We start from the raw sequence: 60,948 nt of genomic DNA on the forward strand, positions 1-60,948 counted from the left end.
TAATTCTGCACTCCCTGTATTGGCTGGATTGCCCGCGATCCCATGCCTCTTTACCTTGTACAACAATATTCCCTCCAGCCTCAGCTGTGCTTTATATTTAACACTAATTAGCAAAGGTGAGCTTGCATCCATTAGTCCATTGATCCATCTGCCCGTCCACCCATTTTATTAGTCACTTATCCAATTTACGGTTGCTGGGCGGAGGATTATAGGGCAAGCTGTGATGTACAGCCTGGTAAACTTACCTTACAATGCAGAAGAAGAGCTATATCAAAATCTATAACTTTCTTTTACTATAAAAAGCTCATGTATAGAAACAGCACTAGTTTCCTGACTTCTTCTTTTACTATAATCTTTCCTGAACAGAATTCTCCCACAAACTTCAAATCAGAATTCAGTGAGATCTTTCTTTCTCTCTCTTATCTGCCTTTATTCATTAATTAGCATCCTTGCTTTATTAATGTGAATATATTAGCACTCAAATGTTAGCATATTTTGCTAATTGCTCATCTAATGCTTATAACACCAGTAGAAGTAAAGAGTAAAGTACCTCGTTGATTAAATAAATTCTTATTCTCTCTCATTTTAACTTATTTTTCAGATTTAAAGTTTTAAGTTTGATACAATACCAGTAGCATATATTCTTAAAACCACATTCATCTATTACCTGTTTAACTGTTGTGAACTCATTTATTATTATTTTGACTTATTTTGATTATTATAAGCTGCGCTTGCACTTTCAAATAACCACTAAATTTTTATTTGCATATACCATGTCATTACAGATGTGATCCAAGAAAGTCTCTGTTCCCTTAATCCTAAATTCAGGCAGTATTCCAATGATGTGTCTTGCTATGGCCATTTGTGAAGCCAAGAACGTTTTTGGAATTACTAAAACATAATTCACAGGCCAAATTAATGTAATTGTCCTGTACCCAGCGCATGATGGAAAGACAGGTGAAAGACAGTCTGTTTCATCAACCTTTCACATGAAAGCTGTGGATGTAATGAGATGACAGCTGCTCTTTGAAACCTCCCAGCAGCAGATCTGCTTTGATCTGCTCTGGGCCGTCTGCAGGAGTGATGTATTTCATCGGTGATCGCTCACCGCACACTTCACCCGTTCCTATGAGCTCATCGAAAGAGGAAAAGAACCTGAAGAGTCTCACCTTTCCTCCTCTACCTATTCACCACTTAAGGAATGCATTACTCAAGCTACTCAAGCACCCTTCTTAAGAGCAGTTAAGCCAACTAATGCATACTGTACAAGTCAATTGCTATTACCCTAAACCAGCTTTTGAACATAAGTGATATGCTAGCATATCTTTTTACTGAAAGTGCATGTGGGTGGCACAGGAAATACTCAGCTGTATCACTCAGCCACTAAATGAGCACTCCTGGGGAAATCAAATCCCTTAGTGTGCTATCCATTAAGCAAGCAATACTCTGGAGTGTTTCCTGAACTCTGTGTTGAGCCGCTGGGATGTTAAATAACAAGGAGGTTAAGTTAGGAAAAGGTTTTCTGGCGCACTAACTTATCCTACATAATCTTTGTCTGTGTCCTTTCGGGTTCATCTTGGATAAGCCACACTCTGAATCTCATTGCTATTCGTGACTCAGGCTTGACATTTCTACCTTTCGTTCCAATGTGACCGTATCTGATTCAACCGATCCGGTGAAGCTGTGGCTGTAATGTCCCGGGCAGGTTGGTCATTCGCTGAAGAAAAATCTCCCTTTCTCATCACAGCCAGGTGAAAAACAATTTGGTACATAAATGCATCCACTTTTTCATATAAAAAGGTCACACGAATCACTCGATAACCTTCCGTCTAGATCAGATCTGCATCTAGCCTAAATCTATGAACATGGAAACAAGTTTAAGCAGCAGTTTTAAAGTGCAAGTTACCCTTTCTCTGATCTGTGGTTCGGATTACAGAAAGCCTGATAGATCATCATGACCTTTAGATCTAGTTGAAATGACAACTAACACGAGATTGTCCAGATTGCTGGGCATGTGTTGGCATTTTAATAAACAAAAACACTACATCAGAGACAAGACGCATACAACGCATACAGTGTCCAATCGACGCTTAATCTATTGATTACAAATTAACCAAAGTCTTCTGTTTCATACTTACTTATTGGATGATGAGCTAAATATTAAAACAATACTTTGAATATTTGTCAGCAACAAGAAATTTGACTGTAAAAGAGAGGGATGCTGCACACTCATCATCTAACTACTTGTCTATCACAGGATACCCACCAGTGACTGAGGTCACAGGGTAGCAGGTAAGGGAAGGTATAGTTCCCCGTAGACTCATATGTAGCTGGATTTCATTTTGAAACCAGAGGAGTCACCTTCTACTGGCCATTAAAAATATATATTTGATCTACTTATATATTGCTGTCACCCCGCAGCTTCATGTATACCCTTTGATTGAACTGTATGTTATTTTAAAAAAAAAAAAATTGGGATAGAAAGTGTGTGTGCGTTGCTCGTCTTCTCTCCAGACATTGTTGGTGTATCATTTTTTATTTTTGCATCTTGACCAACAGAAATTAAAAATAGAATCCTAGTGCTACCTCATGCCAAAGCTTCAAATTTTGCAGAAGCAACCAGTTTTGCAGAGATAAGAGGAACGTGTTATTTGGTGTCTGTGGCATAACACACCTGGCACAAAAATATGTAAAATGTCAGTATTAGGATGATGGAATTATGGTGATGCTGGAGACCTAAATCGCAGAGATCAAGGCTCTTGTCCTGTTTGCAGCCTTTGTTTTAATGATTTTCATTTGCTTGGTTAATTTTTGTTAGTTAGGTTGGGTATCATACCTCAAGAAGATAGATGGGGTCAACAGAAAGATCTGTAGACTCATAATGCAACGTAAATGTGTGAAACGTAATCATATGTTTGGTGTCAGGTCTCTCATTGATGAGCCTACTTCTTAATAATTGTTAAAGGGTCATATGAGGTCAGTTTGTTCAATTCAATCATGATTCAGTAGCAGTATGCGATTGCTAGCATCAGAGCTAGCTTAGCATGAGCAAAGGGTCAGCAGTTTGGAGCTGTTTCAAAGCCTAATTGTGGTCTAGTAAGTTGATGTGCCTGACAAGCAACAAATCTTTTAGCATCACCCTCACATGTCCCCCGGAGGCTTTAACATGATGTAACAGTGGCTACTTCCATCTTTTATATACAGTTTATGGTTATTGTTGTTTTTTTAGGTAATTATGTGTCAGTACACAAGCCAATAGTACAAAGAAACTAATGATTTGTAAAAAAAAAAAAAATAATATATTGATAATAATATTGATTAGTGGTAGTTATAAAGTGTTATTTTTTTTTCTTAATTCATGTGAAACTATTCGGACTGATCCAGAGCAAAATGTTAAAACAACAACAACAAAAGCAAAATGTGAAATGAACATCACTCTTTGCCTGTTACACAGTATTACTGGGAGTGATTTGGTCCTTGCTGTTGGAGTTTCCAAAGTTCACACCACAAAGCACCCCAGGCTACATATACACCAAGCCGAGCACAGAATCTCCACAATCTCCACTGAAGCCCTACATTTCCTTTTAGTGAGCCAAGAAAATAGGACAGAAGTTTCACAAAGCCATGTCATTGTTCAGTGAAAAAAACAATCTATCTTTTCTGGTCTTAGAAAAAAAAAGTTTATAGAAACAGCATCAGTTTTCTGGACTTTTTTTCTTGGAGCGGGAGGTTACACACGGTGTACAACATACACCGGAAAAGGTATTGGTTTTGAAAGGGAACACACGCACGAGGAGACTTTAATTTATTTTTCGCTCAGAGCGCGTGATGTGCTTTTGATTGACCATCAGTCTGGACGATTACTGCCAATTCACGATCAGGGTAAATTGATGTCTACTTGCAGGGCAAAATGCTGTGTTTGTTTTGTTTTTGTTACTGCACAGACAGCCTGGATGTATGTTCATCTCAGAGCAGTGAGGGTGACTTTAACGGCTTACCAGAGGGAGGGAATAAATGAGAAAATGTGATGGAATTAAAAGAGAGGAAAGGCCAGAGATGTGGCAGAGGCCGAGAAATGCAGGGAAGTCTTTGAATAGCAAAAAATAAATAAATAAATAACTGTACGGCAGAGTAAATATATAAAAGCTTTCCTCTGAGGCACTTCATGCAATCGTTCCTGTCATATTCTGCAAAGTTTCCTCGCCTGTCACAAAAACAAGGTTAGCTGTTTTCCAGACTTAGCCCCACACACCCCACCCTTTTCTGTGACAGATACAGAATGTTTTATTGAAACCTGACTGTTTGGAAAATGTCACGCCTCGCTGCAAAAAAAAGGAACTAAAGATAGATGAAAAAATAACACCGGGGGCTGACAAGCCATGAGTGATGTGACGTTCCGGCAACAGGTTCCCACAGAAATGACCCGCGCTCATGTGACCGATCAGTCACCTCAATATTTTATACGATGAATGCACCATGCTAAATTTCCCAGCGAGGTCTTGTCGGGTTTAGATCCAATCTGCCTGTCTGTTTATAGAAGAAAGCACTCGAGTTCCACAGAAGTCTAGTAATGATGTCAGGGAGAGCCAGGATCTTATAGCAGATAGGGAGAATGGTAGATGAAAAAGTGCAAAAGTCTCATTTGTCAAATGTCTTGTTTGGAGAGGCTTCTGGATTTGCTTGTTTTTTTTTTTATAGCAGCAGTTGCTCACACACCAATTCTACAGGAATTTAATCCTCTCAATATATAAATTAGAATTCTGCGAGCGCTTCGGATTGACCCAGTTAGGCACCAGAGTATGGATTCGACACCTGATGTCCCACTTTTCGAGAGTGCCAGATGTTTGGATGTTTTGCACCCAGGGGCATTTAGAGCAAGATGAAACTGAGAGGCTGTCAATTATTTGCACATAAGTCCTTTTTTCTTTTTCTTTTTTTGAGAAAATAATCCATCTGTCAAGAATAAAAGTTTGCTTCTGGAATATAAAATGCATTTATGTAAAAAAATATTTAACATTTCAAAGTATCTGTTTCCCCGAGGCTATATTCCTGTAATAATTGCAATCCAGACCTCCTCTGGGGCCAAGAAATGACACATGCATATGTATGTGAAGGCCTCTTTGGTGCGTACACCCACCAGACCATCCACCGACACACACTGAAGAATCTCTCTAGAGAGAAGCAGCAGAGTGCACCCGAACGCCCACAGAGTCTGATCTAGCCGAGGCGCTGTCTATTTAGCCAGACGGAGCAGAAAGCTGAGACTTCCTCCAGCAGAGAGTCAACCTTGTTATCCAGTGGCCGAAAAAGTAAGATCCACTGCACGGCAACAGCAGCAGGCGTGTAACATTTAGTTATCCCCGAGAGAAATCGGACACGCGCGCACACACACAATACAAAGGAGGCAGCACACAGGACCTAAGCTTCATCTCATTCACTGGGTCAATATATTAGGGACGAATATAACTCAGGCAGACAGCCCAGGGAAAGCTGAGGACCAAAACGAAAAGCATGTGCCAGAGCTGGCTGTCCTGGTGCGAGGAAAAGTGGCTCAATATACACAAATTCACACACACACACACACACTGCAGCAAAGGCTCACAAGCTGTGTATAAGAATGACAGGCATGAGAGACAGAGGGAGCATATTATGAAAGCTTTGTGGAGTAATATCAGGAAAGGGCGACCTATTCAATCACAGAGATCCAGAGGCTAAGTCTGTCATGTAATTAGATGCTCTTTCATTCCTGCTTCCCCCGGTCTCATCTTTTTTTACCCTGCTCTTGCATACTCAATGAAACGCGGTCTGGGTGCAAAGCTGCAAATAAAGCGTTGTACATTAATGAGAGCCCCCTCACCATTTGTACGAGCATTAGGCTCAGACATTAATGGGGCCCCTCACTTTCCTGGGTTGTGCATCGGAGGGCAGCGCCCCCCTTCTGCGTGACGTGACAGGCGTGCCTGCAGAAATGTCACCCAGATCACAGAAGGGACGTGTGCAGACGTGGAGGGATGGGAAGAGATTTAGTGAAATCTGATGAGATGTTAAAGATACAGAGGGGAACCGTCGAGGGTCGTACGGAAAGGCTGAGGAAGACGGAGAAAGGGTGTAAAGGGTCAGACAGTTGGATTACAAAGTGAGAGAAGGCAACGTGGAGGGGTGAGGCAGCTTTCTGTCAGGGAAGGCCAAAGGTCTGGAAGTAAGCGTTGTTGATATAATGATATGAGGAGAGGGATGGAAAAATGGCAAAGGGTGGATGCCGAACAGGAAAGGTAACACTTACTAATCCACATGCACAATAACTGCCCACGTAAGACAATAAATTCACTGACTAATAGAAGCATGTGTCTTTATCTTATTGTGAGAAATGGCGGGGATATCTAAGCTCTGGGTGTAAAAAGGCTGACCTCCACTGGGGTGATAAAAGCTAGAAAACTGATCATTTCCCTCTGGGAAATAGCCTCCAGTCTTTTGCTGTAAGAGGTGAGAAAGAAACTGTGTGCTTCCCGGCATAGAGTGTGCATGGAGGCATTCACCAGCACTCTATTTCTGTGTGTGTCATAGGCAGAGAGTGTGGCCTCTGCAGTTGTCTGATTTACCATGGCAGACTTTTTAGGGGTTGGCTCCTCCATCCTCCCTGCGTGGTCCTCCCCCACAGAAATGGACATCTATTTCTGTGAAGATGCTGAGATGATAACGTCGAGTTTCTAGGGAAATTGCTTTGGGTTATCTTTTTTTCTCATTTCTCTAAGTGCTTTCCAGCAAGAAGGGTTCCTGGAGTCTAGTAAGGCTTCTTTGTGTGCCACTCGGTAAACTCAGTGGTCGAGTTTACCGAGTTGCTCAAAGATCTACTGCTACTGGACATGTGTGAGGGGTTGTATACGACTCTACTGGCAGTGTTGAGCATGCCTGAAAGCACAGTCAAGTACTATCAGGTCGCAATCAATTTACTAAGCAAATAGTTATTCCCATACGGAAAAGAAATAGTAAAAACTTATATGTGATTACTCATGAAAGTGGCCACTTTCATGAGTAATCACATATAAGGCTTACATGATTTACTCATGAAAGTGGCCACTTTCGCATTACATTGTTTTAGTAAGTATCCAAAACATACAAGTTTCATTATATAATTTTTCAAGGGATCTTATATCTGTTTTCACACTTATATGCTTTTCATACAAGTTTCACACAAGACAGATACAAACTTTATAAGATTTATATATATCTTTTCCATATGGGTTTACTCAAGATGTTACTTATTTGGTCTACTCTAATAATCAATAACTGTATGCCCCACATAGCATGTGACTCTGGCAAGAGCCCACCTGTAAGTTGGTTATCACTTACCATCAACAGCGCGCTTGACCTCAGCCTTATAGGATGAGACACTGTAAAAGACTGTATTAAAAAGATGGTTGCTGGAACTATTTTTTTTTCCACAGTTTTTCTGTTTCCTTCTTTTTGTTTGATGTCTTCTTTACTAAAAGACAAAATTTGTAGATTGAACAAGGTCCTTATGTATCTCTGCTTGGTGTTTGAGCTTTCCAGCATGTCACCATGTCACACACCAGACAGGGCTGAGTCACATGACCCCACACTTAGTGCGACGTTTCAAAACAGTGTTTCCCAACCTTTTGGAGCCACGGCACATATTTCGACACATCACCAAACAAAAATGTTACAAAAAGCATATTGATCATTTTTCCCTGTGCACCAGGCATAGCGGAATTGGTTCAGTATGTCCCCCTTATACATTTTTTGCTTTCTTCTGATCACTGCTCATGCTAGGGCCTTCATCTGGCTCAGAATTTTCTTCAGGACCCAGGTCAGATTGACTATGTTTTCTTTTCAAATATTTATCTATTGCTGTTACGTGCTTTGTTGTGTCATTCACAGCATGACTATTACGTAAATTCTTTTTCATCTTCTTCGGTTTTACTGGCAGTTGGCAACTCATTTAATTAGAGCAGGTAGTTGTACTGCCCTCTAGTGGAAGAGAATGTAATTGTTCTGCCCGTTATTCATGCAGGTGGAACCAGATAACCTTTCACCTGATCATATTTTGAGAAACACTGTTTTAAAGGGTAGAGTGCATACTGAAGGGAGTATTAACAGGATTTAAAACAGCAAAAAAAAAAAAACATAACCAACACAGACATGATTACGAGTTTCTGAATGTCAGTTTGGATACATTTTTGACAAATTGTCCATCCCTAGGTGTAACCATAATTTGACAGGAGGGTAGCTCTGGAGAGTTAACAGCTTATCAGGTAGTACTCACTAATTAGCCCATTTGGAAAGGTGCATCCCTAGCATCACCTTGATATAAAACTGTATTAAACCAATGTTAGCCTTTCCAATCAAAAAAAATTGGGGTAAAACAAAATGAGAAAAACCTGAGAAATTAAAGAGCCAATTACTCTGAGTGACAGCTGGATTGTGTTTCATCGTGTCCAGCTTTTGATTGAGCAAAAAGACACCAGCGAGAGAGACCGTTTACTGAGATTAGCAGAAACTGAAAAATGACACCAACACTAAATTACCAAAGCACTTTCTGTGACGTCCACTCAGAGACTTTTTTGCCCATCTTCAGCTATAAAATCAAAATGTTTCCGGTGTGGTAGAAAGGAGACAAGAGATATTTCTGCTCAGCCTCACATTCACTAATTCAGGTCACTGAAATGGATCTTTCTACTATGTTTGCACTGGTGGAGGCTTTGGAGCAGTTTTAAAGTAAGCTTGTCCTGTACAAGAAGATTGTGTTTCAGTGTTACTGAGTGGAATTATTGGCCTCCTTACACTGGCTTGCAGTTTATTTCAGAATCCAGTTAAAATGTTTGTTTTTTATATTTTTAAGAGTCACAATGGTTTGGCTCAAACTTACATAACTGAACTTTAGCAATCCTGCACTGCTATCAGAGCGCTGAGGTCTATGAACCAACTACTCCTGAATAGTCCTAAATGGTAAATGGCCTGTATTTATATAGCGCTTTACTAGTCCCTAAGGACCCCAAAGCGCTTTACATATCCAGTCATCCACACACTGGTGATGGCAAGCTACATTGTAGCCACAGCCACCCTGGGGCACACTGACAGAGGCGAGGCTGCCTACCACCAGTAGGCAACGGGTGAAGTGTCTTGCCCAAGGACACAACGACCGAGACTGTCCAAGCCAGGGCTCGAACCAGCAACCTTCCAATTACAAGGCGAACGCCCAACTCTTGAGCCACAATCGCCCCACACGTAAAAGCAGAGATAATACAGGGTTTTCAGTGGCGGCTCCTAATTTTTGGAATTACCTATCTTTCCATATAAGAGCCACACAGTCTCTCAATCCTTTTAAAACACTGTTAAAAACCTGCTTATTGTTGCTTCCTTTCAGTTCTACTTGCACAAACACAGTCTTGCATATTTTTGTTGTTTTTAAATGATTTTAGTGTATATTTATTGCTGATTTAGATCTTTTCAGTACTCTGGTTAACTGAGCTTGCTTAAAATGTGCTATATGAATAAACATTGACTTGACTAGGGATGGGAATTAATAAGAATTTAGGGATTACAATTACAGTACCAATATCACTTATCGAGTCAATTTACCACTGTTGCTAAGCAGCATAACAAAGACATTACATTCGTGGAAATTAATTGCATACTTTGTGGTCAAATGTTTGTGCATGTTGGAGGTATCTCCCTTCTTTTTTGTGATCAGTGTTGCTCAAAAAAATTATTACACATATTACCCAGAACACTTTTCTAAAGTAATGTGGTTCATTAGTTACTCCCAGGATGAAGTAATTCGTAATAATACTCATTACATTACTTTCCTGTTTCTCTACAAAATGGCCTGAAACACATTGTCTCTAAATTACCATTTAACAATATAAACCTACAGGCTACAGTACCACAACACAAATTCTAATGAGGACAAACGCAGTGTTGTCAGCTTAGTAATTTTATCGCTATACTTAGCGAGTTTTCAGACCCCCTTAGTGACTTTTTTCCTAAAAAGCAACTAGCAACAAATCTGGCGATTTTTGCTGGTGTTATTGGAGACTTATGATGACTTTCCGACGTGAAAGCACACGTCAAAGCTTACTCTCAACAAGCAGCAGTTGCTGTTGTGGGCACCTCGCCCATGCCAAAGCGCTCACAGGCGGTGGATAGCCCCCACACAGCAGTCGCCCCCAGCTGCTGTTAGGAGTCGTTCACCCCTACGCATCAAAACTGCAACTGAATCGCGCATAATTGAAGTTGCTGCTCCCGCCCTGACTTCTTCTTTTACTGTTACTTTTTGTGGATCACAAGGTTTAAAACTACTTAAAAACACAAACACACAAAAAAGTAACTCCACCAGAGTGCCTATTTCAGGTCACTTTTGCCGATCCCAAGCCCAGACAAAGGAGGAGGGTTGGAATTGTGACATTAAAAAAACGATAATTGCTAAAAGAAAATTAATTTGTAGTTATAAATACATTCTAAATGCATTTAAAGTGTTTTTTTTACTCAATTTATGTCTCTTCCACAATGTTATTTCTCTCTGCTAAAGGGTAGGTTACAATTACATAAGCATGAACAATTATGCAAATTAGGTGATGATGTCTTTTAGCGACTTCTAGCGACTTTTTGGACAGCCAATAGCAATTTTGCTTACTGAGGCATTGGCAACATATGATCTTTCTCTGGGAGTTTAGGCATGAACACAAAGTCAGTGGTTCAAAGAAAAGATAAAAACCACCTATTCAAGTTTAGGGTCTGGTTGTTGGGCTAGGGTCAGCATTCACTCAGCTTTAGCAACATTCTTGGTTCTTGGCTAGTTTAGCATTAGCATGCTAGCTGTGTAGGTGCTAATGAAAAGCTAAAGTTGTGTTAGCAGCATAGTGCAGTGGTCCTGGATCCAGTTTGGATTTTGCCATCACACTCTTGTTTTTGTGTACAATAAAATATAAATAAAATGCTCATATCTTGACTGTAGACTGTGCCGCTTGTCCTCCAGCACACAAACTGAAATTAGCTGATTGTAGCAGAAGTGCAAGTAGCCAATAAGCAGAATCGAGACACAAGCTGGCTACCAATTCCAAGGAATTGGACTACTGGGAACCAGCTCTTGGCAAGAACTGCTGAAATAAGTACAACAACCCAGCGAAGAACCTTACCCAGCCGTCGCCTTAAGTAGTGGCGGGAGCAATCAAGAGCGATGAGTAGCAGGTGAGTAATCACGACAAGGTATGTAGGCCAAGGCAGGAACCCAGAACCGAATACCGTCCAGGCAGGGAGGTGTGAGGATGAGAGAGAACAAACAAAACCAAACAGTGAGTCGGAGAGGACTGGAGGGCCATGACAGTGTTATCTGTAATGGATGTATACATGCTCATCATATATTACATCTTGTTTAAGCATCAACCTAATTTTTTCCTGAAAATTATTCCTGCCTGTTACATGTTTTTTTGTGCACGCACAAACAAGAACCACTGACACGCTGAGCGATTATGTTATTTGTTAACTGCGAAGCAGCACTAACAATTGCTCTCCATCACTTGGCTGCTAGACTCTGTCTTGCTCAGACTAACTAGAGGTGAGACCTCTTTGTGCACTGGTTTATCCAGGTTGCGGTCTGGGTCTGACAATCTCACTAATACTGCCACAGCACTGCTGGGGGAACCACAGAGGGCAAAGAAGCAGACACGCCTATGCTACATGCACACATACACATAAACAAAAGGCCTCACGGTAAAAAACTTTATCTCAACTTCCCTTGTTAAGGATTAGTATGATTCTGTCTCTCATCCTTCTTTTCTCTTTCTTTCCTTTTACTCCACTGTCACAGGGGGGAGCAGCATAGCTCTGAGGCAGCCTCTGCAGATAGTAAATTTAGTTTAAGTCTCTGTGGAGAGAAGTAAGAGAATTTTTCTAATACCTTGCTACCTTTCTCTGTGCTTTAAAACATGCCGAGTCAGCAGTTTTACAAATGTGCTGGGGAAGGCCTTGACGACGCTTGCCTGGAATAAGAACACTCCAGTGTTGAGGGATAGACTCAGACCTTGAGTTTTAAAAGGCAACACTAGTACCAAAATAAAAGAACAGGTTGCCTTGGAGAACGATGATGCTTTTGTGAAAATTTACGATATTAATGGCGTTTTTTTTATTTTTTAGCTGATTTAAAATCTGCTCAAGGCAATAAATATCAAATCCCCAACCTGCGACTCCCAGAGAGCACATTACACATATTGAGCTTGGTTAAAAACCCACATAGATGAATTTTGTTAATTAAAATTGTATCATGGCAAGAATTGTAAGAATGACTACAGAAGAAACACCGGCTTGATTTCATTCAAAAATGTCTTTTTAATGATGCTGAAAGGAAAAGCAGACTTCCATTTGAAAGAATACATGAAATCAATGAAGCATGGAAACAATCAGACAGAAAATAGATGGTGCCAAGTGGGAAAAGCTACTGAAGGAAAAATTGAAGAGGCACACTGAGAACATTCGAGTTCAATTGGTTCAAGAGAACACAGTGAACCACGGGATTTATCCAATTCAGTTCAATTTGATTGAGCCAGTTTGGGACTTTGTCATTTACTTCTTTTTGTCCAGTTGTGTCTCCACTTTTATATTTCTTTTTTTTTACTTGTTCTGGTTATCTTTGAGAAACAAGAAAACTGATGTCAAACTGTAATAGAAGCTACTATTATAGCCACACAAACAAATCTTAGAAAGGAAAAACAACAGAATAAGTGTAACAGCTTTCAGCCTTTGATACTTTCTGCTGTGGAGGATCATCCATCCACCTAGACTGAGTCATACAAATGTATTAGTGATGTGTCGGTTGCGAATGAAATGGCTCTTAGAGGCGGATCTTTGACATAAACGTTTTTTCCCTTCTCTCACCCTCTCTCTCTCGCACTTTTTTCCCGCTTCACTCCACGCGTGAGCCTTGTGCTTTGCGCTGGGCAGAGGGGGAGGGGCGGTAGTTACACTCGCATTAGCACAGGAACAGAGCAGGAGGGACAGACAGAGAAAGAAAGCCAGGGACAGCAATGTCACATTATAAAGGTATAGTAATCATCCACAACTATTTCCAGCTGCCGACGATAAAGGATTCAGAAGGTTTATTCATGCAGGCCCATATGACAGAGAATGTGCATCTTCTTTTTGTTTTCATATTTTAATTTATATTTAATTGTGTTGTGGTTTGCAGTGTTTTGTGTTGTTTCACTTTAAATTTGTTTAAAAGGACAAAGCTGAAAATTTAAGTAGTTAAAAGTTGAACTGTGACTAGTTGGTTTTTGTATTATATGATTTATTTATTAAATTTTATGTGGAGTGATAAATAAAAGTATATTTATGGTGGCCCCTACAGACAAAGTACGTACAAACTTCAAAACACGTAAAAACTCCAAAACACGTACAAAACACAACAGAAGTGCTCCAGGATGCTAGGCGCAGTGTTGAGCTTTTGTTACCTAGAGGCTACACAAGCCAGGAAGTACCAACGACCGGATTTGGTATGTGGTAGTAACAGGTAAATGAACATTTTTTTAAAATTATTTGAATATATATGAGTGCTTGTGTATAAATACACAAACAATACACATATGCTTTCAATTGTGTAATTTAAGTGATCTAGGTAGCTCTGTTTTGAAGTTCAGTTAACGCTAGAAATTTGTTTTGGAGTTTGTACGTGTTTTGTCTCTAGGGGCCACTGTATATATTTATATATAAACATATATAAATAAAACCACTTTTTTTACATTAGTAATTCCTTTTGTGCATAATTTTATATTATTGTTAATAATAAATTACTTAACCCTCTGGGGTCCAGGGTATAATTGGCCGTTTTTGACTACTTTTGATTTTACCTCTATATTTCACCTTTAATATATGTTTTTCTTGCCTTGTTTGGTATCATTATTTTCAGCACAACCTCAAATATCTGAAATTTGAGTTATTTTTTCATTTTGGTATACTATATTAGCACAGTTGATCTAAATTCAGACAAAAAATTCAAAATCCGAGTAGAAAAAAAAGTTATATTTTTTACTGTAAAACCCACAAACATGTTTAATGAATCATTTTCATAACTTGAAATGCAAATAGAAATTGTACATTTCTAAAAAATTATGCACAAGTTTTGCAAACAACAAAGTTATATGGTACTATTTACCTAAAAATGCGGCCAAGGCCTCAGGTGTTTTTTATATAACCATTTAAATCTATTTACAGAACAATCAAATAAGAAGTCACACAAATTATTTGTGTCAGTCCAAAAAATGTAGTTTGTGTTCAGTATAAGACAGAGGAGAACACCACAGGCCTAAACCCTGCAGGTCTGACAGCAGGAGGTGTATCAGTCCAGTTTTCCATGTGGGAACAGCGTTTCCACTGGAATCTGCCTTTGACAGCGTTTTGTTTTTTTTTGAGAAAATATGAAATTCAACAGTATAACTGACATACAATACAAAACAATAACTACACAACAAACTTATTATAGCCTCCAAACACGCTAAACGTCACTAATGTTTCACATATGAATACTCGCTCGCCCGCTTTCCGTCGCGGGTGTCACTCCCAAAAACTTCCCCTTCTCCCTAAACAACCAAGTGCCACATGTTGCCATATCATTTTTTTGATTGGCTGACATGGTAAAATCTAGCACCAATAGGGAAGGGGTGTTTTTTCTTTTTCTTTTTTCACCCGCAAGCGGAGAGTGTTTGCAAGCGGAGAGTGTTTGCTAGCGCTGTCTGTAGACAACGCGATTTTTACCGTTCTTCCCGCTGTAAACACCACTGTTTTGTTCAGAAAAAGACATCATGTGTATTTTTTATCGTAACTTTGGTTTTACATGGCCCATCGACACAATTCAAAAACTGGTATATAGTTTGAATTCCGCACTTTCGACCCAAGGTGAAATGGAGACTGACTTGCTGCACCTTGTAGCTGTGTCGTCTTAAATTAGTCACGTGATTTTGACGCGCCGGCGCGTCCGGCGACCCCAGAGGGTTAAAGCAACAAAACAACCTGAAGAGCCGGTTCGGAGCCGAAAGAGACGGCTCTTTTTAGTGAGCCAAGCCGAAAGAGCCGGTTCTCTATAAAGAGCCGGAAATACCATCACTAAAATGTATTAAGCTGTCTGTAAGACAGAATGACTGCAACATTAATGGGACACAATAGATAGAGACTAAAGGTAAACAAAGTAAACATTGATATTTGTTATCGTATCCCTAAACAGAACTCTTTTTGCAGTCTGTTTGTGTTAAAGTAGGGGTGGACTATTCAATTTCCCAAAGAGCAACATAAGAAACTGGGACTGTTGTGGAGGGCTGCAGCAGTAAGTTTGAAAACAGATGTAATTAATACTGAACAGAACTGAGTGCAGCTTATTGGCACGAACCTTCACAACAGTCCCAGTTTCTCAACAACTAATACACTCAAGCATTCCCACTCTCTGGACTTTGGTTTCATTGGCGTTGCTCGAGATATAGTGCAGAATGAATGTGGTTCTACGGGGCTTTAGCCCCCAAATTTTATGGGGTATGGTTTTTTTTTTGTCTGGCAACAGGTTTTTGATTGTAATGAAATACCTTTTTTGTAAATATTAGGGATGTCACAGGACCATGAGCCACTTTATGGCATCCACCTTAGTAGTCCCTTTTAGTCACCATAACCAGCTGCTTCTTATTCACAGAAGAGAGTTTCTGTTGTGATTTCACTGTATTTCCTACATTTAGTTACAATCTCACTAAACTGCAAATTAAGCTGTGTCCACAGGAAGCATTTTGGAGGGACATGCCGACCAGAGACCTAATTGACGTTTGACAACTTCAAGTTCAACTATGGGTAGAAAAAAAACCCCACTGGTACAGCAGGTCTCAAAATAAATCTTTCTCAGCTTCAAGACAAGTGAAGTGTGTCGTCCAATGAGAACAGATATGAAAGGGTACACTGTTAAAGAAAACATCTTTAAAAAACGGTAATATCCTGCAGCTGGGGCGCCAAAATACAACCGTAAAATAACAGAAAATAACTCCCGCATAAAAATACGGTTATTTCCAGTAATGAAAATACAATTAGTTGCGCTAATTTGACATGGGATCTCGCCTTTTCAAGTGCCACTAAACATTAAATTAGGAATATGTTAATGTGATTAAACAATGAAATCATCTATAAATAGGGGAAAAAAGGTAATATTCCGGCAGCTGGGGCGCCAAAATACGACTGTAAAATAACAGAAAATAACTGTCCCATAAAAATACGGTTATTTTCAGTAATGAAAATAGAGTTTGTTGCGCTAATTTTACATGGGACTCTGCCTTTACCAAGTGCTTTCAGACATTAAATTAGGAACATTTTAGTGTGATCAAACAATGAAATTACCTATAAACAAGGTCAATGAATGTGGCAATATGAATCATAATACGTAAATGTACAGAAATATACAGTTAACAGTTGGTTTAAATAATAATGGATTGCATGCCCTGGGACAGACTGGCAGAGGCGAGGCTGCCATATCGCACCATCGGCCCCTCTGGCCTTCACCAGTAGGTGAAGAGTCTTGACCACGGACACAACGACTGAGAGTGTCCGAGCCGGGGCTCGAACCGGCAACCTTCTGATCACAAGGTGAACTGCCATCTCTTGAGCCACGATCGCCCTAAATAGGTGCAAATGCATAGAAAAATCTGCGTTTTCAAAAATACCCGGGTACGTGTGGACATAGCCTTAATCTGACTATCTTCAGTTTTTAAACGCTTACATACACACACGTAGTTACTGTCCCTCCATTTAGAAATGCAGAGGTCATGGTGTAATTATTTTATGTGTAGTTTTTTTTCTTCTGTGTAATAATATTCAACATTGCTATCAATACATTTTTCAAAGAATGCCTCTCTGTGCAAAATGGGTTCAAAAACATAAACAGCTGTGGGATACTGTTTGTCCCTGATTTGAACAAATCGTGGTAGGATCAGCCTGATATTATTTGTATCCCACTGCAACTTTACTGTATAAAGAGCTAACATCTCCAAAATGTCAGGAGTAGTTAGTCATTACAACAAGTGTTTGTGAACTAAAAATCAAGAATGTGGGATACTGTTTGTCTGTGATTTGAACAGCCCAGCGCGGTGCAGGTGAAACCAAATTTTTTCCCCCTTTTCAAACCGCACCTCCCCTGCACTTTGGGAAGGTCTGATCTAGGATGACCTGTCTTGACTTACTTTGCACGGCAACCAATCAAATGTTAGAGAAGCTGCAGTGGCAGCGTTAACCCCGCCCCCTTAGTTTGATGGGTGAGGCTGACAGATAAAATGATTTCAAGGTGAGACATGAAGGGGGCAATAGTGCCAAAATGAATTAAATAAATACATCACTAAATAATTAATTAAAACTGTCAATAATTATTTAAATGTGTTATTAATTAATTATGTAAATAATTAAATGTGTCAATAATTAATTTAATAAATGTGTTGTAAATATTTATTTAATTCATTATTTCCAATTTTATTTAATTATTGCCACATTTAATTAATTATTTAATTAATTCATTATGTCAGTCCTGACGTTCCATATGTATTCAATTCAATTTTATTTTATTTATATAGCGCCAAATCACAACATAAGTCGCCTCAAGGCGCTTCATAGATACAGAGAAAAACCCAACAATCATATGACCCCCTATGAGCGTGCTTGCTCATAGGGGGTCATATGATTGTTGGCATCATTTGGCAACAGTGGGAAGGAAAAACTCCCTTTTAACAGGAAGAAACCTCCGGCAGAACCAGGCTCAGGGAGGGGCGGCCATCTGCTGCGAGCGGTTGGGGTGAGAGAAGGAAGACAGGATAAAAGACATGCTGTGAAAGAGAGACAGAGATTAATAACAGATATGATTCAATGCAGAGAGGTCTGTTAATACATAGTGAGCGAGAAAGGTGACTGGAAAGGAAAAACTCAATGCATCATGGGAATCTCCCGGCAGCCTATGTCTATTGCAGCATAACTAAGGGAGGATTCAGGGTCACCTGGTCCAGCCCTAACTATATGCTTTAGCAAAAAGGAAAGTTTTAAGCCTAATCTTGAAAGTAGAGATAGTGTCTGTCTCCTGAATCCAAACTGGAAGCTGGTTCCACAGAAGAGGGGCCTGAAAACTGAAGGCTCTCCCTCCCATGCTACTTTTAAATACTCTAGGAACAACAAGTAGGCCTGCAGAGCGAGAGCGAAGTGCTCTAATAGGGTGATATGGTACTACAAGGTCATTAAGATAAGATGGGGCCTGATTATTTAAGACCTTGTATGTGAGGAGCAGGATTTTGAATTCAATTCTGGATTTAACAGGAAGCCAATGAAGGGAAGCCAAAACAGGAGAAATATGCTCTCTCTTTCTAGTCCCTGTCAGTACTCTTGCTGCAGCATTTTGGATTAGCTGAAGGCTTTTCAGTGAGTTTTTTGGACATCCTGATAATAATGAATTACAGTAGTCCAGCCTGGAAGTAATAAATGCATGAACTAGTTTTTCAGCGTCACTCTGAGACAGGATATTTCTCATTTTAGAGATGTTGCGCAAATGGAAGAACGCAGTCTTACATATTTGTTTAATATGTGCATTGAAGGACATGTCCTGGTCAAAAATGACTCCAAGGTTCCTTACAGCGTTACTGGAGGCCAAGGTAATGCAATCCAGAGTAAGAATCTGGTTAGATACCATATTTCTAGGCTTTTCAGGGCCGAGTACAATAACCTCAGTTTTATCTGAATTAAGAAGCAGAAAGTTAGCGGCCATCCAGGTCTTTATGTCTTTAAGTCATTCCTGCAGTTTAACTAATTGGTGTGTGTTATCTGGCTTCATGGACAGATAGAGCTGGGTGTCATCTGCATAGCAGTGAAAATGTATGCTATGTCTTCTAATGATACTGCCTAAGGGAAGCATGTATAATGTAAACAGAATTGGTCCTAGCACTGAACCCTGTGGAACTCCATAATTAACCTCAGTGTGTGAAGAGGACTCTCCATTTACATGAACAAACTGGAGTCTATTAGATAGATATGATACAAACCACTGCAGTGCAGTACCTGTAATACCTACAGCATGTTCTAATCGCTCTAATAGGATATTATGGTCGACAGTATCGAATGCTGCACTAAGGTCTAGCAGGACATGCACAGAGATGAGTCCACTGTCAGAGGCCATAAGAAGATCATTTGTAACCTTCACTAAAGCTGTTTCTGTGCTGTGATGAGCTCTGAAACCTGACTGAAACTCTTCAAATAAACCATTCCTCTGCAGATGATCTGTTAGCTGTTTGACAACTACTCTTTCAAGGATTTTTGATATGAAAGGAAGGTTGGAGATTGGCCTATAATTAGCTAAGACTGCTGGGTCTAGAGATGGCTTTTTGAGTAAAGGTTTAACTACAGCTAGCTTGAAGGCCTGTGGTACATAGCCGATCATTAGAGATAGGTTGATCATATTTAAGATCGAAGAATTAATTAATGGCATGACTTCTTTGAGCAGTTTTGTAGGAATGAGGTCTAAAAGACACGTTGATGGTTTGGAGGAAGTAATTATTGAAGTTAACTCAGAAAGATCAATTGGAGAAAAAGAGTAACTTAACATCGATGGTACTAAGAGTAGCTGTAGATAATATTACATCTGTGGGATGATTATTGGTAATTTTTTCTCTAATGATAAAAATTTTATTTGTGAAGAAGTTCATGAAGTCATTACTAGTTAACGTTAAAGGGATGGTTGGCTCAAAAGAGCTCTGACTTTTTGTCAGCCTGGCTACAGTGCTGAAGAGAAACCTGGGGTTGTTCTTATTTTCTTCAATCAGTGATGAATAGTAAGATGTTCTGGCTTTGCGGAGGGCTTTCTTATAAAGCAGCAAACTATTTCTCCAGGCTAAATGATGATCCTCTAAATTTGTAACACGCCATTTCCTCTCCAGATTACGAGTCATCTGCTTTAGGGTACGTGTTTGAGAATTATACCACGGAGTCAGGTACTTCTGATTAGAGACCTTAGTTTTCACAGGAGCTACAGTATCCAGAGTTGTACGTAGTGAGGAGGTGAAATTATTAACAAGATAATCGACCTCTGTTGGAGTAGCGTTCAGATAGCTGCTCTGCTCTATGTTGGTACAGGGCATTGAAGATGATAACAGTGGGTGGATTATATTCTTAAACTTAGTTACAGCACTTTCAGAAAGACATCTACTTTGATAAAGTCTACTCTCCACCGCTGTGTAATCAATTATTGTAAATGTAAATGTTATCAGGAAATGATCAGACAGGAGAGGGTTTTCAGGAAACACTGTTAAATGTTCAGTTTCTATGCCATATGTTAAAACAAGATCTAGAGTGTGATTAAAGTGGTGGGTGGGTTCTTTTACATTTTGAGAGAAACCGATTGAGTCTAATAACAGATTAAATGCCATGTTGAGGCTGTCATTTTTAGCATCTACATGGATGTTAAAATCACCCACAATAATTATTTTATCTGAGCTCAGAACTAAATTTGATATAAAGTCTGAGAAATCAGACAGAAACTCTGTGTAAGGCCCAGGTGGACGATAGATGATAACAAGTAAGACTGGTTTCTGAGTTTTACAGCTGGGGTGGACGAGGCTAAGCATCAGGCTTTCAAATGAATTAAAAGTCTGTCTTGGTCTTTCATTAATTAATAGGCTGGTGTGAAAAATTGCTGCCACACCGCCCCCTCGGCCTGTGCTTCGAGATTTCTGGTAGTTAGAATGACTCGGGCGTGTTGATTCATTTAAACTAACATAATCATCCTGCTGCAACCAGGTTTCTGTAAGGCAGAGTAAATCGATTTGTTGATCAATTATTAAGTCATGTACTAACAGAGACTTGGAGGAGAGAGACCTAATATTTAATAATCCAGATTTCACTGTTTTACTCTTTGGTTCAGATGTGGATACTTTATTGTTCTTTCTTTGTAATTGTTTATGTTTAAGTTGTTTGTTGCTGGTTTTTAGTTTTTTTTTGTCTGTTTGGGAGCTGACACAGTCTCTATGGAGATGGGTTTTTGGGGGGGTAGCAGGAGGAGAGAAGCTGCAGAGAGGCGTGTAAGACTGCAACTCTGCTTCCTGGTCCCAACTCTGGATAGTCATATTTTGGGGGGTTTAATAAATTTGTCCATATTTCTAGAAATGAGAGCTGCTCCATACAAAGTGAGATGGATGCCGTCTCTCCTAACAAGACCAGGTTTCCTCCAGAAGGTTTGCCAATTATCTATGAAGCCCACATCGTTTCTGGGACATCACTCAGACAGCCAGCAATTTAAAGAGAACATGCAGCTAAACATGTCACTCCTAGTCTGATTGGGGAGGGGACCAGAGAAAACTACAGAGTCCGACATTGTTTTGGCAAAGTTGCACACCGATTCAATATTGATTTTAGTGACCTCCGATTGGCGTAACCGGGTGTCATTACTGCCGACGTGAATTATGATCTTACTGAATTTACGTTTACCCTTAGCCAGCAGTTTTAAGTTTCCTTCAATGTCGCCTGCTCTGGCCCCTGGAAGACAATTGACTATGGTTGCCGGTGTCTCTAGCTTCACATGTCTGAGAACAGAATCACCAATTACCAGAGTTTGGCCCCCGGCGGGTGTGTCGCCGAGTGGGGAAAAACGGTTAGACACATGAACGGGTTGGTGGTGTACCTGGGGCTTCTGTTTAGGACTATGCTTCCTCCTCACCGTGACCCAGCCGCCCTCTTTCCCCAGCTGCTTGGGGTCTGCCGGGGAACAGCTAGCGGGGCCTACGCTATCTTCGGCTGCACCAGCTACAGGGGCCTGGCTAGCTATGGGTGAATGAAGGGTGCGAAGCCAAGTCTCCAATTCAGTAATCCTGGCCTCCAGAGCTGCAAATATGCTACATTTGTTACAGATATCATTACTGCTAAAGGAGGCCGAGGAGTAACTAAACATCTGACACAATGAGCAAGAAAGTGCAGGAGGGACAGGTGAAGTAGCCATGGTGCTAACAAGTCGGCTATGAGCTAAGCTAAGCTAAGCTAGCGAAACAGTACAGAGACAGTGAGTGAATACTTTGGCTATAAATTAGGTAGTGAGTACACAGAAAGTGTGCTTCGAATGAAGCACGTGAAGATTATACTATGAAAAAGAATGTATTTAAAAGTTGTTAATTAAATTGCTAAGCAAATAAGCTACTCAGAAACACCACTGTGTTTGAGCAGGAACAGGAAGTGATACTCTACCGCAGAGCGAGCGAACACCTAGTGACAGCGCCACCAATGGTGGCTAGCTACCACCAGTGGTAGTTAGCCACCACGTAGCACATCCTAATATAAATGGTAAATGGCCTGCATTTGTATAGCGCTTTTCTAGTCCCTAAGGACCCCAAAGCACTTCACACTACATTCAGTCATTCACCCATCCATTCACACACTGGCGATGGCAAGCTACATTGTAGCCACAGCTGCCCTGGGGCGCACTGACAGAGGCGAGGCTGCCGGACACTGGCGCCACCGGGCCCTCTGACCACCACCAGTAGGCAAACGTGGGGTTAGTATCTTGCCCAAGGATATTTGGTATGCAGCCAGGAGGCAGCCTGGGATCGAACCACCGACCTTCTGATTAGTGGCTGACCTGCTCTGCCACCTGAGCTAGCCCAACTTCAGTACCCTACAAACGTCAGTGCTGTTTGGTTTTCTGTCTTCATTTTTGTCTGAAGACTGGATAGTGCCTGTGGTGACTAACCGTCATGTTCAAAGAGATGTGCAATTTGCAAATCGCTCACTGTGTTAACTGACTAATTGGAATACATTAATTCAGTTTAGTTTTTTTTTTTTGTATAACACCAAATCACAACAAGAAACAGTTCAAGGCTTTTTATTAAGACCCTATAGTAACAGAGAGAAAACCCCAACAATCACATGACCAATTATGAAAAGCACTTAGTGACAGTGGGAAGAAAAAACTTTCTTTTAACAGAAGGAAGCAGAATTAGGATCAGGAAAGAGCAGCCATCTGCTCCGGCCAGTTTCTATACAAATATAGGTTGATATTTAGTGGACTGGCTCACCTAAAGTACATGGAGTCTGCACAGAATATAGATAAGATGTTACTTTCTTGTCAGTCAGGTCATTTGGATAGTGCATTAGGTTGTTAGTTTAGATTACCATAAGTTTTGTAAGTAGAAGGACAAATAAGATCAATGCTCAGCCTTTGAAACCAGATTTATTTTGTGGTCCTGGGAGATCTGTTATTGGAGGACAATAACACATTACACTGGAAATCCTGCATTAGAAATTGGGGCCAAGATGTTTTGAAAACCTGGTCAGAAGTTTTCCAACCTTCAAATGCAATGAAAAAACGCTGAGGTATTCCTGTAAACAAAAGGAGAATAGCTTTAAGAAAAACAGACTTGCTCTTTTAAGAAAATACTTGTGGCAGGAAAAAAAATGTTCACACAGAATGACAGTAATTGCTATTTGTTATTTTCGTCTCTGCTGACAGTGAAACATGTAAACATGTCTTGTCTCTTTCCTGCAATAAGTAAAATATTGTTTTTTGAATTTCCTCTTCCCAGCACTTCATAAAAAATAGACCATGTAAAATTGGCGTCTGTTGAGTTACTTCATTGTTCTGACAGTGACAGGTAGACAGGGAGTCATTTTTTTAAAGAGATGTTTGAAAGTGATTTTTTAAAGAATGCATATTTTAAATATCCATATTCTTCTGTTGTAAATGTCTTTTGGCTGTCAGGAATTACTTTCATAGCTCTCTTATTTACGCTGAAATTTTAACTGACAAGCTTTTTTTTTGTTCAGCTGTGGATACATCTTGTGAAACAAAGCAGACATTATTTCGGGCATTTTTATGAAATCATATCTCATTTTCTTTCCTTTAACACACTTTGTTTGAAGTCCCTGACACCTGCAGGAGCAAATAAGTCAAAGATTGCCTTACTGATTATGTTCACATTGAACTGAGATGGTTTGTGGAGGATTTCGTTTCTTTTTTTCCTGGGGCAGATATAAAGCCTTTTTCATTTATCCCCAGGCAAGTTCAGGAGGAAAAGGACAATAGATCTTGCATTTTCTTTGTTTTTCCCTGAGTGTCCTGATAACACACTGCACCAGTACATCCTCTTAGGTGACAGTGTTATCACTGTGTTAGCCGAAGCAATATATAGTAGCAAATAAGAAGAAGAAGAGAAATACTTTCTTTATCCTATTGTTCTAATTATTTAATTAACCTAAAATTCATCCTAATTAATCAACAATTATTTTATTAGTGAATGTTCAGTTGTTTTTATAATAGATGTATATTGATGTTCATGGACAAACCTATTCATAGTCTGACTGTTGACTCTCAAATGGACTGATTAATAGTACTTTGTTTATGCACGAACATCCATCCAGCCGTTTTTTTGTTTTGTTTTTCAGTTATTAGCTTCAGTGTCGCTGGTGGACCAAGACTAACATTTCATGTAGTACCGATTTGTACCACAAGATGGTGAAGAGAGTCAATGTAACCCTCACAGGGTTTTTTTGTTCGCTGTCGCCCCCTGGTGTTGCTTCTAATTTTGTGGCTTCGTTCCTGCACCTCTCAGTTTTTGTAACCTGGTGCATTACGATGTGGCCGCTCTTGCTTGAAGACAAGAGTGTTTTTACCGCCATTTTAATCATCATCCGCTACAGAAGCTTGGATATATCTTTGCTTCCACTTTTGACTTCTTCTAAATCAACGCTTATGTGGCGGTATTGTCTGAGTAGCGACACCTGACATGTGTATTTATTGTGTGAGTGTCACCTTCTCGTGTTTTTCAGGTTTCATGTATTTAGTTCTGCATAGTTAAGGTTTTATCTTAGTTTTCGTCTTGTTAGTTTTGTTTGTCACAAGCCACACCTCGCTTTCTGTTAAGGTCAGACCCACCTCTCGTTTGTCTGTATTTGGGTCCGCACAAAAACTATACTTGAAGTAGTAGTTACAAAAAGTACCTTAAAGGATGTGGCAGCTCTCTGGTGCAGGGGTTGGCATTGTTTGCCATCTTCTGTGGTAAACCCCGGAAAGTAAAGGAGCAGCAGAAAGCACCTTCCTTAAAGTGTGTCCCATCCGTCCATCGCCTTCAGCTCTCAAGTCAGGTCTTGGTGGGAAGTGGGTTAAATTTGCACTATAAAAAACATTAACAAATCCATCAGAAAACCTCTGATTCCTAAATAGAAAGTAAGTTTGTGTAAAAACTTCAAGGTAAAATCTGCCCAAATCCCCCCTGTATTTCCTTGAGAAGCATCCTATCCCCAAGCTTCAAACTCTTAAATTCTGGGTCAGTCCTTGATTAATTCAGCTCCTGTGATGTTATTGCTAGTGCATTAAATACAAAGCAATATGAATTTTCTACCACTCACTTACTGAACCTCATGGATACTGTGGTATGTTTGAGCTGCCCAGCCAAAATGAAACAAAGTTATGGCTGTGATTACACTGACTATAAAATCTTAATATAATCTAGACAAGCTTTGTGTTTCTATATAATTTAACTTTGAGGATTGTTGGTTGCATAGAGGTTGTTAGGTTGTCATATTTAACAACCTAACAACTCTGGATTCAGACTCAAGACACTGTTGATGATTTTAAAAGAGTTATTAAAAGGAGCAAGTGTGAGTCTTGAGACTTTGTTGTGACAGCGGCAACACAACGAGGAGCTTTGGAGGTTTGAGTGACTGAGTCAAGTTTCAGGTTTCAGGTAAGTCCTTCTTCCAAAATTCCAGAGATGAGTGGTGGAGGAGCAGAACAGAACAGGTTAATGTGGCTTGGATGAGGCTGGCAACTCCATTAGTGGACAGAGTAACAGTGATAGTAAATGATTAGCAGAAGGATAAGTAGCAAATAAAAAGGGTCTGATTACCACAATCACAGCAAATAGGCTGGAGGAGACCTGCTACACCACCGAAATTCTCAGGTGTGCAAAGGACAATCCAAGCAGAGCATCTCCGCCCATAGGTGGACCCACAGAGCCCCCTATTCCAACAATAAAAGTCATCAAAGATGCTTTTTCTAAATTAAGAGAGGAACAAAAAGTAAACATAAGCCCTGGAACCTGCAAGGATCATGACATGTAAGATGCTACACTCATAGAAACTAAAGTAATTAAGTAATTGATGTAAATATACAATTAAAATCTTTGTACCTTAGCAGTAAAAACACAGAGAAAACCCACTATGTACAGAGAAAACAAATATTCAAGCTGAGAACATTGCCATGAGGAGATAGTGCTAACGCTGCACGTTTATCTACTCTACTTGAGCACTTAAAGTGCTTTATACAACATGCCTAGCTCACCCATTCACACTCATATTCATAAGAGCACTTTTGTCTATGTTTAAGTGCTTTCTTTCTAACATCCACACACATCTGGAGCAACTCAGCGTTCAGTATCTTGCCCAAGGATACCACAGTCACCAGTAGCGGTTGCACGGGGCAGCATCGTGGTGATGGGCGGCATCACGGGCATCGGCAAAAAAAATAAAATAAAATGCTCGTACTCATGCTGCCCCGATGTCAGCCAGCGCATATTGGGAATGGCATAGGCCCCGATCGGTTTTCTATCGCCCATTTCCTGGGAGTAAGGGTGCCCTTCGTTTGCAGAGAGGAGAGGGCGGGGCGGCGGGGGATTCTCTGACCGGCTGGAGCGGCATCTAAAAACCAACTCGCAAAATAAAACAAAATAAAAACAAAACAACAAACACGAAAACACCAGACATTATGATACAGACTTATAATTTGCACCAATGTTTTTTTGAAATTCTATACACGAAAAGTGAGCGCGAGAGCCCTCGGTGCACCTGCTCGCTGCTGTAGTCAAAGTAAACTTTATTGTCATCTCCGCTACATACAGTCCAGTATATAGAGACACGAGACAATGAGGCAAGTAAACAAACAATATATATAAGAAGAGTAAGAAAATAAATATACACTTTAGGACTAGGGATAAAGGGATCAATAACAATTTAAAATTTACAGTTTGATGATTTAAAGTCTCACACACAACCCGTTGAAAGGGGAGGGGGGCCGCTGCTTCCAAATAGAGCACATTTCATTTATAATGTTGTAAATCCAAGCTCATTATGTATTCATGATTTGAATCCTGGGTTGTGTGAAATCTCAGAAATGCACAATAGACAAAGTGAATCTGTGAACTAAGGTGTAGGTGTGTTAGATCAAACAGGCTAGGACCGCCACTGACAGTCACCCCAAATAGGGAATTAATAAACTACTAATTTGACCATAGCTTTATAAATTATGCACATTCATTTTTTATGTTCGAGATAAGGTGAGAAGTTCAGCCATTCGGGAGGGGCTCAGAGTAGAGCCGCTGCTGCTCCACATCGAAAGGAGCCAGCTGAGGTGGTTCGGGCATCTGACAAGGATGCCTCCTGGGCGCCTCCTGGGTGAGGTGTTCCGGGCATGTCCCACCGGGAGGAGGCCCTGGGGCAGACCCAGGACACGCTGGAGAGATTATATCTCTCGGCTGGCCTGGGAATGCCTTGGTGTTCCCCCGGATAAGCTGGAGGAGGTGGCTGGGGAGAGGGAGGTCTGGGCCTCTCTGCTTAGGCTGCTGCCCTCGCGACCCGGCCTCGGAGAAAGCGGATGAAGATGGATGGATGGATGGATTTTTTATGTTCTTTTTTTATACCAGCTGAAAACCCTGCTCCTTGGGGACATATATGTACCTTTGTGGTGCTTGAGAAAGTTATAATTATAATAGTTATAGTTATAATAATTGTTGAGACAGAAACAGGTTTTTTCTGTACTCTTATTTCAGAGACTGTGGGAATGCAAAGCAAAGAGCTTTGATTGCAGTCGATAACTGTGGTTACGGTTGGGCAGCAAAAGCTCTTAGCACTTTGCGTGTAGTGTTTCAAGCCATTACAGTCTTTTTCTGTTATCATATTAAAAAAAACAGAATGCCATAATCACTGTGAGGTGACATGTGACACTGAGTGGAAAGCAAATGAAAAATGTTATATTTTCTCCATATATTAATCAGCTATGCAAGAATTAAATGTCAAAATGTGTTGGTGGTACACCATGTAAGGGTTTGGCAGGGCTATAGAATGAGGTATGAGATCTCTGGTATTTTCTGGCATTTGGTAAGATCCCCGTTCACATCCACTATCCTGCAGAGGTCAATCCGTAACCAGGCCGGCTTCGGCTAATCCCAGTGTCAGAGTGTTCCACCACTCAAACTCTTTATCTACAGGCTTTGATTACACACACTCTCCATACGCGTGTGATGCAATCTGTGCAGTCTCATGCAGATATAATAATTGCTGACTCCAAGGTCAAACCAGTGTTGACTTCCTCACTATTTTAAAACCACACATTTCCAACTAATTTTGCAAATAATCTCGAAAGCTACCGCCCTGCCATGTATTTTTTTTTTAATTATTATTCATTTGTACCATGGGATGTATGCCATTTGAATTAGTTTTGCATGATTTGACCTTGAAGACATCATCAGAGCACATGCATATACATACACACACATCATCATCATCTTGATCCAAGCCTCACAATGCCATATGGCTGTGAATGATCAAAGATCCTATATTTGACTTTGAGATTTCTCCAGAGGAAAGCAGCGCTGCATTTGAGAGAAATTCACATTAAAATGTCTCCAGCTGAATCTAATTGCTCCCCAGCTCCCCTCATTTCTTTAAGATGGAGCTCCTGCCATGCTGCTCGTGTGTGGGTATGTGAGTGTGGAAAAAAGAGAAAGAAGAAGATGGGGAAAGAGGAGCCCTGAGGAAAATTGGCCCTATGGTATGGTGGATATTAAATCCCTTAATAAAAGGCTGATGCCAAAGGCACACAAGGACTGGGCAGAAGAAATGGAGGGAGAGGAAACAGAAGGAGAAAGAAAAAAATATCCTTCTTTTTTTTTTTTAAGATGACCGTCTGCTATCATCTTGAAGATAAAAAAGTCTAATAAAATAATTAAATATAATCTGGTGCCAGCATCAGACACTGAACTAAAGTCTCTGATGGTGGAATGATTAATTAATTGATTACAGAGTAAACTGCTGCAAAGGAAAGTCAGTGTCTAATGAAAAGGAATGCAGTTATTTATCACACAAGGGGCATCTCAAAGATAATTTTCATCTTCAGAATCATGACAGGGACTGAGAAATGAAGATAATGCATTCAGCGATTTTGCAAAATAAATAATGCCTGCACCTACTTACTGCAAACTTTGGACCAAGTGATGGGGTCCTTTTATAAACCGGGGCACAGGAAAGGCAAAATGTTTTTATGTTGGGATGTGACGCTTTTCAATTTTAGAGGAGCAAAAAACCTCTTCGAAGCTGGTGTTACAGAAGTCTGATCAGTTTTTCGAATCAAATGTTTCGCATCTGTTTTTCACTTTAAACAATGAGACAGCGCAGGTTGTTTTATTTGTTTATTTTTTGTAGGGTTAGTTTAGCTGGAAAAGTCACAGGAGTGTTAAAAAGAAGTTGCAGTATACGATCAATGCGTGTTTGATTATCTTCTTACATTCAGTGCTCATAATTGTCTCTAGAAGGAGTGCACAAGCAAAAACATCTATGGCTCAATCAGTCATCAAACCGAGCAAGTCGATATTTTTAATGACTCCTGTATTACATTACTATGCAGCTACATTTAGCTCGAGATTTAGATCACTTTATGATCAGTTTTGTCTTTAACTGAATGCTTTAAGCACTGGTCGACAGATTTTCATGTTTTTCTAGTTAAGACAACTGTAGTATTTAGCACTCTTAATGTTTCCTCTAGCACCATCAGCAGACCTGAAACTAATAATGAAACCAGCATCAGGTGTTGCCTCTTAATTAGCTGATTTGCACATTGTTAGCTCAACCACGTGGTTAATTAAGTTGCGGACACATGTTAAACATCGCCTGGGCATGTTAGCATGCTGAAGGTATTTATCTCAACGAACCACTGTTTGCAGTGCTATGTTCACAGAGGCACTGTCAGTGAAAGTCGGTCATGTGAAGCAGTTATAGTTTTTTTTTAATTAATTACAGTGTAATTACATCTTCCATCAAATGGATGCATTGTCATAAACTTAAGAGTTAAAAATTAAAAACACTTGGGAGTGGGCTGGTTTGTGAAAGCCGCCATGTTGCCTGTCATTTTGCATATAGTGGCTGAAATGAGCATCACTGCTTCACCTAATCCTGCTTTATGCATGTGGCTAGAGGCTGACCACATATTTGCTACGTCAAAGGCGGAGGAGAAGAGATTTGCTGTGCCTGCATCTTTAGACTCAAGATATGAAGGATGATACCCTTGTTTTGTCATCTGAGAAGGGGTCTCCTTCACCAATGAAGTGAAAACGTGAAGGACAGGGACAATTCAACCGCATCTGGATCAAACGTCATCCTCTTCCTCCTCTCTGCAAGCCTCATCTCCTGAACTGAAGCCAGGGCTCTAACACATGAAATCATGCATAGATATAACTATTTATTCCTGATATTGTCGCAATTATTTATGGTCACCAGATTAAACATGCAACCCTCTCGTCTCCAGACAGCTGAAAACGAGTCAGCTAAGCAACAACATTAGCTGGTTATAAGCTAACATTATGACAGCTAATCTTGAGTGCCCTGAAATTCCCACTTTGCCTCTGATGAACAGTTTTCTGTATGAGAGTTTATTTGCTAAGTTCAATAATGTTAGATCCACTAGTGTGGACGACACACCAACACCAGCTAACAGTGTCAAAAACAGCAGCGCTTATCAACAGAAAAGTTCAGCAATTCCACAACAACTCACCTCAGCATCTGTATTATCAGACGTAAGCTTCATCAAGTCTTATCAGACTCCATTCACAAAGTTTGACAGCCTCTTCCAGAGTAAATAAGCGTGGGCGCTTCTCACCCGGCTTATTAACAGCTGAGTTAAACAGCGGACTGACAGCGTACCCAGATAGAAAAGTGATTCCAGTCTGGAGTCACTTTGTTATCTGGGTACGCTCAGTAAAGATGAAAACCAGAGTTTTAACATAAAATATTTCATTCATATCCATTTTTTATTTCTTATTTATTGCTCTTTGTTTATATTGTTCAAATATGTTAAAATATATTTAACATATTTGAACAACATTAGGAGTACTAAAAAAAATGCTGCCCGGCTGCAACTGCACAGTCAGAATTTAATGATTTGATCTCTCTTTGCTGACTAAAGCAGCCACCAAAGCTATGATTATGCACTTGAATTTGGAGGGATAAGAAAATAGAATTCAGTTAACCACGATCAGCAATTTACTGACATCTAGTGGTGAGATTTTACACACTGTACCACACAGTTTTGAGATCCCTTCCCAGACGCCTTAACGCCCACTCACATCCTGGGCCATCTGATCTCAGGAATTCGCATGATAAGGTGGGGCCAGGTTTCACAATGAACTCACCCGAAACTCTGGCTGATTGGGACCCACACCCAGTTTCACACCTTGGCTCAGGCGATTAGAGGATCATCAGGGGGTCCTTTTGTCCCTCTGTGGGGGGATACTCCCACTAGGTTTATATCTGGGACTCTCCACCATTTGACCTTAGAACTGAAGAAGCTTCTCGGATGAGAGGTGAAACGTCTTCAAGTGACTTAAAGAAGTCCAGACGCTTTTCTTTGCAAGCTCCTTCGACTACACACTGTACCTTTAACTAACAGTGCAGTATGCTGGTCATCACTCACATATCTTTACAGATTAATGGAACCATACAATGCTAATAAGCACAAACCCCGTTTCATGTTGGTTTTCTGTTACAAAGCCCAACTGTTAGACAAAAAAAGTCTATATGTATATAATTATGTGACAAACAGAAAGTCCAAGAGGTCTTTGTGCCATTGTTGGCAGGTATTGGTGTCTGTGCAGCATTTTTCGACAGCTTTGAAAAGACTATTAAAAAAAAGATGCACAGAGTTTCTAGATCTGAGTGAAGCCAGTGGTGTTGCTTTAAACATGCATTCTTTTTAATGGCCATCAGGAGTGACTCTGACTACAAAAACAAGTCCAATAGTGGAAAAGTCTGCAGGAAAACAGCACTCGACTCCAGAGACTGGTGTCAATACTGACCTTATTAAGTGAACTGGTTAGTTGCCATGACATGATCTATTGCCATTAAGCTGACAGCTGAATAACAGTGTAATTTGAAATTCAGTGTTTTTGCTCCTATTTACATTCATCAACACTAGCTTGCTACTTCTACCAATACTAAGTCAAGGTAAAATATCACTTTAACCTCAACCCCTGGAGACTGAAAACCTGGCCTACTGTTGTCATTTCTAGAAACTACACAGTTTAAAGAGTGGACATAGCTTTTGGTTCTGAAAGTCTGTGGGGAAATGACATTTGGCTTCCTCCAACTATGACCTCAGTGAGCACTTTCCTCTAAATTTATGCGTTCAGTCACTATTTTGAGGCCTTGTTTAGCATAACACGATGTTCATTTTCTAAACTTGGCACAAAATGTAATGAAATTTGTGTTTGGTCAATTATTTCTTATTTGTAATAATACTTATTGGCAGTAAATCTTATACAATTGGAAAGCCTGTTTGTTTTCTCCTAAATGGAGCCAAATTTGTAAAGAACATATATTTGTGGGTTGAGCAGCAAAGCTGAGCATTCAGGCTGCTCCCATAAAGAACTTAAGAACTTTAAAGAGCAAATCTTTGCTACCAATGCTAACGTTTACTAGTGTCTTCTCTACCTATTGAGTCTTGTTTTGGACTTTTGGTGCCATGACCGCTCTTTTGTTTACATAATGAGCCCTATTTATGATCGGTCTACTTTGTGATTGACACGTCACTAAGGTACGAGGTGCAACATCCCTTGGTGTTGCAGTCAGATCCACACCATGCTTGCATCACCTGGCTCAATAGAATCAACACAGCAACAGCCAAAGTTGAGGGTTTGAACACCAGTTCACAAACCAGTGGGTCAGATCATGGTGGCTACACGGCTAACTTTCAGTCAAAATTTGCCACCTTCTTTGCAGCACCTCGTTCATTTAAAAACAACCTCTGTCTAGTTTTGTCTGTGTGCCCTGAAAACACAAGGCTGAGCTTCCTTTTTTCATGCATTCGCCCACAGTGTTTAATCATACTCAGCGATGACCTTTTATACTTTAAATACATTTATTTGTAATAACTTAAAACCCCGGGACAAATGGGACTTGGATGTGTGAGGCGATGAATCTTATCCTTAAGCTCATCTACATTTCCACAACTCGAAAGTCTCGAAAGAAAAGCCTGCTCACACATTTCTCTGACGTTCTATAATTATTAGGTAATTAGATTTTGACAAACGATTCCAAACATCTGAAATATGTTACAAGAATGTTTTCCCTCGCTGTAATCAAAACCTATTGTTGGGAATGTAATGAGGCAAAACTGCAGGTAACACACACACACACACACACAGACGTGCCGCGGATAAAAGAAATAGCGCACCGATGAGGATCCTGTGTGTCGAGCCTGCCAAGTGTTCACCCATAATTAGGTGGTGATGTAGTGGCTTTTGTTCTCTCTGATTAATTATCAGCAGCTTTCAGAGTATATGGAAACAGCCAATTAACTCTATCCAGGTTTTTCATTCAATTACTCAGATGCAACACGCAAAAGGTCAGCAAAGGTTGGGTTTGGTTTGGTTGGAGTCAAAAGTAAAGAAGAAGAAAGGAACTTTTCAAGCCTCTGAAAGGGCACGGAGGCAATTTTCTAATCCACTTATCATCACTCTGTGCTGTTTTTCCCATTTTCCACTCAATCTGAGTGTTATATCAATAATAGACCGCTTGAAAAACAAGCCGAGGCAGCGCGCCGTTATGCACAGTACAGGAATACATCTAGTTAAGTGACACGCTGTCAAAGAAAATTCAGCCCTTGTTTTTTGACATTAACTTAAAAGCCATTTGTCCGCCTTGAACTAAATTGTATTCTGCGGCCATCAATTCCACACGTCCAGCACTTTTGAAAACAACAATTAATATTGTGGAAGAAAGCGAGAACGCCACAGTCAAAAGACTTTTAATTTTATTCAGTTAATTTTGTGTCCTGTCAGAAACTGTTATGCCACAGAAACCTCTGATTGACTGGAGGAGAGACTCTTGGGCTTCAGCTGCAGAGTTAATTAGATAGATTTATTGCAGGAAGGTGATTGTGGCAGACCGAGATGATCAGACTGCTGTCAGGGTCAGTGGTGGTGTTATTTACGAAGAAATGTGTGTGCGCTCACAAGTCTGGCAGTGTGGCCAAGTAGTGCGCCAGGCCCCCTCATTACCTCCTCTCTCCAATCACGGGGTGAATTTATGGCCGCCGCAGGGAGGCTGTGAATCCCTGTAGATAGGCACTCCGGCACATCCACGGCCATACACATCAACTTTATGGTCAGTCCTTCCCTTCCCTACTTGTAGAGCCAGCCATAGTGGGAGTCGAAATGCTCAATTAAAGCATCCAAGCAGGACTGGAGACTGAATATTTTCAGAACTGATTGCAGTAACATTTTAAAATACGACTCAGGGCGTAATTCCCCCATAATTTAATGAAATTATTTGATCTGTATTTATATTTACCTACAAATACTAGGCAGACCAGAATAAGAGGTAACAAGTCAGGTTTTTACAGGACACAATAAACAATTATACTGTAAGTAGTACTGCATAATTTCATGTTAATTTTTCAGAGTAACAAATATTTTCCAATCTTAAATTGTAAGTACAATTGAATTAATGGACTAAGTAGATTAATTTTGCCTTTTTAAATCTTTATTTAATATTCATTATGTAGATGTAAATGATGGATGTTCTATTATTCAGTTGTGCTTTTATTTTACCTGACCCGTTACCTTTTCATTCTAATGTAAGCATTTTACTTTAAGCATTTGTAGGTAACTATAATTACATTGTAATTTCAAATACAATGTAGTGAAATTCTATTTAGTTACAGTGGAATAATTAGTCCCTTAGTCGCTTTATTATAAATCTGTTACATTTCCTGTAGAGGGTGTACAATAGGAAGGTACGTTGGAAGAGTTTGCATTTCAGGGATTATAAATTTAAAGTACTGAAAGTGTTGCATTGACGCAGTGGAATTTCCCTGGATAGTTTACAGCACCTCGCAGCAGAAGACCTAAAAATAAAGATAAGTCCTCCGATACCAATGGCAAGGTAAATAAAAGCACTTTGACTTAATAGACCTTATTGAGCCGATTCGATTGGGCTAAAATTGGCTTGTAAGGTTTAAAGAGTAGAAAGGAAGTCCTTCCAAGCCACGTGTTCATCAATTAGAGTGAGTGTACAATAATTGTGCCATATTGATCTCGTTCTTTCATCTACTCCGCTGGCATCCCTAAGTTTTGTCCTGATGCAACACTATCTCGGCCCACCCCGCCCCACCACCCGCCTCTGTCTGTGTCTCTCTCTCTCTCTCTCTCTCACTCACTCTTTGGCATCAAGCTTGTATTACATGCAGCCACCTCAGCCCACGCTGTGACATTGCTGCGCCATTTCACAGCATCATTTATCTCCGATGATGAGCCATCCAGCAACCAAGCGCAACACAGTGACTGGGATGCAAATGAGGAAGGATGCAGTGAGGGATTTTGGGTCCCTGAAGAACATTTGTTGGGGTGCACATTAGGGATGCAAACTAATATTTGACTGGTATTTAAGATCAGTATTAATGTCAGTAAGAACCTTATTAAGTTAACTAGGAAGCTGGAGTTGATGTGGCCTATTGCCGTTTAGATGAAGTTCTCAGTTCTTAGTCAGTGTCATTTGTCACTTTTTTATCAGTTACCTTCACTGACACTACATCGCTAACTTCAAAAACTGTGTGTAATTCGGAAATTATGCTCTAGTTACGTAGTGACTGCAACATAGACTGTATATTAAAGATGAACGTTGAGTCGCAAAAGTCAAGCCAATGTGGAAGTGCCTTAAACCTGGTTCTTTGTATGTTTTGTGGCCTTTTTTTTTCCTGAGCCCATCTTGTGTTTAACTAGTTTCCTAGTTTGAATTCGAGGTACAGACAATGTCCATACTTTTAGGATTATGCTTAAAACTTTACTTTTTGACCAAGCTTATAGTTAGAGCTGAATCTGGTGACCCTGAAACCTCCCTTAGTTACACTCCAATAGGCAGTTTTTTCTTCACTCACCTCTTTTCACTCTCTATACACCTCTCTGCATTTAATCATTGGTTATTATTAATCTCTGGCTTTGCTCCACAGTGTGTCTCTTGTCCCATATTCCTCCTCTCATCCCCAACTGCTCAGAGCAGGTTGGTGCCACAACCTGATCCTGGTTCTGCCAAAGGTTCCTTCCTGTTAAAAGGACGTTTTTCCTTCCCACTGTTACCAAGTGCTTGTTCAAAGGAGGGTACTGTGATTGTTGAGATTTTCTCTGTATTATTGTAGGGTCTTTACCTTACAATATAAAGCACTTAGAGATGACTGTTGTTGAGATTTGGCGTTACATAAATAAAACTGAATTGACTTGAATTAAACCACCACTGGCATATAATGTCCGTGTCCCTTATTATGCAATCCAGCATACAGAAACCCACAGAAAAACCTCCCCATATGATATGTTGACAGGTCTCATTGGATTGTAGCGTAAAACAATTAGATTAGAGCAGCAGGACATCTCAGGTAGTGACTTAGATGCAACGTGATTTCCCACCTAATCTATTTCTCTTAAATGAAAAATGCCATTGTTAGCTTCAGATGTGTCTCTGTGACTCTTTTATCCAGCGAGGTAAAAATTATATATCAGTTTTGAAATATTTCACACAAATCTCCCTCTCAGACACACGGGGAGCGATCGAATAATCCACAAGAACATTCAAAAATCATATAGTCAGCAACTTACTTATCGCCCCCCCCACCTGGTAGATGTCAGAGAGTGAGCAGAAGACAGGAGGACGGAGAGAGCGAGGGAGAGGGGCCCTTAGTCGTCAGATTTAAAAAAAAGTATGGAATGGACGGCGCTGAATGGATTTTCAACACTATATTATGAAGATATATCTCCTCTTTTCCATTCAGAGCCCACATGCACTGACACACCGCTCTCTCCGCACACTATCCTCCCCACAGCGTTATCTCTCTCAGCCTTTATTACTCTCGCACAAAGCGTTCAGCACCGAGCCTTGCAGATGCTCTCTTCCGCAGGCGGCCCGACCACATTCTCACATTTCAGCAAACTAGCCTTATTATCATATTTGCCATAATTGAATTAAGGAGCAGTTAAATTGGCCGTATTTGCACAATCAAATAAGCACAATCAAAACTAAACTGCTTTTGACGCCTCATAATTGAGTTTTTGCTCTGCCAACATGCTCCTTGATGTTATTAGCCTATTTGTGTGAGACATATTATTTTTGTCTGAGCGGACTAAATGCACAAAGGCATTTTTTTTCTGCGTGTCTCTTGTTGCAGTATCCACCTGCAGAGATCTGAGTCCTGCTTGGTGTTTTATCATGGATAGACTGCCAGGAGCATGATGCAGAACAGAGCAGACATTTTTTTTTTTGCCTATGAAACCTCTCCACTGGATAAAGTACAATCCGCTCGCAAATGAAAAGGATTTCTGTCAGCATTCAGCATACAAAGAGGTGAAGATCTGTACACAGAGGTCTTTTAACTGTCACCAAAACAGCCTCAGTAGATGAAATGCAACACAGTACATTCTGCAGCTTCTTTGCAGATACAAACAGGAGAAAAAAAACCCCATTTTAATTAAATCTACACTTAATCAACATCTTATTGTCGTACTCATTGAGCTGTTGCCCACATTCCTAATTTTCCTTGTGCATTTTCTCAATATTGCTGACTCAGTCTGGATAGATAACGACCAATAATGAGGCTTGAAGGACGGGTCCTTCTGTTTGTTCATTTAGATGTCCCCCGCCTCACTTTAATTTAGAACATTTTGAATTTGGATGGGAAAAAAATTGTGTATTGATTACAGTGCTTATTATGTCTCCATTAGGAAGTGATAGTGAGTGGAAGACTCCAGCAAAATGTCACCGTTCCCCATGTACCGCCGTTTAAAATCCTTCAGTTATACGCCTTGCTTTGCTCTCATGATTCCATTACAGAAGCTCTCCTTACGCTGTGGCATTGACTAATGGATAGCCTTTGCTTCTGTGTGAAGTGTAGGCTGCTGTATGATGTGCTTCAGCAGGTCTAGAAATGAGAAAGGTAAAGAACTCATAAAAGAGACCCTGTAAAATCAGACTCGATGAGCCCTGGCTACAGCCCCGCGGACTGGATCTGAGAGCATTTCACTGCTGACTCTGTAGCACAAATTGGTCCTGTGTGTTTGTGTTATTTGATACCAGTTGAGAGCAGCTATCCAGCCGGCAGTTGTTTCATCTCTGCGCCAGCACACCTGCTGAAGGCTGTGAATTCTCAGCCCTTATGGTTCGGCCAAGCGGAGCTCAATCCGGAGCCCGTGGATACACTGAGAAAGCATGGAATCTATGAACAATATTTGCTCACAGCTGCTAAGAAATTGTAATCATGGGAAAGTATCTCAGTTGTGCTACAGCTGACTTGACCTCCCCCGCCCTTTCTAATAGGGGAAAAGAGCAAGCCTGGCAGCAGCAATTACTTCTTTATTTGTACAACATTGCCCCCTAAAGTCTTTTTCTGGTGTATCTCCGCAGGCCCCCTCGGGGGCCGTGTCAGGAGGACACTGCATCACAATATAGTGCAGTAATTTACCACCACTTGCTCCCAGCAAATTGACCGTGGATGAACCTCACCTGTATTACTCTGTCACATTCAATTTAGGGAAAACACTGGGGAAGCACGGCGGGTCAAATAGCATTTCAAAACTAGAGAGGGATATGCAGATCCAAGAGAAATTGAGCTACCTGAAACATGCCAGTGGGTATGTAAAATAGATACAGACGTGAGTAACAGCTGGCTGGGAAGGAGGATGCACTGTAACCCTAAATCATGTCCTTCCCTACCAACCACGGTGGTGCTTTAATGACTGGCAAATCTACGAATAAACAGATGGTTCTCTGTTTTGAAAATTTTAAGAATGAAATTAATCCTGTAGTAAAATTTTTTTTAACATTTTGAATATATTTTGGCTATAAGGCATTCGTTAATGAAGGTGCGTGAGTGTGACGTGTTTTGTGGGTCTGGGGCGTCCTCTAGTGGCAGGAAGTCGACGTTATATTTTGACGTTTCCGTCTCCGGCAGACATATTGCTTACCGGAGCAAATTCTGGAAAGCTAGAAGTGGGAAAGGATTTAAAATTGAATCACGTCTTCACAACTTGGCACAATAAACCCGCATAGGACACAATGGGTAAGCTGTTTGGCAAGTTCCTACTATAGGCATGTATTCAAAGTGGTTTTAAGATTCACTTTTGTCGTCGGACTTGACGGTTATGAAATCTTCATTCTGTTACTGTTGTTTAGCCAGTACGCTAACTCGTTAGCTAGGTGGCTAGTCGGCGTTGCTACGTAGTAAGGAAAGATGAGTTGCTATTTTACGTTAAGTCATTTGCTATGTCTCCAAATTATAAGGTCTTTGGACAGTGTTTCCCTTTTTACAGTATATCATGTTAGACACATTAAGGCAATTTTTACCAGAGATAACAGCTAGTGCCGTTTTTAGCCAACTTGAGGAAACTTGGCTAACAGCTAACCACGTTAGCGCCGCGTTGTACTATTTCAGAGAAGACGCACGTATAGCTTAGAGCTTAAGTTAGTATTAGTCATGGCAATATAACGGCGTTATCGAATAAAATACGACTTTAGAGTTGTCAATTTTCTCTATTTGTTTTGTTTTGCAACCGCCTGTAGCTTTACAGTTATCACATTACATAGGCGCTTTAAAGCGCTACTGCTGTTTATTTTATATTATGAACGTTTTCTATCTGTCTGGTCGCTACTGTTTGGCGGATATGGCGACTGTAACTTGGTGAGAGACTTCCAGCGTCGTAAAAAAAGTTTTAAATCAAAGCCTCTGGGGTGACACATTTAATAGTGGTGTTCGAGAGGCAGTGATTTGACTTTTTCCAGTAGCTGGCGCCTTCATTAGCAAGTGAAGCTGCGTAATTTCACCCTTGCTCTTCAAACTCGGTGAATTATATAATAAGGTAAAAAATATTTATAATAATTTAATTCCTGTGTTCAGTCAGTCGGCAGTGAAGTGGAAATGTGAGCTAACTGATTCCATGCGGCAAGTAGATGACAGACTGCTATCATCACAGCCGACTGTGAGCTCATGAGACAGAGCGCTCATGTGACAACATGTTTTCCAGACTGTTCTTATACAGTCCTGTGATAAATACACTTTGCAGTGAATGTTACTGGAGTGTTCAAAAAGCTATATCTAAAAGGGGTAAGAAGTACAGTTACTGTGCCTGCGCATATAAACTGTATATTAAAAGGTGAATGTAAGTTCTAGGTATGAAAAGCAAAACTGGTGGGGAAGTTCCTTAAATCCTGTCCGCAAGGCATTCTTTGTCTGTGATCTCAGCAAACACCTTGCTGATGAGCTTATCATTTCATTGAGTTGTTTCAGTGCTTATTGAATTAAACATGTAAATTTTGGGTCCTATTAGAGTTAATCCTGAAAGTGAACGTATTGGAATGACAGGGTGAAGCTGGTGGCTACAGTCTGATTGGAGAAACATTCATCTGTTTAAGCTCTAATTCCCACAAAATGGCAGCTATCAGGCAAAAGAGTTTCTATAGGGTGATCTTGTAGAACGGTCCAAGCAGCAGCTATTAAGCCTGTCACGTGGGGTGTAAGTAAGTAAAGTTTATTTATATAGCACCTTTCACAGACATGTCACAAAGTGCTTTACAAGGTAAAAACACAATAGTAATAAATACCCTGGTCTAATTAAAAGCTCTTTGATATAAAAATGTCTTTAGCTGCTTTTTGAAGGTCTCCACCGAGTCCAAACACCGTAGAAATAGGGGAAGTGCATTCCACAGTCTGGGTGCAACAGCTTGGAAAGATTGGTCTCCTCGAGTTTTAAAACGAGTATGGGGGACCACTAAAAGGTTTTGGTTTGATGACCTGAGGTTATGAGTGGAGGCATGTGTATGAATCAAATTGGCAAGGTGGTGTGTGTGTGTGTGGTGGGGGGTCCATGTAATGCTCTAAAAGTTAAAACTAGACTTTTAAAATGGAACCTAAATCTGATTGGTAGCCAGTGCAGCGACTTTAACACAGGGGTCACATGAGCTCCCTTGTTCGAGCCGGTTAGTAGCCTTGCTGCAGAGTTTTGAACAACCTGTAGTAGGGCTGCCACTAGGGCTGGGCTATATCATACCGTTCATGGCAATACCAGTGTAATTTTGGGCAACGATAGGAAAATGAAATATCGCGATAGAATATGGGTAAAACGCGCATGCGCAGTGCCTTTGTTTGCATACGCACATGGCGGCGATGCAGAATGAGAAGGGTGAAAGCGAATCGTTAAATGAAACGGATGAACCAGAATTGGTTTGTAAAAATGCTGCAACTTCAGTGGTGTGGAACTGGTTTGGCTTTCGTCCGTCAGATACACAACAAAGCACTATTTTTGGTAGAGCATGCTAGCGGGCCGTCGTTATTACCGTGTTCTTTGGAAAATACGGCACACTTAATATCAATCCTTTGATTTTTCTGAAAATCGACAGTGCCCCTTTATAATCCCATGTGCCTTATGAATGAATTCTGGTTGTGTTTACTGACCTCGAAACAATTTTATGTACACGGCGCTCGACAATCTGTCAAATGTTTTAGTACGACTTTGCTAAGCTACGAAGCCGCACCGCTTGATGGATTGTCGGAGCATTACAGCTGTCGTAGTCAGGAGCCTCGCGGAGTGATACGTACTGTGCTTCAACATAATATTACCGTATTGTGTGTGTAACACCTCTTTTTAAGTTTTGTAGATATTATACATGGTTATGCTGAGGATATGTCGGCCAGTTTCCACTGGAAATGCCTTTTGGTTAAATTGTCAGCAAGGAATTTGCACTGTTACGTTTTTATATAACTTTAATGCACATAAAAAAAACAGCTGCTTGTTTAAGTGAAAATATATTGATGGGTTTTTTGCACTAATAAAGTTGTGGAGTTGTAAAGTATTTTGACTAGTGTCAATTATATCGTCAGTTATATTGTTATCGCAAATTTTCAAATGTATATCGTGATAAATATTTTTGGTCATATCACCCTGCTCTAGCTGCCACAAAGGATTATTTTGATAGTCGACTAGTCACCGATTATTTTTGCAATTAGTCGACTAATCAGATCATGCATTCATTGGACGTAAAACGTACAGCTTATTGCACCAGCATGCATCTGCTCTTATATATCTATCATTAGCTTACAGCTTTAAGTGTTTAAGGTATGTGCTAACTAAAAATAAAGACAAGATGATAGTTTATTAAATTTTAATGAAACTTGCTGATTGTTTCGGTGGAGTTTAATAAACTCAGACATTTGCTCCTTGCTATCTAAAATATAACAGGACACTGGAGTATATTCTCGAGCATCTCACACTTCTGATAATCAGTTGTCTGCTTGACGTTTGTTCAGCTGTGTAAAAACTATAACTTTAATCTCAGCCAAACCGATTTACTCAGGAACAAATAAAATACTGCAAAAAGCTGAACAATAACATTTTTAAGTTATCTAAGTGACTTATTTATCATGTTTAACCTGAGTAGCAAAAGCCGGCGGTGGGTTTGAAAATGATTTCCCCACCGGCTCTAGTGAGCCTTGAACCCCGGCTAGCTATCGAGCTGGTGAGTAACAGATGTCTCCGAAAATGTAGGAGCGCTTTTGAAAATATGTGGTGTCTTGATAAACTGAGCAGATATTTGAAGTTTACACAGTTACATTCTCGCCTGAAAATATGTTAAACATTTATTTTGTGACCCAGAAAGAATAATAAGAGTAATATTAAAACTAACTAGCTGCCACCATTGTTGGAAACTGAGCAGGGACACGCTATGAATTCTGGGATAGGTTGGGCCACGAAGTATACACCCGATCCATCCTTCAAATCTGGGGAAATGAAGGGCTCATTTGTCGGAGTCTTCAAATTTGGACAGTCTTCGTTGTGTTGCTGTAACGTAATCGGCCTACAAATGCGGGCACAGGAGAATGCGGTTCCTAAATTTGGACACTGCTTCTTCTTCGGAGTTTAACGGCACCTGGCATCCTCGTACATGCAGTGCTGCCATCTTCTGTTTCAGTTCGTTATTACACTCTTAAATCCTACTACTTATTCCTGCGTCTTTTGGGATCTTACAAAGCTTCAAACGACGCGTCGACTATTAAATTAGTCGTTAACGATTTTTATAGTCGACATAATCGTGACTAGTCGACTAATCGTGGCAGCCCTAACCTGTAGACGAGCTAGCCCTTTCTTGTTTAGACAAGTAAACAGGCTGTTACAGTAGTCGAGTCTTGTAGAGACAAAAGCATGTATTATCATCTCGAGTTCACTTGTTGACACGGTGGATCTAAGTTTTGAAATGTTCCTCAAGTGAAAAAAAGCAGGTTCTTACTATTTGATTTAAATGTCCCTCCAAAGAAAAAGCTTCATCAAAAATAACACCCAGGTTTCTAAGGTTATGTTTCTGTGAGGAACCTAAGTCACCCAGTCGCTGTTAAATATCAGATATTGCACTGTCTGGTGCAATAATCAAAGTTTCTGTTTTGGCTGGGTTTAGCTATAAGCAGTTATTGTTCAACCATTGTTTAATGTTGGTTAAACAGTCAATCAGATCGGAGAGCTTATGAGCTTTAGCAGGCTTAAATGAGCAATATTGTCAGCAAAAAGATGAGATACTTCAGGAAACTGCTGTGTTATCTGGCTAAAAGGAAGAATGTATATTAAAAACAGAATAGGTCTTAGTACAGAGCCCTGAGGAGCTCCACACAACAACTCTGTAGATTCCAACATGATCTGGTTTGCAAACACACTAGATATTGGAAGTTTAAGAAGTTTTAGATCCTTCCATAGGTTCACCTACAGAAGCCTTACTCTGACTTTTACTTCTTCTAGATCAGGCGTCTGCAACCTTCAACATCAAAAGAGCCTTTTTAGCTCCTACCAAATAACAGGAGAAAAAAGAGCAGCACATGTGGGTGATGAGGGGGGCAGACAGACAGGTGATGGTTGTAATTGGGAGATGACAAATTAATATATATAGTATATTTATTAATAGTGTTACGGTTACCCCTAATTTTAACCCCTGACTCACGAACCACAGGTGGGTTGCTGACCTCTGCTATAGCTGCGTCTCTCACACCAAAGGCTCACTTTGCGACATCTTCGTTCGAGCTGAACTAAACTGCGTTTGACTTCTGGCACTGTTGTGCCACAGTTAATCTAAACAAACACATTGCAGAAATGAGTGCATCCAGCTGCAACCTGTTCATGTGTGCCATCCATCCCTGTGGCTTTGCCATCTGCACACACGTGCTGAAGCATTTCAGGGGTTTGTGCTAATCCCCTGAAACCATAACATGACCTCAATTTCCGACATTTGTTCTGATATTTAACCTCAGAACCTCCCCACTGTTACAGTGGAGGGCTTTTGGCACACAAGGTTGGCATCGTTCTGTGGTGTCGACAGGTTTCGGTGCTGTCCCCCACCTCTCTTTCACTCCCCAATAGGCTCACATGTGACTCTGGGGTTTGCCTGGTGTCCCGTTCTGGTGGCATGACTGCACAAATGCTGAGAATGGGCAGTTTGGCCTGTGTGGGCACCAATTTACGCTAACTCTGCGATTTAACTGAATAAATAGGTTTGTTCTGGGCTGGCTGACTGGTACATGAATAGGTTGGCTGTGTGGGGGGTTTTGCGTCCGTGCATGTGTATTTTTAGGCTGTGTTGTCCGGTTTTCATGAGCTTGTTTATGCAAGGTCTTTTTATATTGAGGCATGTGTGACAGCTGTTTCATCATCATCATAGCTTATTATTAGTAGGAATGAACGGATCCATACCTTCCAGTTCAGATGCTATGTCAATACACTGCCTTCAGGTATCTGATGATACAAAGTACTGATCCAAGCCAGTAGAATTTATAAGCCATCTAAAGACCTGTGAAATCAGTCTGTGTAAGGCAACATCAGGTTTGGCCCAACTTTGTAAAATAAAATTAAATATTTTCAAGAATGCAATTTATGTCTATTGAAATGGTACTTATGAATAAAATAATACAATTTTAACATCTGACATTTAACATCTCATTTCACCTCAGTGTGAGATTCTTTACTGCATGCTGTGATCATGAATGGTCACCTGGCGCCTTCTTTTCCTGCTCTTAGCGTCATAGACGTTCTCACACACACACAGAGGTCTCATGTGGAGCAGAGCTGGTGTTAGACAGGTGAAATGAAATAATAGTAGTCGTGTTGCTTTTTAAGGGCAATAAAAGGTTCCCAACAAGTGATACACCGAATGTGACAAGAGTCAGTGAGAAGGGAAAGCGTTCAGCTTTCTTGTTTCTGGTTAAACTAAAACATGTTGTAGACATATAACTAAAAGTTGTTGGTTTCTCAGGGATGGAAAAAAAGAAAAAGCCTCTAAGTGCAAACGTTGGTTTTTGATTTAATCATGATGTGTCTTTGACCAACCAGAGCCGTCAGCCAGTCCGGCCAAGGATAACTACAGGATGAACCGATACAAGAACAAAGCACTCAATGCAGATGAGATGAGGCGCAGGAGAGAGGAGGAGGGCATCCAGCTCAGGAAACAGAAACGAGAACAACAGGTATGAGACCAAATGTGACAAACTCCCAGTTCATCAGGTTGTTTGTCTCCTGGATGAGATTATGTCACTGTGTAGTCTGTGTTCAGCATGTGAGTGTTTAGGTCTCTTAACAGCTTTTTATAATCCCAGCTTTTCAAACGGAGGAATGTGGACATTCTCAATGAAGAAGAGGTCATGTTAGAGAGCCCACTGGTGGACTCTTACCTCAGCTCTCCAGTAACTGTGAGTAAATGATCATTATTTTTTTAACAAGTCTTGCATAGACAAAAAGATGATCACAGACTAGATGCATTTTTTACATCACGTTTGTGTAAAGCAGTTTTTAGCCTGTTGTCCAGCTTGTGGATTGTAAACAAGGGAATCTGTGGTGAGTGGGTGAAGTGTTTAAAGTGCTTGTACATGGCCTCTTGCAGGAAGGAGTTATTACCAGGGACATGGTAGAGATGCTTTTCTCAGAGGACCCAGAGCTTCAGCTTGCTACAACACAGAAGTTCAGAAAATTACTTTCCAAAGGTACCCAGTCATTGTAGTGTACTGAGAGTACTTCTACATAAGAGTGAAACCATTCGTGCTGTTCCCCATAGACCACAAAAAAGCCTACATATAGTTTTGCCTCTTTGTTATTCCAGAGCCTAACCCACCAATTGATGAAGTTATAAACACTCTTGGAGTAGTGGAGAGGTTTGTGGAGTTCCTAAAGAAGAGCAGCAACTGCACACTACAGGTCGGTTATTTATTTATTTGTTAAATATACAGTGTTAAACCTCCAGAACACGCAGAGACTTCTGAATTGAGTGCAAAAAATGTGATTTTTACCATGTCTTTGGTAGCAACCATGCTACTTTGCTTTTTAGGATGCCTTTAACAGAAAATAGTGCTTGTTATGCTCGACCTTACTGCAGAGGTAGCCATTGCAGTGTTCTCCTAAATGATAGGTGTCACCACTCAGACAATATCGCCTCATCAGTGCTGATATAGGAGGAGAAGAAGTCAAAACTTCCTTAGTCTTATCTTTTCAAACTGTGGAAATATTTCCCTCTGTATAATCTGTGAGTCTCTATCATTGGAATGACTGTAAAAACAGACACAATTGTATGCTCATGTCTTCAACCCAGCTGCAGCAGTACAACGTACCCGGTTCAAAATTTTCAAACAATATCAAGAGCAGTTCATCAGTCCTACATGACACTGTGTTAGATTATGTTGATGCAGCCAGCCAGCTGTAAGAAAGTAGAAACTTGAAAAGTGTTTTGAATTGCCATCATTCTTGCACATAGTAAGTGCTGTTATCTACAGTTCATGAGTCTCACTATGCTTGTTTCTCTGCTTTGTCGTGTTGCTGCAGTTTGAAGCCGCCTGGGCGCTGACCAACATTGCGTCAGGAACATCCTTGCAGACAAAGACGGTGATTGAGGCTGGAGCAGTGCCCATCTTCATAGAACTGCTGAACTCTGATTTTGAGGATGTTCAAGAACAAGTAATGCACCGGTTCATAGATTGTTCACTGTAATAAATATCTTTCCATACTCTGCGATACCCAAGATTTTTATGTCTCACTGTTTCTTCAGGCTGTGTGGGCCCTCGGTAATATTGCAGGGGACAGTGCAGTGTGCAGGGACTATGTGCTGAACTGCAACATCCTTCCACCACTATTAATGTAAGTTCTTTTATTTCTGCTTTTGAGTCAAACCTTCCTACAGCTTTTCTCCCTGCGACAAATTTCTAATATGACTTCCTGTAATGGGCTTTTGATTTTCTTTGGTATTTCAGGCTTCTGACAAAGTCCACTAGACTGACTATGACTAGGAATGCAGTATGGGCTCTGTCTAATCTGTGCAGAGGAAAAAACCCACCACCTGCTTTTGACAAGGTACCACTCATCGAGTCAACACAAAGGATGCTTTAGGGTCAAAGTTCTAGGAACCCCTCTGAGTGCCTATAGGGATTTTCCCAGGAGACTCTCGTGGCCTTAGGGTCATTCATGTCAATATAGTTTCAATTAGCTGCTTTTTCTATGCAGACAAAGCTGAACATTCAAGTACGGATAAAGGCTCTTTGTTATATCAGCCGATCACTCTGTACTATTACAGTTTTCTGGCTAAACCATAAAAAAACGTATCTACAAGAAGTTAATTTAATACCAGTGAAATGTATATCAGATTAAATCGAATGTTGAGTGGGAAGAGAATTTTCCATTATGCATTGTCTTCCTATGGTCACTATATGAAAGATGCATTTAACTTCTAATAAGTTCAAAAGTTTCAGAGATTTGGACTTCAGAAAAGCAACATTTCTGTTGAATATGACAGGAAGTTGCTGCTAATATTTACTTGTGATAAAAGTTAAACACATTCTAAAGTAAACAGAAGTCTGTAAAAGCCAGCCTGTGTGAGGAACACATGGCTGTGTCCCACAACCAGTCAGGTTGCCTGTATTTACCAATTCAGATCAACACTAGATGCTGGATTGTCCCAGGTCACAGCTGCAGGATGTGAATGGTTTTGCTCTTGAATCCTTCTACAATAACATTTCTCAGGTGGCACCATTGGTTTCTGCAGCTCTGTGTACTAGCTGACATTTTGTGGGAAAATTTTGACATGTTGTCTCTCGGTGATTTATGTTTGATGCTGAATTCACATTGTTTGTCATGATACATATGCATTATGTTTGTGTTGTCTAGGTGTCACCCTGCCTGCCAGTGTTGTCCAGGCTATTATTTAGCAGTGACCCAGACTTGCTGGCAGATGCCTGCTGGGCTCTGTCCTACCTCTCAGACGGCCCCAATGATAAGATCCAAGCCGTCATTGACTCTGGTGTCTGCAGGCGCCTTGTAGAACTACTCATGTAAGATCAGGCTTTACTGTGCGTCATTTCTGAACCTGTAAATTTGACCTGTACATTTATTAAAATATTTCCCAACCCCATCTTTCTGCAGGCACACTGACTATAAGGTGGCTTCACCCGCCTTGAGAGCTGTAGGAAACATTGTCACAGGAGATGATATCCAAACACAGGTGAGACTATAATAGACTGAAGTTGGTTTGATGACTCCAAAGCTTGTTGCATGTTGAAGAGGCGTTTGTGTCATCTTAATATTTCTCTCAGCTTACCAAATGTTTCAAATGCTATTTGCTTTGTTAATAATTGCTGCTACAGCTGCAAAGTGATGCAGTTCAAAGATCTGAGGTATGTTATAAAGAGCGTGTGAAGTTTTACCCTCTGCTTTGCTGTTTTTAGGTGGTGTTGAACTGCTCAGCCCTGCCCTGTCTGCTTCACCTCCTCAGCAGTGCTAAAGAGTCCATTCGCAAAGAGGCATGCTGGACCATCTCAAACATTACAGCAGGAAACAGAGCACAAATACAGGTATCACACCCTGAGTTCATTTCTCAGTTTACCTGAGGAAAACCTCTGTGGAAGCACTTTAGTGTTTGCCAAACTATCTGTGAAGTTTGTATTTTGAAACTTTTTATTTTTTTTAGACACAAACTACAACTATTAATCCAAATTAAACAAATTAAACAACCTGCAAGAGTCAAAACTGAAACTGATTTTTAAAAAGCACTTGTTTACTGTCAGTAGTTCAGCTAATATTAGTCTACTTAAATCATATAAGTTGGTGTTGTTAGACTCAGACACTGTGATCATGACTGTCACATTATTCTGGTGCAAATTTAGTTCTCCTGCTGCTTGAATGTTGTAGGATTTAATTGTCAGCATTACACAGTGTTGATTAATTTTATGTAATCACAGCTGTAATACAGTGTCAACTGTGTTTTATATATTTAGTGGTTTCTTCTTTTGTGTGGGGCCAGAAAACAAGTGTCTTGTGTGTCACAGCTTTTCAGCTCCTTTTTAATCTGTGTGTTTGGCTGCACTGGGTGGCTGTTTAGTGGAGATGCTGTGCCTTATTTGTAATTCAAACGTATTTTAACTAAACTTGTACTGACTGCAACCTTAGCCAGTAACTGTATTCAAGGTGCAAAGATTGGATTAAATTTAAGAATTATTTTTATGTTGGTCAGTTTCTGTATTTTGGTCATATTGTAACATTCATATTAAAGATTCCTAAAACTCTAACGCCCTGTCAAATAACATTAGTTTTTGTTAGTTTTATCTAGTGTATCAAGTTGATGATTTCAAATCAGTTTTGAATGTCTTTTGCATTTCTCCTGTACTGATCTCTCATCCTCCTCCACAGACGGTAATCGATGCAAACATCTTTCCAGTACTGATTGACATTCTGCAGAAAGCTGAATTCAGGACCAGGAAAGAGGCAGCCTGGGCCATCACCAATGCCACGTCTGGAGGAACACCAGAGCAGATCAGGTTAGCTTCGCAAGATTCATTTAGTTGACAGTCCCTCCATTGTCATTTAATCACATCAGCAGATCAGATGAGTAGCTTAAGTCAATTGCTGGTTTTAATGATAAGACTTTTAGAGATGATTTAAAGTAGGATTTCAGTAGTACTGTATTGATTCAAAACGCATTCTGCAGCAAAATGTTTTCTCAAGGAACAAAAAAGGTTTCAGCTGGTTGATGAGTCTAATGGAGTTTTCTGTTTGAGGAGAAAATCAATTAACAGCTTGTTAGAAATGAAAATCCCCATGCAGAATTTGGGTGATTGGAAAAATAAGGAGGTATAATTGCATGAAAGTGAGGCGATAATGTGAAAGAGCTGTGAAGAATAACTCGGACTAAATTGTAAAGTAAATAAATGAATCACCTGCATTCATCTGCCTTATCCATGTCTGTTTGCATAAAGATATCTGGTGAACCTGGGCTGTATTAAGCCCCTGTGTGACCTGCTCACTGTGATGGACTCAAAGATTGTTCAGGTTGCTCTTAATGGACTAGAAAACATCTTGAGACTGGGCGAACAGGAAGCCAAACAGGAGAACAACGGCACCGGAGTTAATCCTTACTGCAGCCTCATCGAAGAAGCCTATGGTATGCTGCAGGAAATGCACACAAACATGCATGCTGAAAAAACATTTGATTTGGATTTGATGCAGTTTACATATAATACAGCATTATTGGAACCCTTTCAGTGTCACAGACAGAGATGATCAGTGCTGATAGGCTCGTAGCTTTATCACTTTGGCAGACACTGAGGCCATATTTCCCTAAATGAACCTCATAGGCATAAAAGACATAAAGGCATAAAACTAATGATTGAGGCCATAAAGTTAACAGGAAAGTTTCTTGAGGTCACAAAGTACGAAAGCTACCAGTCTTTTTGACGCCATACTAGTTGCCCTCTGCTGGCCATTTGAAAGAATGCATGTTTAAGGCCTGGATTAGCTGCAGCCACGGACGCTACATCTGTCTTCTGTATATGATCTGTAGCTGGTAGTAGTACTCATTCTTTTGTTCTGGAGATCGCCTGTGAGCTGGAGGGCAACAAACCACACAACCTGAAATTGGTTCACATGCAAGACCGAGTACTGATTACTGTGGTGAGCTGCAGTCCAGCCCAGAGTTTGATTTTTACCACAGGATTAGACTCTCTGGAGAGGCAGCTACTTAAATTCCTCCATTAGGGCAAATAAAATGTCAAGCTTCTGCTTTTTTCTAAGGCTGCCATACATACTACACCACCAGAGGCAGAACGTAGGACAGCTGAATTTAAAAAAATCAGTTTGGGTTTTTTTGTTTGTTTGTTTGTTTGTTTTTTAGTTTAACAGCCATTCTGATATTCCATTCCTTGTTTCTCCAGGTCTTGACAAAATAGAGTTCCTCCAGAGTCACGACAACCAGGAGATCTACCAGAAGGCCTTTGACCTAATTGAGCACTACTTTGGTGTGGAGGACGAGGACAGCAGTCTTGCCCCTCAGGTGGACCAGGCCAACCAGCAGTTTCTCTTCCCTCAGCAGGAGGCCCCCATGGAAGGTTTTCAGCTATAAGTCAGCCACCCTTTCCTCTTCATACCTCCTCTCATAGATGGCTCCTTTTTACCACCGTGCCATCCTCCCTGAACCTCCACTAAATCACCATGAGGCCACGCCCCCTACCCTTTGGAGGAATGCTAAAATTGTTCCGCTCTCCAGCCTGAAAATGCCTCGCCCCCTTTCATCGTTTCCAACCAGTGTACTGACCTCCTGCAGGGCAGACTCTCATGTTTCCTGGCTGAGGGGAGGGTGCCACACAAACTCCCATTACAGCTAGAAGAGGAAGTAATCACCAGTAATCATCAAAACGCACACCCAGACATCTTCCTGTCATTTGACAGCGCTTAGATTCTCTCATTGGCAGCAGTAGTGATTTGTTAGTGTCTTTAATATACACTTTCATTTCTTTTCCAAACGGAAATCTTTTGTTTTCAGGATTATCCATACAGAGCGTGCAAACTGGGGTGCATGAGCAGAATCTGCCCAACTCTTCGTGTCACTATGACTCAGTGCAATTCAAAAAATACTTAACATGATCCCCTTTTTTTTTTTTTCCTCCTCACCCTTTATCTGCCCCCGCCCCTTTTTATTTTTTAAATTATTTAATTTTTTTGTTTTATTTTTAGTGCTTGTGATATTTTCTTTTGCTTTGCCTGCTCCCAGTCAGTAGGCTTAGGCCTGCTCTCTGCATATCTACTCAAGGTGAGAAGAAAAAATAGTCTTTATGGGGTTTAGAGCCACAGATGTCAACCCCAAAGTTTGTCGCCCTGAGTTGGATGCCCAAGCTAGGAAGCATGATTTGTTTTGGGGGGTTTTTTGTTTGTTTTTTTAAGCGGGTGGCAAGAAGGGTGAAACTTTATCAAACAGAAGGGCTGTGAATGTTTTTTTTTTTGTTTTGTTTTGTTTTCGAAAAGGTTATGTTAAAACGTCTAGAAAAAATATCCAGGTTTTGAGGGTTAAATAGTTAGAGACCCAATGTTCGTAGTGTGCCGTGTTATTAATAACATTTGAATTATGAAGTGATCTAACTATTAAAAAAGGCATAGTTGGGGATTTAGGAGGAGAAGAGCTGTTGGCAGCAAAAGCAGCAAGAATTAAGAGCCTGGGGACGATGTCTTGAAACCCATTGTTAACTGGTTGCTGCTGGCCTGCAAGCCCCCTCCACTTCCCCTGGTGTATGTGGTAGGGTTTTTGCATGGTGTTATATTACCCTGCCTACAGCCCTGAGCATCCCTGGCCAAACACTACGAGGAGTCGTTGCTTCTTTGTAAACAGCATTTGGAGTCGAAAGCAGGAACCGGGCCGGATTCGGTGATGTTAACAGTGATTGTGTATTGACAGTGGTGGTGTCGTGTATAGTGGTAGAGTTTATCTATAATATATGGCATTCTATATCACTATATATTTTTGAGGAATGGCAGTGACATAATGATTTTGCATGGGTTCATTGTAATATGTGTCGATGTAAATTGCCTGTTCTCTGCCTGGCAGGGACGGTCTGCACCGCTTCCTCGTGTGTCTAACGACAAATGGTGTTTAGCCGGGGATGGAGCTCAGAGAAATAACAAGCCTAACTGCAACAGAAATTCAAGTATAAGTGTATATTTGAATTTTGGTGTATTTTCATTATATAAATATATATATAAATATATTTGCGCACACTTCATGCACACTTGCATACACCAGCAGACACACTGTACACACACCTCACACAGATGAGTGGCTAGTAGTAACTAAAAAGGTTTCCATAATCTTTGGATTTAAAAAGAACTAAATTTAAAAGGGTTTGTTTTGAAGTTTTGATTCTCCTCAATGTGAACATATTGGATGTTTTTTGTTTTTTACTTATTATTTTATATTTAAAAAAATCCTGCTTTCTGGAGCAGATGAAGGATTATTTCCCAAAATCCTAAGGATTGCTTTGAAACTGTTTTAGTTGTTTCTAGCCTCGTGACTTTTGATGGTTAAAGTGAGTCCTGTAAACTCTGACCTGAGGGCAGTTTGACCTCTAACAGAAGCTGTTCTCAGGTCAGCGCTCAGGTTTTGTGGATGGAGCTGAACTGTGGTTGTGTGATGTTCGACTTACGGGGGCACTCTGTGAGGGAGGGATCGATTGACTCAGTGACTAGGTCCTAATCAGAGTCTGGGAGCCCTCTGTTCTGTGGATTACTGAAGCATCTCCAACTTAAGACCATGAACCTCTACATTAAGTCTTTATCACCGAGATTAGGAATGGATCAGTCTGCTTAATAGCAAATATTTTTTGACAAAGGCAGTTCTTTCTTATTTGGTAAAAAACACTAAATTCACAGGCATATTTTTCCATTTTGACGTGCGTGTTAATCTTCTGTCTCAGTGGATGACACCGTCATGGGAGACTTCTATTGGTTCATAGCTTGGGATGGGGTGTTAGGCACTGTTGGGTGTTGTGAAGTGCAGTGAGAGTTAAAACCTGTCCTCCTATGAGACAGACATTTGCAGTCGGTCATTACTTTTAGGGGAATTAATCCTTGTTGGAAAATTTTTGTTGCAGGCTGACGAGCTGTAATCGACTCCACCTGCACTGTTATCTTTCTTGCTACTGTGCTACATTTTGTACTCCAGACCTTCACCCTCACGCACGACTACAGACTGAACTCTGGTAACAGAGAAAATCATGAGAGAGAGTTTTTCAAGGCAAAAAATGCCACACACACAAAAAATTCTTCATGACTTATCATGATTGGATTCTGAACAAATAAAATCTGTTGTTGTGATGCACAACCTTTCACCAGACCAGCACATTTTAACTGGGTGTTGCTGCAGAGGTAGATCGGCGATTTCACGTTCAGGATTGTTCCACTCTTACTTCCAGCGTAGATCAGCAGTAGAGCACGTGATGGTGACAAGATTTTTGTGTTTTCACGTTGGGTTTGCGATGTTGTCCACTGAACGCGTGTCCTCCCAGTAGATGTAAAAGGCTGAATCAAGAGTTATATGAGGATCAAGAACTTGCCTCTACACTCCTCATGTGTAGGGGCAGCATTTATGACTGAAGTCTCTGATTTGATGGCCAAGTCTGTGCTTGGCCAACAGATGATAACAGAATTTGCAGTTTTTAAAAATATTCATAAATAAATCAGTGAATCAACCAGGGGGGGAATAAAGTGTAAAATAAAAATGCACTCCTATTCACAAAAGTGCCAATCCGACCAACAAAGACTTGAGGTTCTTATGTATCTGTCTTTGACTTAAAGATTTGTTTTTCTTTATATCTTTTATTTACTTGAATGTTGCACACGTTTTTTTTGTGCAAAAACATTGCTGCTCTATTTTTCTTATCTTTAAAGTTACACGATTTGCCATGGTTTCTGTGGATAAGTGGCATTCTTTACTGTGGGCGCCTATAAAAAGGGAGGGGGAAAAAGGAATTTAATTAAAGAAAGCCAATTGTCCTGTGTCGGGCGGGGGGGCGTAAAGGACTCAACAAACGAATCAAACTGGTCTTTTCCAGCTGCTGTCCATTGGTGTGATGGTCCCCTCTGTAACAGTCTTCTAATAGTTTTCACTGTGCATAGATGAGCAGTGGGTTCATGTTCATGATGTCACGACCTGCAGCCAACCCTCTGCAAAAAAACAACAACAAAAAAAAACGTCTGCACTGATACAAACTTTGTAATGATGTGGCACATAATGCAAATAATGGAAACCTAAGCAGCTGTCAGGGCAGACAGATGCAGGTACTGACCTAACTGTCCACGTTAGTTTACCAAAGTTTTGTCCTCTTGAAGGCTGAAAAATTTCCTTGATGGTTAGTTTGTATGACTTTTATGTGATTGGCTTGTGTCGACCCGGTCAGAATGACTGACAGATCCCTTCAGGCTGTTTAAACCTTGCTTCTCTTCATTAGAAGCCGCACTAGATGGCACGCTCACTCCTGAGTTTTCTTTTCTCTTAAATTCAGGCGCTGTTTAAGGAGTTGGAAAAATGTGCAGATGAATCCAGAAGACTGCAATAAAACATTGTCCAAAAGAAAGAAATAAAATCAGCCACACCCCGAGAGGCAAAGGCCCACCTACAGGAAGAGCAGCTCTCACAGGTGACACTCCTTCCACTGGGTGGAGCGAACACAGGCTACTACTTGACATTTTTCTAAGATAAAAACAAAAGTTTAAATAAATCTGGGATTCAGAAATAGTACAATGATTTACATTAAAAGTATTATAATTTAAACTATATGTATGTTCTGATACATTGACAGGGATTCAGATGTAATTCTAATCACTTCTAAGAAGTGGAGAAAAAGCCTCATTAGAACATGTCACACGAAAAAAAACAAAAAAAAAAATAGGTGGTGAGGATGCAAGCTTCTCTTTTTTGTTTTTGCTTTTCTTGATCTTTTTCCTGATCAGGATATTCTGGGCTATATTTTTGGATAAATGTGTTTAAAGTTTCTCGTCAGGCTGCATGATCAGGAATCTTGTAATCTATCGGGGATTGAACAGAAATCACTAAAAATCACAAATCCGACGTGTCTTCCGTCCTAGGAGCTATTGGTGTCTTTATCCAAATCTAAAGTAACGTCTACGCAACAAATGTTTACAATGCTACGTGTTTGTAAAAATACTTTTCATATGCCATCACTGACCAGTCGTGACGTATCTTCTGCTCTGGTCCTCTCATTTCTTTTACACGTATTTATTTTCTCTATTCTTGTTTATGGTTTTTCATTTGCTCCAAACGACCCATCTTTAAACTGTGACTCGACTTGACTTTTACCGACGGTATGAATGAGCGATGAAAAACTAGTACACTTCAAAACTGAACATGACACACAAACATGAACATGAAGAAAAAGATGCATACAGGAAACGGCAACAATATAAGTGTAAAGAAAGCATATTGAGATTTAAGAAAAAAACTGTTCAGTGGAAATATTGTGCAAATCAAATAAAGTTATGTTGCAACCCCTTTAATGAGTTTTTCTTCCTCAATGTTCTTTCATGTTGGGGTGTTGATGGTGATATTTAATGTGAAAGAAGACAACAAACAGTACTGTTTAAAAGTCTTGAGCCAACATCATTTGTTTAGATTTATAACGATTTATTGAAATGTGGAAACATTAATGTAAATATGTTGTAGAAGGCAAAAACAGTTGGTATAATTCTTACAAGCCTGATATTCAGTATTTGGTATGACCAGTTTTATTAAACACAGTCTGAACTCTCGTAGGCAAACTTTCTTTTAATGTCTCTAAGGAAATTTTTTTTTTTTTTTAAGTTCTCCAGACTTACTGATGGACATTCAAAGCTATTGTTCTATTACCTGTAAAGCTGATCGCACAATGACAGGCCAGTCATGACTGTTCGTGTTCAAAGTGTTTTGACTCTTTTCCTCTCTGCTATGCTCGTATGCCTTTACTGCATTGGTGGTGTGTTTGGCATTATTCTCATGCTGAGAAATAAAGCTGTTGCCAGTCAGACACTTTCCAGATGGAGACTGCACGGTGGATAAATCATATTTTCGGCATTTAGAATTTCACTAGTTTTTCCTCCTCAACCATGTTTTATAAATGGCTGTAGGCACTTACTGTTGTGCTCTCTTAATATGACATAAATTAAAATTTGGATTAATCGCACCAGCACACCTGTTGCCACTGACTTTACAGTCTAGTTCTTGTGTAATTTGGCATATCTCAGCCTCCTTAAGACTGGCCTTTTGGAAGCCATCCAGCAGATGGATTCCTCCAATCCTGTGTAAGGTATACATGACTTTCAGACACTCTTCACTTATTGTAGGTGGTTTTTTTTAGGCCTTAAGATGCTACAACCCATGGGTTGACAGTTTATCAAATACTAAATATTTTAAGTCTTCAGGAAAGACTCACTCCGAGGCTGTTCTTTATTAACATTTGGTCCATTTTCATCATCCTTTTCCTGCCGTTACATTTGTCTGCCCATCAGGGACTCTCAACCATTAAATGTGCTGTTTATATTGCTCTGTTAACCATGGCAGTGGGACTAGAGCTCTGTAGTAGCCACCAGGTAGTCCAGCTTTCATGCAAACATTGCAGCTGTTTAGTTTTTCATCTAAAGTGAAAGCAGAGCTGTATGTTTTAGGTTTTTAGAAATCCTAAAGTCAGAGCATGGTACAACATCTTTAGATGGAAAGTAGCGAGCTAACTTCAAACTCTGTTGAACTCGGTTTGGACACAAAAGTGGCTAACAAGATCATATACTAAGGATCCAAATATGAATTTTTATTTATAGATATATATATATGTGTATATATGTGTATGTATATGTATATGTATATATATATATATGTGTATGTATATGTATATATATATATATGTGTGTGTATGTATATGTATATGTATATATATATATATATATATATATGTGTATGTATATGTATATGTATATATATATATGTGTATATGTGAATATGTGTATATATATGAATATGTATATATATGAATATATATGAGAGAGAGAGATCTCTAGATATGCGCATGCAGTCTTTTTATTTGAATAAAAAAATATTTGGAATCCTGTAGATCCCAACAACTCATGAAGTAGGAATTTCAGGAAGAAGCTACTGTTTAAACGCCACACATGCTGATGGAGGAAGGAGAAAAGAGAATGAAAATGAACAAGATTGATAGGGCAGTGTAACAGAAAGCAGCAGAAATGGAAACAGATCAAACGCATCATTAGCATTAAAAGGATTTGAACACAGCATGGGCATTAACATACTTTTACCGCAGTTATATATCACCTTTGGGCTTTTGGAGCCTTGACCTTCAAGTGGGGAAAAAAAGCACTATGCTTCTTAAAAAACAAAAATAGATATTTGCAAAATTCTGCCTAAATATGTATTTTACCTGGTTAATGCGTGCGGCGGGGCGTGGTCTGCAGCGCCGCTGCAGGGGAGGCGGACGCACCTGAGCGGCACCCGCAATCACGCCTCGCGGCCTTAACGTCTGTGCTGTCTATGGCTGTATCCCAATTCAGGGTCTGCAGCCTTAAAGTACGCAGCCTCAACGATCCTCAAGGGCCGCGTACTCAAAGACCGCTAAGGCCGGAAGTGCGAGGCTTGTGTAATGGGACGGTCTAGCCTCCGTTGCGCTGATACTGTTGTTTGTCAATAAAGTTTAAAAAATTAAAAAAAGCCTCCGTTGCACTGCCCAGGTTGCCTAGCAACCATGATACTAACCACTGGACAGGTGTCATACAGCTTTGTTTGATAGAAATGAAGGAGAAAATCTTTTGTTCATTTGTTTGTTTGTTTCTACATGAGCTTTGATCATTCTCTGTAAGATTAAGCTCAGCTATTGAACGGCGTATATTTTAAAGTAAAGGCTTTAAAACCAAGTTAGTACAAACGTCACTAATGTCACATAACTTTGCCGACATGTGGCCAACAGGAATGTTTAACGTTCTTCGTTATTAAACATTTGCACATAAATACGTGACATAATATTCAGTACTTACTTTTCACAGTTTACTCTTCGGCCGCTCCGCTTCTGCCGTCTGCGGCAGAATTCTCCACACCGACTGCCGCGCTATGAATTGTGGGATATATGGGACCACGAAGTCTACACTGCCACCGCCTTAAAATTCAGGATAATGAAGGACGCATTTCAGGGCCGCATTTCGAGCAGCCTTTGAATTGGGACAGCCTTCGGCGCGCCGCTGTGACGTAATCGGCCTTGAAATGCGTACTTTAAGGCTGCAGACCCTGAATTGGGATACAGCCTATGCTGCTGTTGGTATGTGTCGGGCTGTGAGCTGAAAAGCTACAGCCGACTGTATGCATACAGCAACTGTGTGTAAAAAGTGGTCAATAAAGAGATGCTAAAAAGCAGTGGGTCTGCCGTGGTATGTTTACAATGGGACTTCTGCTCCTGAACCTCAGCGCACAGCGTCTGCAAATCGGGGTTGTACGAAGTCACTTTCATCTTTAGGCAGGACTGTAAGCTGTCATCTGTGAGCAGTGGCGGCCTGTTTGGCGCCCTGGGCGAACACTCCCTCTGGCAAACATCGGTGCAAATTATAAGTCTGTATTATAATGTCTGGTGTTTTCGTGTTTGTTGGTTTGTTTTTATTTTGTTTTATTTTGCGAGTTGGTTTTTAGATGCCGCTCCAGCCGGTCAGAGAATCCCCCGCCGCCCCGCCCTCTCCTCTCTGCGCCGCAAGCAGCAGGCGCACCTCGCAAACGAAGGGCACCCTTACTCCCAGCAAATGGGCGATAGAAAACCGATCGGTGCCTATGCCATTCCCAATATGCGCTGGCTGACGTCGGGGCAGCATGAGTACGAGCATTTTATTTTATTTTATTTTGCCGATGCCCATGATGCCGCCCACCACCACGGTGCTGCCCCGGGCAACCGCCCGTGTCGCCCGTATCTAAAACCGCTACTGGCTGTGAGGCGTGAGCGGTGTTTGTTTTTAACATAGTTCACGATGGAGCTGCTGACATAATGTGGATCCGAATGCACAGCGTTGTAACAGCAGTCTGGCGAGGAAGGAGCGGCTAGCCGGTCCAGCGGGCATGTGGTGTGGAGGTTAGCCGGATAACACGGAGCCAGTCAGTTAAATTAAACAACAGACCTTTATTCCTTGTCAGCAACATAAGACCATACAAGCCAGGTCTCCACGGCTCTATACTGTCCGTACATACATGTGCGGGGATCGGTAGTCGCCGGTGCCAGGCCGTTACAACGGTGAGGTCTATCCTGAGAACAGAACACGAGCAGCATGTAATGGCTGCCACGCTATACTCACACACCCCCTAGGAGACTCCCCCCCTAGTGGTGCTATAACCCAAAAGGTTTGTTACAGCGTTCGGCGGGTACACCAGCTTCCGCGAGTGTGATGCTTATTTTGAGCGATGACAAAAATAATAGAATATAATTTTATTTTTATATTTCAATATCACAATAATCTTCCAATTTAGAACTACAAGTTAAAAAAGAACTAACATAAATAAAATACACTTCAGCTAAATACTTATAATTTATTTTCCCAAACCACGCAGAGCCGCACTATATGGACTAAAGAGCCGCGTGCGCTCCGGAGCCGCAGGTTGCCGACCCCAGCTGCTGGGGTTTTATTATAAAAACTGGGTGGGAAATGATTAAACAAATCTATTAATATATGGTGAATTTTGATCTAAGTTCAGTCTGTCTGTTACTCACAAATAGTACACAGTGGTGTTTGATCCCCAAGCAACTTTCAATAAAGTTGGTTTACAATGATATTCTGTCAAGTCATTTTGAGCCCGATAGGACAT

General features: G+C 40.5%; 1 protein-coding gene and 1 long non-coding RNA gene across 2 annotated transcripts; one reads left to right on the top strand and one right to left on the bottom strand.

Moving 5' to 3' along the window:
* Positions 1 to 23,211: 23,211 nt before the first annotated feature.
* LOC147304485 (uncharacterized) lies at positions 23,212 to 60,426 on the bottom strand. The gene is made up of 3 exons (XR_015126891.1): positions 59,148 to 60,426; positions 24,985 to 25,157; positions 23,212 to 23,367 (listed from the first exon to the last, which is right to left on the bottom strand). It is a non-coding gene; the product is annotated as an uncharacterized LOC147304485 (long non-coding RNA).
* kpna6 (karyopherin alpha 6 (importin alpha 7)) lies at positions 39,193 to 56,627 on the top strand. Its single transcript, XM_086279260.1, has 14 exons — positions 39,193 to 39,349; positions 45,648 to 45,781; positions 45,911 to 46,003; positions 46,195 to 46,294; positions 46,411 to 46,505; positions 47,127 to 47,258; positions 47,350 to 47,438; positions 47,552 to 47,651; positions 48,462 to 48,625; positions 48,717 to 48,795; positions 49,019 to 49,144; positions 49,980 to 50,107; positions 50,546 to 50,730; positions 51,500 to 56,627. Exons 1-14 carry the CDS (start codon positions 39,346 to 39,348, stop codon positions 51,685 to 51,687), a joined length of 1,617 nt encoding a protein of 538 aa, XP_086135386.1. The 5' UTR covers positions 39,193 to 39,345; the 3' UTR covers positions 51,688 to 56,627.
* Positions 60,427 to 60,948: the final 522 nt, after the last annotated feature.

Source organism: Aulonocara sp. 'chitande type north' Nkhata Bay, linkage group LG22, assembly GCF_057382095.1.
Source record: "Aulonocara sp. 'chitande type north' Nkhata Bay isolate Kocher_YH1m ecotype deep benthic linkage group LG22, A_spYH_male_GT1.1, whole genome shotgun sequence".
NCBI lineage: Eukaryota > Metazoa > Chordata > Actinopteri > Cichliformes > Cichlidae > Aulonocara > Aulonocara sp. 'chitande type north' Nkhata Bay.

Bases quoted from the DNA above. Each gene is read 5' to 3' on its own strand.
- kpna6 (XM_086279260.1), top strand. The intron at 47,652-48,461 runs GTACCACTCATC...TGTGTTGTCTAG, and splicing joins CACCACCTGCTTTTGACAAG to GTGTCACCCTGCCTGCCAGT. The intron at 48,626-48,716 runs GTAAGATCAGGC...ATCTTTCTGCAG, and splicing joins CGCCTTGTAGAACTACTCAT to GCACACTGACTATAAGGTGG.